At 38.5% G+C, this 72089-nt stretch overlaps 1 protein-coding gene across 1 annotated transcript; it reads right to left on the bottom strand.

Annotated features, from left to right (window-relative positions):
• Window positions 1-25578: 25578 nt before the first annotated feature.
• Window positions 25579-26488, bottom strand: LOC311601528 (charged multivesicular body protein 4b-like). The gene has a single exon (XM_084789028.1). The coding sequence runs from the start codon at window positions 26091-26093 to the stop codon at window positions 25764-25766; it is 330 nt and encodes a 109-aa protein (XP_084645154.1). The 5' UTR covers window positions 26094-26488; the 3' UTR covers window positions 25579-25763.
• Window positions 26489-72089: the final 45601 nt, after the last annotated feature.

Below are 72089 nucleotides of genomic sequence, written 5' to 3'. Positions count from 1 at the left end.
CACACAGAGGCAGCTCTTCTTGAATGCTGTGTGTTATAAAAAATAAGTAATGACCTCTGAATGGGGAGATATTTTAGAATAATGCTATATTCAGTAATTTTCTATTGCTGTGGTAAATACCATGGCAAAGGCATTTATAGAGGTTAGGGGTTTTGGCTTAAGGTGTAAAAAGAAAAGGGTCTGTCATATTAGAGAAGCATGGCAGCAAGCACCAAGCATGATAAGTGGAACTTTTAAACCTCAAATACTATCCCCAGTGGTGTATTTTCTTGAACAAGTTTACACCTCCTGTATCTCTCAAATATTGCCACTGACAGGCAAATATTCAACTATCTTATCCTACAGTACACATTTTCACTCAGGCCACTAAATTTTGTCTCCTAGCCTTCATAAACTTCTGGTCATGTTCTCATAGAAAATGCATAAAAATGCAAGTCGAAATGTTGCATTTTCTTTCAGTCTAAATACAATTAAACCCAAAGTTCAGTGTTTTCTGAGATGCAAGTCTTGCTTTTGTCTATAATATCCTCACTATATTCATATTCTTCCCTTTTGATGTATATGTTTTCTGACTGTATAAAGCCCCTTTTCAAAATATAAACCCCAGACATGGGACAATTATTGGGGCCATGAACCTGTCACTAGGTAAGTCTTTTGCCTTACGGGAAAAATCTATTAGTATTATTATGCTGAATGGATATAATAATAAATTGACTCCTAATGACTTATCACTATTATCCATACTCTCAATTTTCATCAGAAGAGCTTATTTTTACACTAAATGGTGGTTAGCACAAAGGCCCAATACTGGATGTTGTCAAGAATAAGAGACTGTGGAATGTTCAGTGCTAAATCAGACATCTATATTATATCTCCTAATTTCAAGGATCAGGTATCAATGCAGAATAAGGACTAAGAATATTTTAAGGGCCAGTGGTAATGGGTGGCTACAAAGAATAATGATTTCTCTATGTAGCAGAACAGTTGCCCATATTAACTTACATCAGTTGTGATAGCATGTACAGGATCAGACCAAATCCAGTACAGAGAATAAAGGTGGGCATGAAATTTGACCAATAGCTGAAATTGGTTATTGATACATAGTTAAGAAGGGTGGGTTGGTTTCTTTATGGGCATGTTCCACAGAAGGTTGACTATGTTGAAGTAAATGGCAAAATTTTAATTTCAAGACTAAAATTATGAAGATAAATATATTTGTAAAAATTGCATGTTTTGAAATGTAACTGAGTAATTAAATAAACCCTATATTTGAATTAAAATGCTCAGGTGCCTAAATATGGTAGACAGTATATTGAGGAAGTAAGGATATTTGACAAGTTTCTTTTCATATATTCTATATATCTAGAAAAATAGGTATAAAATAAAAACTATGCTATGTTTGGTTAATAATTTCTTTTTAATTTATTGATGTGCCATTATTTCAATTAACCCTATTATGAAGCTACAGTGCTTGAAACTACTTGTATAGTTTTTCTTTACTCTTAATTTTGGTGTTAATAGATTGAACTTAAGAGTTTTACATAAGCTAGCAAGCACTCTACGTGTGACCCTAACCTTGGGGAGGCAAGTACTCTACTACCATGCTATACTTGCATCCCTGGAAAAAATATTTAAGTTCAAAGGAGAACTGAATATCAGATAAGATGAATGTATATTTCAAATGCTGGCATCAAAGCTAAAATACAAGTCTAGTTGAGGAATATTTTCATAAAAAACCACTTTTATGTACACTATTTCAGTACAATGTTTGAAATGATTGAGAAGCTAGACATAGAAAACATATTGACTACTATAATTCAAATACAAGAAAGATTGTCTCATCGTATTCTCTAGGATTCCTTGATTAAGGATGGTCTGGTCATCATAACTGTGACAGGTGGAGAGGAGAACAATACTGGGTAAACCATTTTTTGCGCAGTTTTTTTTTTTTTTTTTTTTTTGCTTTTTTGGTTGTTTTTAGGGCATTTACACTGGATTCAACAATATTTTATTCATTAACATAAAATCAACATTCTTCCCCTAGCCTGTTACCAGTCCCCAATTGTTCAGCAGTTATCAAAATCAAGACACACTTCAAGCAGGGAGTTCATCTGCTGCTGCTAATATTTCAGTCATTGGTGTCATAGCCTGGAAGAGTTTGTCTCAAAAATCCCCCACCAAGTAGTGTGTTTAGATAAGGGCTGCCACAGAGGTTCTTGCAGACTGAGAAGACAAGGCTTGTACACAAGAGTAATGATATAAATCTCTCCCATTTGGTTTGCTTATTGAGCTGGTACTCCATCTCCTCCTGCTCATATGTGAACATGTGTGGGATAAGCAGAACCGGGATGCCGGGGAATGGGAGGAAGTATTCATATAAGAGGTGACAATATTATTGCACCATAGGAAGAATGGAGGGGGAGCAGAGGTAAAGTTTGTTATAATAAGATTGGACAGTCATGGCTAGGCTATGGCCTCAAAAGCAGTCAGACAAACAGTCCTGCCTGGTCGAACAAAGAAATTTCCAACAAGTCTGCATGGGAATCACTTTTCAGTGAATAACTGAAGCATTATCTGGTATGGCTGCCAAATGCAGGCAAGGTTTGGAGGCAGAAATGGAACATAGGGTGGCACTGGGAGTAGTAAAAGGCAAAACACCAGCCGCATATTGAATGTACTGTTCCAGGAGACCACTGCCTGAATCTGTTTATGCATCTGTTTTTCCTGAGAAAGAATTTTATGGCTGGGTAGCTGGAATCAAAGATTTGGACAAAGTACAGGGGTGAGCCCAGAATCTGCTTCTCAGGTAGGACAAGGATCCTTAGCCCTGAAGGGCTTCCAGGGGGAGTATCACCTCCCCCTTTACCAGAAAAGGCAGCCTTCCAATGGAGGAATTGACCCCCTAGCATTGAAGGGTGCTCAGAGTAGTGGTCAGAGATGCAGAGATCTCTGTAAAAAGGGACATCAGAGGCATTTTTTTAGGACTGCTTGCCTTTCTGACCTTTAGTAAAGATTCCATTGTCTGAGGAACCCAAGTTTTGTTAGGAAGATTTCCCTGGGCTGCTAGTGTGAGAAAGGATGGGAAAGCTTGAACTCCCTGAGATTAAGAGTCTCATGTTCTATCGACTGAGCTGGCCAGGCCTCTGGGTGTTTGTTTCCCTGGCATAGGCATGGGGGTGTGGCAGAGCTGAATCTTCTGCCTCCTTCTTAGCACCATAAGCCAAGAGGCCCTCTAGTGCAGGGTAAATCCTCATTGTTTTTGCTTTGTCAAAGGAGCATCTAGCCTCCTGGGAGGATTTTGGAGGACACTACTCCTCAGGCTTAACATCTGCTTATTTTTTTTAACTCAAATAAAATATAAAAGCAAATTGTACACTTCCAATTCATAAAGGCACATAATATATATCATCATTCCAAAAGGGAAGAATGTGGGTATAGTGAGGATATATGGGAGCAAAGCAAGATTGAATCAGAAGACACTGAGTTTTGGATTTTAATAATGTTGAGACTGAAGGACAATGGGAATATTGGAATTGGATTAGGTGCACTTTTCATTATAATATGACAGAATTTTCTGTAAGATAGGAGGCAAAATATAGTTATTTCAATGAAAATGTCCACTGTGGGATAAGATATTTGAATATTAGCCTATCAGTGGCAATATTTGAGAGATAAAAGAGGTATAAACTTGCTCAAGAAAGTACACCACTGGAGATAGATTTTCAGGTTTAAAAGATTGTACCATTCCCAAAATCCTCTCTGTTTTTCCTGCTTGTGGTTCAAGATGTGGGCACTCAGGTTCTAACAATCATGCTTGGTGCTTGCCACCATGTTTATCTGATATGACAGGCTCTTATCTCTCTTACACCATAAGCGAAAATCGCTTCTCTCTAGAAAATGTTTTTACCATTGTATTTATCACCCCATTCAGAGTTCATTTTTTTTATAACACATTCAGTTAAACAATATCTGCCCCTCCCTCCTCTCTCTGGGTGTGTGTGTGTGTGTGTGTGCTTGTGTGTGTTCTGACTGAAGCATTGCACATGTTCAAAGAGAATGATTCTCCTTTTCCTATTAACTATCAACTATCATCATTAAGGCTTTTGCAAGATTAACTCACACATCTTTGCCAGTATTGTGGATGGATTGGTGTTCAATAGGTCTTAATTTTGGTAAGTATAACTGGCATGAGTTTATGATTTGATATCCATGTTATTTCCAGAAGACAGCATTTCATAGCATCCTTTTCTCTGATTTAGCTTGTACAGTCATTTTGCCTCCTTGCTTCATCTTCTGAGATGTTCTCTGAGCCATGCTGGGAGTTGAGAATTTAGTAATTATGTCCTATATAAGGAAGCATTCCCTTCCCCAGAATAAATACTGTCTCAGACAGCAATGGCTGGGGAATGGTCAGAGCATGAAGTGAGAAAAAAATCAACCAAACTTTATTCTTGAACCAGGGATTTATAAAGTTTGGGCAGTGGTGAGGGACTTGTGGGTGAATGTGTATGATTCATTAGATTTATTGGTGCCAGTGTTCTTGATTTACATGGAGTGGTATAGGAGCTCATCTCCATGCAGTAGCATGGGGTCCTATCCAAAGAAGGAGAATTTTTAAGTCTTTTTGAGCTGTAATATCCATGTTGTATGAAATAAATATATGAATTCATGTATGAATATCCATGTTGCATGTCATGAAGAACAGGTAGCCCATAAGCTTCCCTTGCTATGTGAAGACATTCATGTATCAGATAGTAGGATGTCTTCCATTCTCAGATCTAATCTTTTTAATTTTTGTTGGTAACCATAGATTTTCATTCCCTGTACATACATAAGCATAAACACCTCTCAATCTTAAAACTGTTTCATGTTTCCATTTCATTGTCAACAGATACTTATAGTATATTTGTAGTCCTAGTTCCTCATTTTTATCTATAACCTAATGTCTTTCAACTGCTGTTGTTCATTTTTCACCAACATTAAGAAAAATCAGAGTCAACAAAACATTATTTAATCTATCCCTGGTGTTTTTTACCCTTCCTTTTTGTTCAAAAAGCATCTCCTTAAAAGTACGAATAGCTGTTTCTACAAAAGCTTATCCTGTAGGACTGTGTGGTATAATAGTAATGTGCTTTATAACATAATATAAAAAACCTTCATCTTATTAGATACACATGCAAATGTATTATCAGTCTTAATTTGTGCAGGTATCCCCATAATTGCCATTATTTTCAATAAATTTGTAATTACACAATCAGCCTTTACATAACTTAAAGCAGTTGTCCATTGAAACCCTGAGGATGTATCAATGCTATGACATGAGTACCTTTGTTTTCTCTATTCTGCAAAGTGAAACACATCCATCTGTCTGATTTAATTCCTTTTGGTACCCTTAGGATTACTTCTACCAGGCAATGGAGTTAAATTATACAGAGATCATTTAGGACACTTACTTTTTTGGCTTTTTGCCAAGTGGTAGAGAAATTTTTTCTTTAAAGTTTACTGTTAACATGATGCTTTTCATGAAATTTTGGGTCTTCTAAAATTTCCTGTTATTAACTGATCAATTTTCTCATTTCCTTTTGCCAATTGACCTTATAAACCTGTATGAATAATATATAATGGATAGTTTCTACTTCTGATGGCCTGTTGCAATTCTATAAGTCATGAAGTCAATTTTGAGTCATCAGGAGTAAAGTCAGCAGTTTATATATGCAAAAGAACTCATTCATCATATTGAGAGTCAGTAATTATGTTAAGAGTTTCAGGAAAACCTTATAATACCATAAGGATTACATACAATTCTGGTTTTTAACTGAGGTATATGGGTTTTGGATAACTTTGGCTATTTTATCTGACTAATAACTTGCCATTCCCAACCAGAATGTTGGTCCCTCTGGAATTATTGTTCTCTTTAGAATACATGGAAAAATCACATTAATTCTTTTTATAAACTATATAGTTTTTCTGGGTATTTGTTACTAATTTCTCCTAACTAATTACTTCAATCTGTTTATCAATGTTCACTAAATACCTACAATGGCAAAATATCAGTATTAGTAAAAGGCACTGTGATTTTAGCCAAGTATTTTCCCAATATTTGACACAGTCTTATTCTACCTTTTATAATTAATTCAGAATTTTTCAATGTATATCTTCAATATTTTACTTTCTTCAAGTGCTCAGAAATACATTCTATAATATTATATTCTCTCTGCATAATGAGATGAAGGCAAAATAACCAAAATACATTCAAGTTTAGGATCAGTTCTATCTTGTAGTCTTTGTTCTACCAGAATTAACTATTTTTTCTGCTCTAGATGTTAGACACATTGGACTGTTTAAAATTGAAACTCCTTGAAATGTTTGAAACAAATTAATTCATGAGTAGCCAATTCAATTGTAAGCCTCAGCCAGTTAATATCTCTCATTAATTTTTGAAAATCATTAAGGATTTCCTACTGGTCTATATTGATCTGAACATTTTGTGGTCAGATTTTTTGTTGAGTTAATTTATAGCACAAATAGAACATTGAAACATTGAATCTCTTCTTTGTATTATTTTCTGGAGCAAGCTATAAGCCTCAGCATTGCAGAATTATTTGTGTTTTCTTATATATTTTCTTTAAAGTAAATGCATAAGATTCAGCAAATGAAATATCATCCATGTAATGGTAAATATTAGATTGAGGAAATTGTCTACACATTATTTCTAAAGGTTGTCACACAAAGTATTGACATAAACTTAGACTAGTCAACATTCCCTATTAAATCACCTTCCAGTGGTATCTCTTTATTGGACCACTGTTGTTCAGAGAAGGCAAATCATTCCCTATCCTCCTCATGGAAAGATATTGAGAAAAAAATGTATTAAATAATTTTTACATTTTACATTAATTACATTAAATAATGTAAATAAATATATACATACATTTATATTATTACACATAGAAAAAATATTTAAATCAATTACTATTATAGGCCATGCATGACTTAGGTAACCATGCAGGTAAAGGAATACCAAGCTGAAAAGGACCCATTACTTGAGTTACATATTTTACTACTCTTAAATCTGTTTCCATCCTCTATTTTCCTGGTTTCTTTTTTACAACAAACACAGAATTCCATGGACTGGTAGACTCTTCTATATGGTAAGCCTCCAGTTTCTTTTGCACCAATTGTTGAAGTGCCTGCAATTTTTCTTTGTTGTGGGCCATTTCTTTTGCCACATGGGTCTGTATGATAACCATTTAAGGGGCAAAGATGTTTGTATGTCAGCAGTGACTGCCTTTATGAATTTGGAAACTCAATACCTGTGAATTTCTGTGTTTGAACAATGACACAACTTGTGATTATTCTTCATTATACATACTAATGCCTTCCTTAAAGGGATCTACCATTTCAAGCTTAATTGTATTATTGTTTGTCTCTAGGATTGCAGGAATATTAATTTGGTACCTCATTATTGTAAAAGATTTCCTCCCCATAAATTTATGGGCATTTTATACACATAGGGTCTCAACTTCCCTGTTTGTCTTTCTGGTCCACACAATTAATTCATCATACACTTTTTCTTATGTGAGATACTTAACTATTTCCTATAAACTTTGTATATACTTTCTAAAATGTCAAGTCTGGATGGCAAGATATTTGATAAGGGATCATGACACCTGCTCCTGTATCCATCAAACATTCTATTTCAACATCATTCATTTGCACAATGAATTTGAGTCTCTCATCTTTAGCCTTTGTTTTCTAGAACACATGTCTTTTAGTACACCGAAATGCACTCGTTCTTTCTACTGGAGCAGTTTTGCCCTCCATGTAAAGATATAGTAGCAGCTAGTAAGTAGAAGTCTATCTTCTACATTAATTTATATCTCCTTGTTTACACATGCAGTGATTTTAATTTCTTCTTTACAATCCCCATCTATAATACCTAGATGCACAATTAAGCCTTGAGAAGTAAATCTACTTTTCGCAAGATTATTCCTACTCTCCCTGAAGACAAAGGACTATAAACACAAGTGGTTATGTTGAAATATTGTAAATGTGGGATAGTATAAGAGATTTATCTGTGGCCAGGCCCAAAGGCTTGTTGCCTTCAGTAGCATTCATGAAATCAACAATACTTAACTAATTTTCATCTTCCTGCATGCTTGTTACCTCCAGGCAAACTAAAGAAAGATGGCTCATTCTGTTTGCTGTGGGGCCTTGAACTAACATGCCCTTCCTTTAATTTTTAGATGGTAAAAGAGTACCTTGGAGGTCTCTTTTAGATTGGCAATCCCTAAACCAATGTTTATCCTTCACACAGAGGCTACAATACTCTGAAACTCTTCACATAACGTTACTATCAGGGCCAAAATCTCCTTGTTCTCTTCTACAGGTACCATATTTTCCAGAGTTAAGGCACCTATTATTTTGAGGACTGGAGCTTTCAACCTTAGAATTTTTTTGTAAATGGTCAAATTAAATCACTGGGTATTTTGATATCTGAGACTTCCAGCTAAGACTTGTCTTATGATATTTGCTTGATTCTCCTGAGAGCCAATATTAGTTGTTTCTCTTATCCACTTGTCAAATGGGGTTGCTCATGCTTTTTAGTGGTCTAATTGCTCTGTCACATTCAGAATTTACATTCCTGTATGGTATGACAGGGTCAATACTTGTCTGGTCTGGTCTTAGGGTCTGGTATGGCTCTGTCTAGAACTGAACCCGATCTCCAGAAAAAATTTTAGTGGCTGTTTTACCAGGCTCCTCAATCATGTTCCAAGCTCTTAAAGCTGTAACATGACATTGTTTAATTACTATATCTTCAGATTGGGTTGGTTCTCATAAATCAGCATAATGCCATTCACTAAGCAGTTGATATTTAACAATATTTATCCCCCTTGTATATTTTTTCTATTTTCATTCCTTTTTTTCCACCACAATAATCACTGTAATTGTTGACCATCTTCTAACACAATTGACACTAATCCCTTCCAATCTTACAGAAGGTATTGGCCCATTAATTAGTATTTGTTTTATGAAGAATGAATTCATTCCATACTGTCAATGAACTCTTTAAAATGCTTTAAATCTAACACATACTCTCTCATCATAAGCCTCACCACTATCATTAACAGTGATATGTTGCACAAAGTATGATAAAGTTTATGTGTCTGTGTAGCAGTAGAGAATTCCTCTAGCATTGTACTTGCCTACAAAACTGTTTTATGCTGTACAGCTTCCTGTTTGTCTACAACCCTTTTGGCCTCTGGTTTCTCTTTCTTTCACACCCCATTCAGCATGCAAGTGAATGAGCATGAACACCTGTCTCATGGAGCAAGGCAGGGCAGCAAAAGAAGAGTACATCTATTTTCAGTTATCACTAAATCTGAACACTTATTTGCTCCTTTTATCTGGGATGCTATTTGCCTCTCAAGTGCTTCCATCTCTACCTGTAAACTGGCTTGTTGTACCACCAACTCTGAAATCTTTTTCATAACTATAGAATTTTGAGACACTTCTAGTTTTCATATCTTATCAGTCTTTCTTTGAATCTTTTAAAAAACGCAATACAGAAAGACAAAGCAAAACCAGAAAATTCTCTCTGAGTACAAAGCAAGAAAGGAAAGAACACTGTAATAGAGGATGCTGTTTGCTGACACCTAGAAACAGTATCTTTATACATTCAAACCCTTTAGTTTCCTTTATAGTATTAGAAGTTAAGTTACTCATTATACCCAAGCCACATTGGGTGAAACCTGTTGGCCTTAAACTTTTTCAAACCTACTTATTTGGGGTTCTTTAATGCTTATACCTCCCTTTCAAACCACCTTCTCTAGATAGGTGAGAAAAGAGGTTAATGGGAACAGAAGAGGTCTATCTTTTAAACTTAGTTCCCTGGAGCAATTCTACTCTTCATAGTCAGGAATTCAGCAGACCCATTAAACAGCAAAACAGAAATTCACCAAAAGTGACTGCAGTCACAGCACCTAGAATCTGGAACAGTGCCTAGAGCCTGGAACTTCAAATTGTTCTTTGGACCATTTTTCTCTAGGGACTTCTCTAAGTAGAGTGGTCATCCAAATGATGGGAAAAGATGCCAATTCCAAAAAGCCAAAGTCTCTAATTTTTGTATTTTATTATAATAATTATTTTTTTAATTTACTGTAATTTATTCAGATTATAACCTAAATGTTAGACTGTTGCTTCTATCTTTCTGTTCCCACCATCCCTCTCTTTTCTACCATATTCCCCTCTCCAACACCTCTGACATAAGGGGAACTCTTCCTCCACTATAACCACAGCTTATCAGGTCTCATCCTGTTAGACTGCTTCCCCTTCCTTTGTGTGCCACCATGCCTCATTTCCAAGGGGTACTGATAAAATCAGGGGCACCATAGTTCAATCATAGTCAGTTCCCACTTGCCCCACAAGCATGGAGAATGAGTTGTCCATTGGCTATATCTGAACATGGTGTCTATGTTTACAGCATGCGTTGTTCTTGGTTGATACAAGTTTGTACATGCCTCCTTAGGTCCACATACACAGGCCTTGATGGTCTCCCAATGGGGCTTCTTAACCTTCTTGGTCCTTCTATTGCCCTATTCTTCCATAACACTCTCAGTTTCCACCCAGGGTGCAGCACAGGGTTCAAGCATCTGTACTGATCTCCTGCTGGGTAGAGTCTCTTACAGGACATCTGTGCTGGGCTAATATTCACTTATGAATGAATATATACCATACATGTCTTTCTGGGTCTGGGTTAATTCACTAAAATAATTTGTTCTAGTTCCATTCATTTTCCTGTAAATTTCAAGATTTCTTTGTTTTTAACAGCTGAGTAATATTACATTGTGTAAATGTATCACAGTTTCTTTATCCATTCTTCAGTTGAGGAACATCTAGATTGTTTTCAGAATCTTCTTATTATGAATAAGGCTGCTATGAACATAGTTGATCAAATGTCCTTTTTGTATGTGGAGAATCTTTCTAGTAAAAACCCAGGGATAGTATGGATGGGTCTTGCAGTAGAACTATTCCCTATTTTCTCTTTTTTTTTCATTTTTTCTCCTTTATTAATTTATTCTTTTTTTTTTTTTTTTTTTTTTTTTAATACATTTTTATTAATTTATACATATTACATCTCAGTTGTTAGCCCATCCCATGTATCCTCCCATCCCTCCCTTCCTCCCACTTCCCCCCCCTACTCCCCTCCCCTATGTCTGTGTCTGAGGGGGATCTCCTCCCCCTGAATATGCTCATACGGTATCAAGTCTCTCCTTGGTGACCTATTATCTTTCCTCTGAGTGCCACCAGGCATCTCCATCCAAGGGACATGATCAAATATGGGGCACCAGAGTTTGTGTGAGAGTTAGATCTTCTTCTCCACTCAACAGTGGAGAATGTCCATCGGCTAGTCCGGGTAGGGGTTCAAGGTTTTTACTGCCTATTTTTTCCTTGGCTGTTGCCACAGTTTGCGGAGGACCCCAGGGCCCAGACTCGCCTGTAGTTTTCCAGGACCCACTGGATCCTTCCATTTCCTCTTTCTCCCAGGCTTCTCACACCTAAAGATTCAATAGGATGTCCTCCCCTCTTACCCATTATTCTGGTAGGTACAGTTTTTCATGGGGACGTACACCTTGGGCTAGTGTCTCGATATAAGTGAGTATATACCATTTAGCTCTTTTTGCTTCTGTGTGAACTCACTCATTATGACAATTTCTAGTTCAATCCATTTGTCCACAAATTTTGGAAATTCCTTGTTTTTAATAGCTGAGTAGTATTCCATAGTGTAAATGTACCACAGTTTCTTTATCCATTCTTCTGTTGAGGGACACGTAGGTTGTTTCCAAGTTCTGGCTATTATGAATAAGGCAGCTATGAACATGGTTGAGCATATGTCCCTGTTGTGTGGTAGTACATCCTCTGGGTATATTCCAAGGAGTGGAATAGCTGGGTCTTGAGGAAGCCCTATTCCCATTTTTCTGAGAAAGCACCAGATAGCTTTCCAAAGTGGTTGTACTAGTTTGCATTCCCACCAGCAATGCAGGAGTGTTCCTCTTTCTCCACACCCTCGCCAGCATGAGGTGTCAGTTGAGTTATTGATCTTAGCCATTCTGATGGGTGTAAGATGGAATCTCAGTGTCGTTTTGATTTGCATTTCTCTGATGACTAAGGAGGTCGAGCATTTCTTTAAGTGTTTCTCAGCCATTTGATATTCCTCTGTTGAGAATTCTCTGTTTAGCTCTGCGCCCCATTTCTCTATTGGGTTATTTGGTTTGGTGGTGTTTATTTTCTTAAGTTCTTTATATATTTTGGATATTAGACCTTTGTCAGATGAAGAGTCGGTGATGATCTTTTCCCAGTCTGTAGGCTGTCGCTTTGTTCTCTTGACAGTGTCACCAGCCTTACAGAAGCTTCTCAGCCTCATGAGGTCCCATTTATTAATTGTTGATGTTAAGGCCTGGGCTGTTGGTGTTCTGTTCAGGAAGTTGTCTCCTGTGCCTATGAGTTCCAGACTCTTCCCCACTTTTTCCTCTAACTGGGTTAATGTCTGTGGTTTTAAGTTGAGGTCTTTAATCCACTTGGACTTGAGTTTTGTGCATGGTGACAAATAGGGGTCTAATTGCATTTTTCTACATGTAGACATCCAGTTAGACCAGCACCATTTGTTGAAGATGCTGTCGTTTTTCCATTGAATGGATTTGGCTTCTTTGTCGAAAATCAGGTGAGCAAATGTGTGTGGATTCATCTCTGGGTCTTCAGTTCGATTCCATTGATCCACTAGCCTATTGCTGTGCCAGTACCATGCTGTTTTAATTACTGTTGCTCTATAGTACAGCTTGAGATCAGGTATGGAGATTCCTCCAGCGGATCTTTTATTGTAAAGGATTGTTTTTGCTATTCTGGGCTTTTTGTTTCTCCATATGAAGTTGAGAATTGTTCTTTCAATATCTACAAAATATTTAGTAGGTATTCTGATAGGGATTGCATTGAATCTGTAAATTGCTTTTGGTAAGATGGCCATTTTTACTATGTTGATTCTTCCAATCCACGAACATGGTAGATCCCGCCATCTTCTGATGTCATTTTCAATCTCTTTCTTCAGAGGTTTAAAGTTTTTTTCAAATAAATCCTTCACTTGCTTGGTTAGGGTTATTCCTAGATATTTTATATTGCTTGTGGCTATCGTGAAGGGAGTAATTTTTCTAATTTCTTCCTCTGCCTGTTTGTCATTTGTATATAGGAAAGCTACTGACTTTTTTGAGTTTATTTTGTATCCTGCCAATTTGCTGAAGGTGTTTATCAGCTGTAGGAGTTCTCTGGTGGAATTTTGGGGGTCACTTATATACACTATCATATCATCTGCAAATAGGGATAATTTTACTTCTTCCTTTCCCATTTGGATCCCCTTGATCTCCTTTTGATGTCTTATTGCTCTGGCTAGAACTTCAAGAACTATATTAAAGAGGTATGGGGAAAGTGGGCAGCCTTGTCTGGTCCCTGATTTTAGAGGGATTTCCTTGAGTATCTCTCCATTTAATTTAATGTTGGCTATTGGTTTGCTATATATAGCCTTTATTGTGTTTAGAAAAGTGCCTTGTATTCCCGATCTCTCCAGAACTTTAAACATAAATGGGTGTTGGATTTTGTCAAATGCCTTTTCTGCATCTAAAGAGATGATCATATGGTTTTTCTCTTTCAGTTTGTTTATATGGTGGATTACATTGATGGATTTCCGTATGTTAAACCATCCCTGCATTCCTGGAATGAAGCCTACCTGGTCATGGTGAATGATGTCTTTGATATGCTGTTGTATTCGCTTTGCGAGTATTTTGTTGAGTATTTTTGCATCAATGTTCATAAGAGAAATTGGTCTGAAATTCTCTTTTTTTGTTGGGTCTTTGTGGGGTTTAGGTATCAATGTGACTGTGGCCTCATAAAAGGAGTTTGGTAATATTCCATCCATTTCTATCTTTCGGAATAGCTTGAATAGTATCGGTATTAGCTCCTCTTTGAAGGACTGGTAGAATTCTGCGCTGAAACCATCTGGCCCTGGGCTTTTTTTGGTTGGAAGACTATCAATGGTTGCTTCTATTTCTATAGGCGAAATAGGGCTATTTAATTTGTTTATCTGGTCTTGGTTCAATTTTGGTAAATGGAATCGGTCGAGAAATTTGTCCATTTCCCTTAAATTTTCAAATTTTGTGGCATAAATGTCTTTGAAGTAGGTCCTTACGATTCTTTGTATTTCTTCGGTGTCTGTTGTTATGTCTCCGTTTTCATTTCTGATTTTGTTAATTTGGATAGCTTTTCTTTGTCTTTTAGTTAGATTGGCTAACGGTTTGTCTATCTTGTTAATTTTCTCAAAGAACCAGCTCTTGGTTTTGTTGATTCTTTGGATTGTTGTCTTTGTTTCTAATTTATTGATTTCAGCTCTGAGTTTGATTATTTCCAGGCGTCTACTCCTCTTGGGTGTTTCTGCTTCTTTTTTTTCTAGGGCTTCCAGATGTGTTGTTAGGTTGTTTATGTGGGATGACTCCATTTTCTTTTTAAAGGCACTTAGTGCTATGAATTTTCCTCTTAGCACTGCTTTCAATGTGTCCCACAAATTTGGGTATGTTGTTCCATCATTTTCATTGAATTTCAGGAAGTCTTTTATTTCTTCCCTTATTTCTTCCGTGACCCATGTGTCATTAAGTAGAAAGTTGTTTAGTTTCCACGTGTTGGTATGCTTTTTGTTATTTCTATTGTTGTTGAAGTCCAGCCTTAGACCATGGTGATCTGATAAGATACAAGGTATTATTTCAATCTTCTTGTATCTGTTGAGGTTTGCTTCGTGACCAACTATGTGATCAATTTTAGAGAACGTTCCATGGGGTGCTGAGAAAAAGGTATACTCCTTTGCGTTTGGGTGGAAAGTTCTGTAGATATCTGTTAGATCCATTTGATTCATGACATTGGTTAATGAAGTTATTTCCCGGCTTAGTTTTGAAATCAAAGTCCTATCCTTGAGTGAAAGTGGGGTGTTGAAGTCTCCCACTATTAATGTGTGGGTATCGATGAATGGGGCAAGCTTTGTTAATAACTCTTTTACAAATGTCGGAGCCCTTGTATTCGGAGCATAGATGTTCAAAATCGTGATGTTTTCCTGGTTGACTTTACCTTTGACAAGTATGAAGTGACCATCCTTGTCCCTTTTGACTAATTTTGGTTGAAAGTCTATTTTATTAGATATTAGAATAGCTACCCCAGCTTGTTTCTTGTGACCATTTGCTTGGAATATTTTTCCCCAACCTTTCACTCTGAGGCAATGTCTGTCCTTGTGGTTGAGATGTGTTTCTTGAATGCAGAAGAATGTTGGGTCGTGTTTATGCATCCACTCTGTTAGTCTGTGTCTTTTTATTGGAGAGTTGAGACCATTAATGTTGAGAGATATTAATGACCAGTGATTGGTAAGTCCCTTCATTTTTGGTATTTATAACAATCGAGTTTTTGTGAAGTTGTGATTTTGCAATGGTGTAGTTATTTATTTCTTATGTATTTTTGGTTGTAGTTTGACCGGTTGGGGTGGAGTTTTCCTTCTAGTAACTTCTGTAAAGCCGGATTTGTTGCTAGGTATTGTGTGAATTTGTTTTTGTCATGGAATATCTTGTCTTCACCTCCAATGGTTATTGATAATTTTGCTGGATATAGTAGTCTTGCCTGGTATCTGTGTTCTCTTAGCGTTTGCAGAACCTCTGTCCAGGCCCTTCTGGCTTTCATGGTCTCTGCTGAGAAGTCAGGAGTGATTCTGATAGGTTTGCCTTCATATGTTACTCGTCCTTTTTCTCTTGCCGCTTTTAATATTTTTTCCTTGTTCTGTATATTTTGTGTTGTTATTATTATGTGGCGGGAAGATTTTCTTTTTGGGTCTATTCTATTTGGTGTTCTGTAGGCCTCTTGTATGTTCGTATGCATCTCCTTCTTCAAATTGGGGAAATTTTCTTCTATTATTCGGTTAAAGATATTTTCTGGGCTGTGGAGTCGGTTACCTTCTCTTTCCTCTATCCCTATTATTCTCAAGTTTCGTCTTTTCATGTTGTCTTTTATTTCATGAACGCTTTGTGTCAGGAACTTTTCAGATTTAGCATTATCCTGGATGATTGTTTCCAATTGTGCGATTGTATCTTCAAGTCCTGATATTCGTTCTTCCATTTCTTGCAATCTGTTAGATAAGGCCACCTCTGAGATGTTTGCTTTCTTTTCTGATGCTTCTCGATCGCGTTTTTCTTCCGTGCGTTCTTTTATGATTTCTTCCATTTTTATCTTCAGGTCTTGAACTGTTTTAATAATTTCCTTCATCTGGTTATTTGTGTTTTTCTGAAATTCTTCAAATGCCTCTTTATATGACTCTTTTAAGTCATCAGCCCTCTTGTTTGCTTCCTCCTGCATTTGTTTACAAAATTTATTTGATTCTTCCAATATCATCTTACTTACTAAGGATTTGAGGTGGTTTTCATTTATATCCATTGTTGTTGGGTTCTCCAGGTTGTTTTCATTAGGATTGCTGGGATCTGGAGATGCCATCCTGTTTTGGTTTTTGTTAGCATTCTTTCGTTGTCCCCTTGTCATTTTGGTGAATCTAATGTTGGGAGGTGGTTTGTAGTGACCTTCCCTGTTTGGGAGTGGATAGTTGATGTCTGCTTATAGGTAGGGTGCCCTTATCTGTGGGGAACAGGGAGTACTTCCCTGGACCAGGCTGGTGATTCAGATTCTACTCCTGTAGATTTTTCTCAACACCTTAGGCTCGAGGCTGAGTCCCGCGAAGTAGGTTTCTGTTTGGGCCTTTTCCCCTTACTGCTGTATCTCAAGTCAGCAGTATTGGGATCTAGAGTAAGGTCAGCACACAAGCTCTCTGGTTGTGTAGGTTGATCCCAGCTGTCTGTCTTTCCTGTTGCTTTGTAGCCAAGACCCCAGGTGGATCAGATCTTCTGGGTTGTAGCTGTCTTAGGAGCGTTCAGCCTTTCCCATGAATTTGGGAGTTCTTGCTGGGTCTGCAGGAGCTGACACAGCTAGGATCTGCCTGTTGGAGATTACAGGATCTGTGCCTGTAACCATACGGTTTCAGGCCACTGGCAGTATCTGAGGAGGTAGCAGTTTCCACGCCCCTGTATGCCAGGCCACTCCCAGCTTGCTATAAATTAGCGGTTATACCCTGCACATATGAGCCTCAGCTCCCTATATTGTGGGATACAGCTAGGGAGAGCCCAGTCAGAGCCAGCAGTTCGTCCCCGTGGCTGGGGACAAAAGCAGGTTAGACCGCTCCCAGACGCTTTAAGGCAGCAGTTATTCCCTGCCAGCAAGGCCCACAGCTCCGGATAAAGTGGGCGGTCCTAACGAGGGCGCGCAAGAATGACCCCTGCTAGGTCTATTGATCAGGTAGAGCCCAGTCAGAGCCAGCAGCTCGTCCCCGTGGCTGGGGACAAAAGCAGGTTAGACCGCTCCCAGACGCTTTAAGGCAGCAGTTATTCCCTGCCAGCAAGGCCCACAGCTCCGGATAAAGTGGGCGGTCCTAACGAGGGCGCGCAAGAATGACCCCTGCTAGGTCTATTGATCAGGTAGAGCCCAGTCAGAGCCAGCAGCTCGTCCCCGTGGCTGGGGACAAAAGCAGGTTAGACCGCTCCCAGACGCTTTAAGGCAGCAGTTATTCCCTGCCAGCAAGGCCCACAGCTCCGGATAAAGTGGGCGGTCCTAACGAGGGCGCGCAAGAATGACCCCTGCTAGGTCTATTGATCAGGTAGAGCCCAGTCAGAGCCAGCAGCTCGTCCCCGTGGCTGGGGACAAAAGCAGGTTAGACCGCTCCCAGACGCTTTAAGGCAGCAGTTATTCCCTGCCAGCAAGGCCCACAGCTCCGGATAAAGTGGGCGGTCCTAACGAGGGCGCGCAAGAATGACCCCTGCTAGGTCTATTGATCAGGTAGAGCCCAGTCAGAGCCAGCAGCTCGTCCCCGTGGCTGGGGACAAAAGCAGGTTAGACCGCTCCCAGACGCTTTAAGGCAGCAGTTATTTCCTGCCAGCAAGGCCCACAGCTCCGGATAAAGTGGGCGGTCCTAACGAGGGCGCGCAAGAATGACCCCTGCTAGGTCTATTGATCAGGTAGAGCCCAGTCAGAGCCAGCAGCTCGTCCCCGTGGCTGGGGACAAAAGCAGGTTAGACCGCTCCCAGACGCTTTAAGGCAGCAGTTATTCCCTGCCAGCAAGGCCCACAGCTCCGGATAAAGTGGGCGGTCCTAACGAGGGCGCGCAAGAATGACCCCTGCTAGGTCTATTGATCAGGTAGAGCCCAGTCAGAGCCAGCAGCTCGTCCCCGTGGCTGGGGACAAAAGCAGGTTAGACCGCTCCCAGACGCTTTAAGGCAGCAGTTATTTCCTGCCAGCAAGGCCCACAGCTCCGGATAAAGTGGGCGGTCCTAACGAGGGCGCGCAAGAATGACCCCTGCTAGGTCTATTGATCAGGTAGAGCCCAGTCAGAGCCAGCAGCTCGTCCCCGTGGCTGGGGACAAAAGCAGGTTAGACCGCTCCCAGACGCTTTAAGGCAGCAGTTATTCCCTGCCAGCAAGGCCCACAGCTCCGGATAAAGTGGGCGGTCCTAACGAGGGTGCGCAAGAATGACCCCTGCTAGGTCTATTGTTCAGGTAGAGCCCAGTCAGAGCCAGCAGCTCCTCCCCTCGGCTGGCGACAAATCTCCTGTATTTTCCCTTTCTGCTAGAGAAAGGCAGCGTGCGTCGCCTTAGGGCAGCAGTTATTCCCTGCCAGTAAGACCCACAGCTCCCGATAACCTGGGTGGATCTGTCGCGGGCCCACAAAGATGGGCCCAGTTAGTTCAGTTGTTTGGGGATTGCCGGCAGTCGGGCCACGCAGCTGGCGCCAAAGGCAGTTCAGACCGCTGGCGTGAATCTCCTGCCGGAGTACTGCCAGTTCCCTTTAGGGCAGTAGTTAGTCCCTGCAAGCGTGACCCTCGGCTCCCTATAACGTGGGCGGACCCACTGGGCTGTGGGAGCAGACCACGCCGGTTGCTAACTGCCCCAGTTTGCAGGGTCAAACCTTTGTGTCTGGCTTCAGCTTGAGCGCAGGACGCGGACGCGGTCCCCAGATCTAGTTGGTTTTGGTGAGACTCGCCACCTGTGTTTCCACCCGGGTTAGGCAGGTGCCGTCCGCAGTTCGGCGCGGTGTGGATGTACAGGATCAATGGTAGTTTCACCCTATTCGCTGAGACTCCTCAGGCTTGGGGCTCCGGAAAATCTCCTCCCCAAATGGCGAATTTGGGTTTTTTGTGCTGGCTACAGCTTGATTGTGGATTCCTTTTCAGAGTTTGGGGAGTGCGTTTAGCCCTCGGGGCTGTCGCTTGTCCCGGGGTTGGACCCCCTGGTGGTCTGCGGAGTTTGGGGTCCCACTCACCTACAGTTCTCAAAATCCAGCAGTCTGTGGTTCCATTCAAGTCCCTGGTCTCCTCAGAGAAGATCAGCTATGGTGCCTACTGGTCGGCGCCATCTTGGAATCTATTAATTTATTCTTGTTACATCTCAATGGTTATCCCATCCCTTGTATCCTCCCATTCTTCCCTCCCTCCCATTTTCCCCTTATTCCCCTCCCCTATGACTGTTCCTGAGGGGGATTACCTCCCCCTGTATATGTTCATAGGGTATCAAGTCTCTTCTTGGTAACCTGCTGTCCTTCCTCTGAGTGCCAACAGGTCTCCCCCTCCAGGGGACATGGTCAAAGGTGAGGCACCAGAGTATGTGAGAAAGTCATATCCCACTCTCCACTCTACTGTGGAGAGTGTTCTTCTCAGAAAGCACTTTTTTGATTTCCAAAGTGTTTGTACAAGTTTGCACTCACACCAGCAATGGAGAAGTATTCCCCTTTCTCCACATCCTCACCAGTATGTTTGGGGATATATATTTTTTTCTCAGAGTCCATATTTGGCTGTTTTTCAGTTGGCAAAGACCATGCCCCCAAAAGAGGCAGTTCCTTTTCTAGTGGACAAACACCACATGTTCTCTCAGAAGATTGTTTCCAGAACACAAAGATTGCGCACACCACAGAAGTCTGTTTTACATCCCACATTTAGAATAAAAACAAAAGCATATTTATATCAACTATACTTCCTGTTATTTTTGTTTCTCTGTCTTTTGTCTCTCAAGCTTTTTTACTACCATAGCTAATTTTTCTTGTCGGATAACTATTTTTTATGTCTTTTTTGAGTGAAAATATATAAATATTGCTATTGGAAATGGAGAAAGGCTTACAACTATGGTCACAATTGCAATAAGTACTGACGGTGATATGGCTTGAAGCTCCCAAGGCTTGGAGTCTCCTGAGTCTCTCTGGGCATTCAGCTCAACTCAAAGGACTGGTGCTTGCTCTTGAGATGATCCTGGGTGACTTTCTTTTCTGTTGCTTTCCATTTGATATCCTTGGCTTTCTGCAACATTGTTTACTTTCCTTTTGTCCAGTTGCATTTGTCACCAGGTGAACATATTTTTATTTTCTCAGATGAGGAGATGAGTTAAGAACCATACACAAGCATTATGATTGTATGGCTTGGGCTGAGCCCAGATCATTTCTAATAAACTACCCCTAGGCCCTGTCATGAAAGCTTCTAACCTCCATACAATTTATTCTTCTGTAAAAGTGGGCCTTGAAAGCTTCTGTTTCCAGCCTCCATTGTCAACCTAAACATAGAATGTTTTCAACCTCTGAGACATATTACCCAATATTCCCCTGTTTCTAGTTCTTTCTGAACTCTGACTGGCTGGTTCATCTCAGCAGTTGTGGCTTAAAACATCTCTCCAAATTTATTCAAACTAGCTTCTGACTTCTCACTGAATTCCTGTTTGGAAAAACTGCCTTTAAACTCCATGATCTGAACTGTACAAATTCAACTGAACTAGATCGAATTACACAAAACAGTATTGTGGTCATGAAGTCTACTTTACTATCTCCATGAAAAACTCTGTCTCTGTCTCTATCTCTGTCTCTCTCTGTCTCTTTCTCTGTCTCTGTCTCTCTCTCTCTCTCTCTCTCTCTCTCTCTCTCTCTCTCTCTCTCTCTGTTTCTCTCTCTCTCTCTCTCTCTCTCTCTCTCTCTCTCTCTCTCTCTCTTTGTGTTTCTATGTGTGCATGTGTGTGCGTGTGTGTGTGTTCTTCTTAAATATCTTGTTTCTGTCTGTTTTTATCAGAGTTGGGTACATCCTATCTCTGACTCATTGTGTCAAATCATTTTCTGTTCTGCCACATTGTCTCTCCCTCAATATACAACATATTTTTGGGATTAAAGGTGTGTACTAAAGCTAAGACACACTAAAGCTAATCCATCCAGAAGGATTAGAACTTTATTATGTATATATTCTGTCCAGATGGATTAAAGCTATGTATTCCAGCCAGAGGTATTCAAGATATGCCAGCAGGTTCACATAGACCCAGGCCTGCTGATAGTATTCCTTGCCAGTGTAGTCATCTTGCTTGACTAACATTCATTTCCATTGTTAAAAATATTTTCTGGGTCTTTGTGCTGAGTCTTTTCTTCTTCCTTTATTCCTAGTATTGTCAAATTTGCTCTTTTGTTAGTGTCCCATGCTTCCTGGATGTTCTTTGTCAGGAGAAACTTACATTTAACATAGTCCTTGAGGCATGTATCTATATCTTCTATAATACTATCAACACCATAGATTCTCTTTTCCATTTCTTGTATTTTGAAGCTTGTCTTTGTAGTTCCTGTTCGAATTCCTTTTTTTTTAATTTCCAGAATATCCTTAGATTGAGACTTATCGATTCTGAATCTATTTTCAGATCTTGAATAGTTTTATTCTGTGTTTTTCTGGATTTCTTTAAAGGATTTATTCACTTCCTCTTTAAAATTTTCTATCATTTTTATAAAGGCTGCCCATCCCCCTACCCAGAGAATTATCTATTTTACAATATTATGGGCTGGTTTTTGTAGATTTGTTGTGCTTTAGTGGAAACATCATTTTCTGCCTCTTGTTACTTCTGTTTTTATGATGGTGTCTAGGTATCTAGGATTGGGATGATTATAGTGTTGCTGTATGGTTTTGTCCCTGTCTTGTATTTCTTTTCTACCTTGGTTTCTAATTTCTTCCTGGACATTAGGAGACTGTTGCTTATATGTTGCTTGATATGAAATTTTCTGTAGATCCCTTTTCCTGGTCTTCTTTGTATGTTCCCATGGAATCATTAATAATGTTGGAGGCTTGGAGAGTTGGATGAGTTGGAGGAAGAAAGGTTGGAGGAAAAGATTTTTGTGATCATTGGGGATGGCAACAGAGAGGGAATCTAGACCAGTGAAGGTGCTGTGCTTCAGAACTGAGGATGAAACTGGATAAATTGAATTTGGAGAAGCAACAGGAGAGGTGATATTTATAGTCAGCTTAACTGATTCCTTGGCAGGTGTAGACTTTTGGTTAGCAATGGGTACCTCCAGGAGTTGGGAACTGGGATAAAGCCACGAGTAAGAGGCAGTTTAGGAGAGGAAGATCTATGTGAGCCACAGGACATTGAGAAAGGAGGCAAAGGGTGATTGCAGCAGGTGTTCTCTTATAGCACTGGAAATTAGACTGGAGGAACAGAGAGGTAAATATCTGCAGTAAGCTTAAGATTTACTGACAGATGGGTTATCAGAGTTGCCTGCTGGAGTTCAAGTGGATTCCCTGGCCTGCTACACTGGTGTGTTCCTAGATAATCTATATTTGAGGGGGTTTAGAACAAATATCCATTCATTATATTCTACTGTGCATAATTGTTTTCTTTTCCTTTCCTTTTTCCAAAGCTGCCATGATATGGACCAGAGAAAATGTACAAACTTCCCCAGAATGACTAAATAAATCTAAGTAGTTTATACAACCTAAAACTATAGATTGCTCAGTTTAACCATTTTTATTTAAATTAAAAGAAAAATACTGAAAATATAAGAGATTACCCTGTTGCTATTCAAACCTTCAACTCTATAGATACATACTAAGTGATCTGATTATAAGTGGATAATTGATAGCTCTCCCTGTCTTTTAGCTCCCTTAAAAATTAACATAATTGATTAATACCAAATACAGTGATGGCATGGAGAAAGGGTAAAAAATATGTAATACATATCTCATAAAAATATATGATCCATAGTCTTTTATATTCTTCAATAATCCAGACACTGAGAAAACACTCTTTTAGTAATCTCATGTAATATTGAAGTCAAGAACATGAAAATTTTTACATAGCTAAAACAGTAACATACCCCTTCCCTTAGTTGACATTCATTCATAAGCATATAAGCAAAAATTTAGAAAAAAACTTTGCATTTTGTATGCTTGGAAATTATTATACCTCAAATTTGTTTTTCTTGGTGAAGAAAATGATAACAGAAATAGTTACTAAGAAGCCCAGTTTCCTCATTCCTATCAAAACAAGAAAATGAGCTCTGAACAATTGATATGTGCCTGGATTTAATTTCACCCACTGAAATCTACAGGTAGAAACCCAGCAAAAGTGATATTTACTTTTCATCCTTGTAAGATTATAGAATAGGACCCTCTAAGCCAGGCCCACATGATTGGTACTAAAAAATTATTAGAAAATGGATAAATACGTATGGGTTATCCATGAAACTTATGATTATTTTTGTCTATCAAAGTAAATGTAATGCATTAATGGAGCAATAAAAAAAATTTCAAAGTAATTAGGAAAAATGAGTGACTTTTTTCAGAATTCAGAAAATTGTAGTTATGGATCTTTGTCCCATAACTGAATTGTACATATTTCTGCATAGAATATCATTAAGTAAACTTGTATCATACATGCATTTCTTAATCAAGCTCTTTTGGCACAATTTCAATGGACATCTTCTTGTTAGTTTCTTGTTAAGTGCACAGGACTAAATCATTACTACTTTTCATATAACATTAGGATAGAGGATATACTGTATTTTTCAGTATTATGTGGCATTTATATATATTAACTTTGGTTTTAATAGGTTATTTCTGATATACATCTTGTTATTTAAGAAAGTTCTCTAGATATTCTTAGTGGGAAAAATAAATCTCTATGTTATCATTACTTTTATTTTAATATACATATTTCAATAAAGTTGTAGTTTTAAAAATAAAGACATCTAAATTGCTTTGGGATCATTTTTTCTGTGATTTGCTTGTTATAGCTAGCATAAATGAAAATTCAGACGTAGTGCAAGCTTTTTTCAGTTTAGCATAATGTATTGCCTTTCCAAAAGAACTCTTTCTCATAGGGGTACATTTAATTGATACTGAAAATTCTTTCTTTCCTTGTGTATGTTTATGTCTTGTGTGTGCACAAATCTCGGACAAAGCTCTACTGGTACAGGTGGATACTAACAATTGATCCTCGGTCCTCTGCAAGAGGAGAAAAATGCTCTTAACTACTTAGCTATGATTTTTAATGAAGCAGATTATACTTTTTGCTTTGTTATAGTAGTCAAAATGATGGTCACCATAGTCATCTAAACCATGAAGACAACACAGATAATTCCGAGATCTTGATGTAATAGACTAATCTCTGCAAAAAGAATACTGGGAATGTTTGGAATTTTCACCATTTCTTTCACTAACAAATCAAGGACTTTAGAAAAATGGGACTCTACAAAGGCCTTGAGGACAAACTACTCTAAACAGTGCCTATAGCTGCACTTATGGTCATTTTTTTGAGAAAATGATAGTCATTACCTTTATCATAATGGGGCTGAGAAGATCATGCAAGCACCAATGCTCTGCCCAGAGAAAAGTTCAAAGACAGAAAGGGTAAATAGAATACAGTATTGTGGCGACTTAAGATTTGTGATGTCTTATTGGATTTTGGGGTTGAAGTTGGTCATATCTCAAAAGAAAGTAATAAACACATAAAAGTGAAATCATGTGGAGTGTTATTAATTTTCTTGAGAGAATAAATTTTCCACTTAAAGTATTTTATTTAACTTTGCAACCTGTCTCCAAATTTTGGCCAAATCCAATTACAAATATCTTCTGATAATTTTAGCATTTCAATCATAATATTTCCCTCATTAAAACTAGCATTGTGATTGTGGCTTGGGCATAACTGGATTTCTATTTGTTTTCTTTTCCAGCTGCTTAAAGTCAATTAAGTGAGCTATTTGTTTTGTGGGGTAAACTAAAATAACTAATATCAAATAATTTACTCATGAAGTATATGTAAATATATTTATATTTATTTTGGATCAATTCTCTTATCATAAAAATGATTGCAGTTTTGTGTTCACCCAAGGTTACACTCATATTAGCTACAGTCAATTTTCAGCAAAAAAGAAATATATATATTTTATATTAATGGAGTCAAATTGCTTTTAAAATTAAGTCTTAGGGGCAAACGTAGTCTGAAAAACAACTCTTGTTATAAAATATGGAGTATTTTAGAGCACTGTTGAGACTGATCTCAATCATTTTCACAATTTACATATGTAATCTTTCTTCTTTTTTTTTTTTGGATTTGCAAATACAGTTTATTTTACAGAAATTCAACATTATAAACAGCAGGCACCTCCCACCCGCCCCCTCCCCCCACCCGCCCCCGGGCACAGACCATGCTATGCGAGAGTGAGCAGTGATGCGGCCTACTGCTTTGGGTGAGAGTGGAGCGATGGAGGCTGCCTGCGCCGCGTCCTGCCAGCCCTGCGCACGCACATGCCTGCCCGACGCACAGGCCATCACAGTCCGTCGGGCCCAGCCTATGCTGGACCAGTTACATGGATCCGGCCCAGTTCTCCAATTCCTTCATGTCCTCGTCTTCCTCTTCCTTCTTCTTGGTGGGTTTGGACGGTAGGGCTACAGAGGGGACATTTGGTAGAGGGACTGTTTCCGGCCCACTGATCTCCAGCAAATTCTTGTCTAGCTCTTCTTGTTCAAGCTCCTCCAACTCTGCCATGAGCTCATCCTCGTCAAACTCTTCTCCAAAGCCTACAGGTTTGGAGATAGCTATGGAAATCTCTTCTGCAAGTTCTTGCTGGTCAGCAATGTCCTGCATTAATTCGTCCACTTTATCAATGTCCATGTTGTCATGGGCAGCCTTCATGGCCTTAGCGGCTTAGCCCATGTTCTTGAGCACCTCCGTGTTGGTGTTGGCGTTCTCCAGGGCCGCCCGCTGGAACTCGATGGTTGACAAGGTGCCGTCGATCTGGGCCAGCTGCTTCTCATACCTCTTCTTGCGCTTCAGGGCCTGCAGCGCCGCGCGTTTGTTTTTGGTGCCGTGCTTCTTGGCAGCCGTCAGCTCCTGTTCGATCTTCTTCTCCAGGAACTCCTGCTTCTTGCTTAGCATCTCCTCTGTGTCCCGAAGCCGCTGGATGGCCTCCTGGGGGGTCGGGCCGCCCTTGCCCGCCTTACCCCCTCAAGCCCCGAACAGCTTTCCGAACACCGACATGGTTGCTGCTCGCCGCGCCGCCTCCGGCACGCGCTGCGGCTCGGCTCGGCTCGGCTCGGCTCGGCTCGGCTCGGCTCGGCTCGGCTCGGCTCGGCTCGGCTCGGCTCGGCTACCTACATATGTAATCTTTCTTTTGCTCATTATGTGGTAACAGTAGACACTAGATAATCAATATGAACAATCTTTAGTTTTATTCCATTTTTGGCTCAACTATAAGTAGTAGGGCCATAAACTGTCCATGAAGACATCTTTATTTAAGTTTCAGGGAAAGTATTTTTAATAAGTGACTTTAAGTTTCTCTAGGAAAGGAGAATAACCCCAAAATAGCTTGCACTCATATGGACAGGAAAAACAAAATCCTTCACAGAAGAGTTAGGAGTAATTTCAACAGTATCCTGTCTTAATGTCATCCCAGTTCCCTAAACTATGCTCTTTTAAGTTTGAGAAACAAAAAAAGTAATTGTATTTTTCACATTTCTGAGTATAGTCTATAAAACTTATATAGTCTTAGCAAGAATCTGTTTCTAGCATTGTAATACTTTGTAGAGCTCTAGTATCCTCTGGCAATAGGCTCATTTGTACATCTTTCTTTTCTTAAAAACAGATATTTTGTTGTTGTTCTGGAATTATTCTCCAAATAACTGGTGTTATGTATTTAGATAATGCCACTTGATGAAACTCAACAGAAAGACAAATCCAACAAAACAACAAAACCAAAACAAAACATAAATCTTTATACAGAAAATGCCAAACTCTACAATTTTTTAAAGCTTGCCACTCTAGCTTGGAAAGCAACTTATTTGACCAACCATCTTCTAAACAGCTACTTTGTTTTCCTGAAAGAGAATGCTATAAATAGATTTAAATTTTGATATTTATTGCTATATACTGATGATTATCACAGCAATGTCTATCCAATATTAGAAGAGAAAGTCTAAAAGAATTTTCAGGAAAATTATATGTTAGATTTTCTTGACTATAACAACATACCTTTGCAATACAACTTAAGATAAAGTATATCTACTCTTATTCACAATTTCAGAAGTTTCATTCCATTGTGGAAGAGAGAAAGGAATAGATCAGGGTAGTTCATCTAATGATAGTTTTGTATTTCTCAAGCTGATTAATATTATAGTCAGGATTAACCATCACATAGGCTCCATTCTATCCTGTCAATTGTCTTTGTGGATTTCATTTCCAAGAATTTTCGTGTTCAAAACCATTGAATGAATAGATTATACTAAAACATACACATGGTTTTTCTCTTTTCTAAGGGCTGCCTCTCGAGTGGTTACCATGGTATTACAATAATGCACGCATATATTTAGATACCCACATATGATTTTTACTCAAAGAGTCTGTGTTATACATATTGCAGGACACATGTATTTTCCCTGTTTTCGTCTCCACATGGAAATTTATGTTAATCTATGTTCTGTGTTATTACTGCCTTTATTCAAGGTAAAATATCATGTTGATCAATTAAATGGTCACCTCCTTTGAGACATTCTATTCACACCTGCTTTTCAGGTCATTTCCAAATGTCTCTGTAAAAAGGTGACAATGAATATTTGAAAAACAAATGAATATCTTTTATCTGTACTTCAGTGTTTTACTTGACACCAACGTATGACCCCACTAAACATTCAGTCAAATATTTCCTAACATACACTTGGAAACTCTGCTTAATATGGTAAAAAAATGTATTTAACATTTTACAAATATTGAAGAAAGGAAATAATCTGAAGTCTTAAAAGTAAGAATATTTTAATGTGGAATGTAAAGTCCAGCCAACTAGCTGACACTGAGAAACAAATAGGTAAATATAGAATTTCAAGTGCATTTCAAGTGCAGGATCATTGAGCCAAGTTAACTTCAGTACATAATGAGACAAAATCCAGTTGTACAACACAAGATGAATGATGAGTGTTATCAGCTGAAGGTATATGCATTAACTACCAGATCTAGAGCATCCCTTTACTATATAGGTCACTATATAGGTTAAGGGGTAGCCTGATGGTTGCAAATCTTTGCTTCCTAGTTCTCATTCCTTTGATGGACATGTAACAATATTCTCCCACATCTTAGCTCTTAAACTGGCCCTTTGGCCAGATATAGGTTTAAATTAAGTTCAAGTAGTAATTAACAAGAAAAAATGCATGCAAAATTTTCATGTACTTAGGGATTTTCATTAGGAATAAGGGAAAAGAATTGAGTGGAGCGAGATTTTTTATGATTTTTTTAGGAAAAGAAGATAAGTAACAGAACATTCAAATTACAGAACTACTGAGCAGAGATAACTGTGAAATGTAAACACATATGAAGATTTTCATGGAAGCAGACCACTTTGCACATCCCTAAGCACATGGCTTTGAGATGATAAAAGGTGCCTCTAGTAAAGAAGAGTTTATGTCCTGCATCAGTCAAGTAAATTAAATGAATTTAACATCCTTCTGCATTTTAACCTTTTTTAGCTTTAAATCTTGAGTCTTGAAGGGAGACATATTATGATTTTCAGTAGATATAAATTCTATAAATTGAACTCATTATAGGCATTTTATTTATCTCAAAATAGTGTGCTTTCCTTGATTTTGCTCATACCATATTGCTCATGTTATTCCATTAAATCAAGTCCCAAACCATTTCCATTAGTAGAGTGATAAATGGAAATGTAAGTTTTTTTATTATTTTATTTTATTATTACAAATTATTGTTTTAAAATAAAATAAGAGTAAAATTTTCAAGATTATTTGTAGTTTTCATTATTCATGTCTGTATTTATGCTATCTAGTGAACATGACCATATTTAATTTAATCTTCTGCATGCATACAACCAATACAATGATCCAAACTGATGCTAGAAAGGGTAAACTAAAAAAGTTTTAATAGTATGCTATTTTTCATAGTACAAAGTAGGTTATTTCTATACTTCTAGTAAAACTGTAATGAAGAAACCTACAAGCTGAACCTAGAGCAAACATGTGGATGCGTGGCAGTTATTTGGAAGAAATTTTACTAAGTTGTTGTCATTGCATAAGTAAGCAATGTCCTATATTAAGACAGATGAGAATACTTTTCCTAATTAAGAAAATATAAATTCTGTCTCTACATGTTGGTGCTGTTCCACTCTTTACAATACTACCACAGTGTGAGAGAGTTTATGATTATTTCTTTTATTGGTACATGTATTTATACTTATATATGAGCAGTGGCAGTTTGAGGAACTCTCTAATATTCTTCTTTAAGATTTAGATCACTTTTATTATAAATTGCATTTGATTAAACTGTATAGAAGTCCTAGAATCATGTTCATCTACACCAAGGTATTCTAAAAAGTAAATTACACAAACCCTTTTAATAGCATATGAACATGTGCCACAATAATTATTCTTTCCTTTACATTCCATCGACAATATGATATATTCCTTAAGGTGTAGTGGAATAAGTGGTTTATAATACAGACAAATATCTGTATTGATATTGTGCCTTGGAAGACCCTTCTTCTTTGGGGAAAAATATGGCCACTTGCTTTATTACAGCAGTACTTCATTATCCGAAATCACTTTTCTATGATGTTCTCCAATAAAACTTTCATGGGTTCCAAATCATTGTCAATAAAGAAAACATTCTAATAATATGAATTTAAATTCAGAATTCATATATCTTTCTTTATGGAATGTGTGTAATCATCTGTCAAAATAATATATGTTTATTTTTATATCTGTGTGTGAACCATGGCATACATATGAAAGTCAAAAGACAAACTTAGGTTGTGAATTTTTCTTCACTGTCCACGTTGGCTGAGGCAAGATCACCCAATCTTTATGGCTGAATGTACCAGTCTATCTGGAAAACAATCTTCCAGGGATTTTCTTCTATTTGACTGCCACTTCCCTATAAGAATTTTGGAACTGTAATGCTGCTGGGCAACAATATTCAAATGTATCTGGATATTAGGAATCTGAACTCAGACCCTCATGATGGACTAAGTGCTTTAGCCACAGATCTTTCATGCCAGTGTGATTATATATAAGTGTACAAATAGAAACATAATTCCTTAAGGAGATTATGGAGATATGAGGCCAGGAGAACAGACAGGGAATAACAATACTATTTCAAACATTTCTTTAACTAGTCTAAGATAGCATACAACCAGACACACTAAACCTGTTACAAAAAAATAGTAGGGAAGAGCCTTTAACTCATTGGCATAGGAAACAACTTCCTGAATAACAGAACACCAATATCTCACCCTCAAAATTCAAAAATAGATAAATTGAACCTCATGAAACTGAAAAGATTCTGTATCCCAAGGACACTGTTGACAGAACAAAGTAACAGCCTACAGAATTGGAGATCTTCACCAATCCTACTCTGATAAAGGGATAATATACAAAATACATAAAGATCTCAATACATTAAACACCAACAAACAGAATAATCCAACTGAAAAATGGGGAACAGAGCTAAACAGAATTTTCAAAATAAGAATATCAAATGGCCAAGGAACATCTAAAGAAATGTTCAGTGTCCTTAGTCATCAAGGAAATGCAAATCAAAATTCCATCTGAGATTCCATCTTACACCTATCAAAATGGGTAAGATCAAAAATTCAAATGACAGCACATGGATGTGGAGAAAGGGGAACACTCCTCCATTGCTGATGGGAGTGAAAGCTTGTACAATGACCTTGGAAATCAATCCGGTGCTTTCTCAGAAAATTGTAAATAGTTTTACCGCAAGACCCAGCTGTAACACTTTTGGGCATATACACAAAAGATGCTCTACAATACAAGGACATTTGATCAACTATGTTCATAGCAGCCTTATTCATAATAGCCAGAACCTGGAAACAACCTAGATATCCCTCAGTCAAATAATGGATAAAGAAACTATGGTACATTTACACAATAGAATACTACTCAGCTATTAAAAAACAAGGAAATCTTGAAATTTGCAGGTAAATGGATGGAGCTAGAAATGATCATCCTGAGTGAGGTAACCCAGTCTGAGAAAGACATCCACGGTATCTACTCACTTATAAGTGGATATTTAGTCCAACATAGATGTCCTCTGAGAGACTACATCCATTATCATCTTCATTAGGAAATATTTGGGGTTATTTTATTGTGTTTCACATGTGGTGGAGTTTACAGAACTGATTGCTTTGGGATAACTGAGTTCTGGAGATGCTATAATATTGTGGCTTTTTTTATTTGTGTGTTTTTTTTTGTTTGTTTGTTTGTTTTGAGACAGGGTTTCTCTGTGTAGCCTTGGCTGTCCTGGACTCGCTTTGTAACCAGGCTGGCCTCAAACACACAGCGATCCGCCTGTCTCTGCCTCCCGAGTGCTGGGATTAAAGGCGTGCGCCACCACGCCCGGCTTTATTTGTGTTTTTAATATGACCTTAACCATCTTGCTGTATCTCGCATTGGTTAGTAGTTTTTGTTGTCCTACTCTGACCTTTGAGAGCAGCTTGTAGGTGAGTGACTATCAGTTGAGACATCTCCCTGAGAGGATCAGATAACTCTTCAGGTGGATCAGGCATGTAACTTGGGAACAGACATGGAACTTTCCATCGACGACTTGGGTGGCATGAGGTAGTATCTACAGGTCTTCTCTCCTCAGTGAGACACTGGTGTTTTGTAGCCCATAGTTCCTTCTGAGACTCTGAAGTGCAGATGCTAGTCCTTGAAGCCTGTGACTGGATCTGTGTGGACCATGGAACTTTCTGTGTATTGGCTGGGTGACCTGAGGTCAAATCCACTAGTGTTCCAGACTGTGGGGTCTCTTCTTGGCTAGAAGCCCTAGATACTACTACTTATGTGGCACACAGCTCTCTCTGAGCACTTGAGGTCAGAGCCAGCATGCACCATCAGAAATGTGGCTAGTTCTTGCAGCCTGACATGTGCTTGCAGGGACCCAGGGACTTTTCTGTGGGTTATCACAGTGACCCAAGGCTGGACCCACCTGTGCTCCACACAGTGTGGACTCCTTTCATCTGGGAATCACCAGCACTAGTATTGGGTTGTTCTCAATTCAGTCCTGAGGATGCTGTGCAGTCACTGCTGTCCTGCTGATTAAACATCATGTGTGTTCGATTATATGTGTGTGTAGTTAATATACTCATTAATTTATGTTAAAATATTTATTCTTTGAGAATTCCATACATTTGTACAATAAAATATCATTGTATCGGGCCAAAATTTCTCCCATCAAATGCTCTTCAAGTTCCACTCAAACCCATTCCCCTCGCAGCATCTTTTCTTTTTCTTTTATTAACCCATAAATTCAATTAGTGCTGGCCACAAACGCATGACTATGGCATTATCCAGTGGAGCACAAGCTACCAAGTAGTGGTTACATCCTCAATGAAGAAAGATTATTATTCTCTCAGAAGCTATTAACTGTTATTGGCCAGCAGTGAGGCCTGATGGGCTAATTCTCCTCCCATGCTATGATTCTGGTTCCTTTGATAGTGTGAAGCTCTTGTATAGTTAGACACTACTACTGAGGGTTCATGATAGCAATACCTGTATTATATCCTAAAGTCACATTTGGCAGGCAATGATGTCTTTGGATCACACAGCTCCCTCTGAGCTCCAAATGTCAGATGTTGTGCATCCCACAATAAATTTAACTTTGTTTGTTTGTTTAATTTTTTATTAATTTATTCTTTTATTAATTATTAATTTATTCTTGTTACATATCAATGGTTATGCCATCCCTTGTATCCTCCCATTCTTCCCTCCCTCCCATTTTCCCCTTATTCCCCTCCCCTATGACTGTTCCTGAGGGGGACTTCCTCTTCCTCCCCCTGTAAATGCTTATAGGTCTCTTCTTGGTAACCTGCTAATCTTCCTTTGAATGCCACCAGGTCTCCCCCTACAGGGGACATGGTCAAATACGAGGCACCAGAGTATGTGTGAAAGTCATACCGCACTCTCCACTCAACTGTGGAGAATGTTCTGACCATTGGCTAGATCTGGGTAGGGGTTTAAAGTTTACCGCCTGTATTGTCCTTGGCTGGTGCCTTAGTTTGAGTGGTACCCCTGGGCCCAAATCTGCCTATCATAATGTTCTACTTGTAGGTTTCTAGGACCCTCTGGGTCCTTCTACGTTGCTATCCTCCCATGCTTCTCTCATTTAGAGTCCCAATAGGATGTCCTCCCCTCTGTCCTAGTTTCCTGGTAAGTGAAGGCTTTTCATGGGACATGCCCCTTGGGCAAGTATGCAGATATAAGTGAGTATATACCATTTGTGTCTTTCTGCTTCTGGGTTAACTCACTCATTATGATCATTTGTAGCTCAATACATTTATCCACAAATTTTGGGAATTCCTTGTTTTTAATAGCTGAGTAGTTTTCCATAGTATATATGTACCACAGTTTCTTTATTCATTCTTCTACCCATCAGAATGGCTAAGATCAAAAATTCAAGTGACATCACATGCTAGCGAGGATGTGGGGAGAGAGGAACACTCCTTCATTGCTGGTAGGAATGCAAACTAGTACAGCCACTTTGGAAATCTATCTAGTGCTATCTCAGAAAACTAGGAATAGGGCTTCCTCAAGACCCAGCTATTCCAATCCTTAGAATATACCCAGAAGATGCCCCACACACAACAAGAAAATTTGCTCAACTATGTTCATAGCAGCCTTATTCATAATAGCCAGAACATGGAAATTTAACTTTTTAAAATATTTATTTAGAGTAGTTGGACTATTGTCACAAGACATTCATTCCAGCATTTGGAACACAGAGACTGGCAGATCCCTGAGACTTCAGTACAGTCTTGTCTGCATAGGTAGTTTCAGGTTAGTCATGAACACAGAGTCAAAAATTATTTTAATAATGTATATGGGGGTTTAGATACCTGCCTGTGTGTGCATGTTTCCACGGAGGCCACAAGAGCATGTCATATACCCTTAAACTGGATCTATTGCCATTAAGATGCTTTAAAACCAATTCATGTCCTCTGGAAGAGCAGCAAGTGGCTAATGGTGATCAATGCCTCTAGCACTGGAAATCTGGGGATATTTCACACTTAAGCATATTCTTACAACTTACATTTCTTCTCAGAGTGAATTCTAGATAAAATAAACTCCTTGAAAAGGCTTCCCTTTTCCCTGGAAATGTCTACTCTGGAAGAGGCACAAGGGGGAAGAGTACTAGAGGGAAAGAGATATAAACCCCATGGCTTCTAATATTACAGATGTGTTTTCCGGCTCGACCTGCTCTCTTTCTAAAGAATGAGTCTTTTTTTTTTTTTGCTTGGTATCATTAAAATCCTGACTACTTGCTACACTAGTGTATCCCACCTGAATTCTTCTCTTCCAGAGCACAAAAAAATTAGACTCTTGGTGGAGTAGAGATCAGAGGAATATGGAGACAACTCCACAATAATAACATTTCCCCTCTCTTGTTGTGAATATTTTGGATAAAAAATTATCTTTTGTGTAACATATTTTCAAATTGGAAACATACACATACATTCACACTAACAAGTTTTCTAAAGTGTAGAAAAATAGAGCCAATATTTTATTTGTAAATGCCAAAACTCTCCTCTTTCTAAGTGAAGTACTGAACCAGTAAACCACAGAGACATTGTTTTAAGCACCATATTTAATCACTTTAACACACTGAAAGGCTCCATTTTATTGCTGAGTCTTTTATAAAAATCAATCATGCATTTAATGCCCATCTAAATAGTGCACATTACTCCAGGAAGAGTTTTCCTGAATTGAAAATTCTATGCACATTCAAGTTACCCCTTTCAAATATAAGTAACGTAACATTTGAGAACAGATAGTCAGATTTCTTTTACGACAAAATTTATATGTTAAAATTGTTTAAATTAAAAAAAAATAACTTCAGCAATAGAATACTATTCATCTCTGCCAATTTCTCATATTTGTGAAATTCCCAAGTGGTCTTTTAAATGGCAGTTCTGACAGTAAATGTTTTGAAAAGCCCCAAGGAGCCCTGGAAATCCAGATCACAAAACATGCAGAGGATATTAAAACATGGGAATGTTTAATATATCAGTATTACGAGCAGAGTTTTATAAGTAGGTATTTCCTTTAGGGTTGTTCTTTTGAATATCATCTACAAAATATTCACTGCCTCCAGCAGCCATGGCTGAAGGTACTTAAAGCCGCCATGTGAATGATCAATAATGATTTACAAGAAAATATCTAAAATAAAAAACTGCCCTTTATTTTCCTGAGAAATCATATGTCCTTATAATGTTTGTTGTGTAGTACACAGAATTGCTGGCACTTGCATATGTGTGTGTGTGTGTGTGTGTGTGTGTGTGTGTGTGTGTGTGTGTGTGTGCCTGAACAGTTGTCTGTGTGCATTTGTGTGTAAAATTTTGTTTTCAATACACCAAAAGCTAATTTCTCTCCATGGAACTAGAGTGTGTCAAATGTGGAAACATTTGAGGCAAATAGCAAAAATGTATTGTCTGTACATTTACTTTATTCTTTTTTTATTAATTTATTTATTCACTTTGCGTCCCAGCCAAAACTGGAGCTCCTCTACCCACACACCACAACTCATCAAGTTGCATCAGGACTGAGTTCATCCTAGTATACTGCGGACTGGCAAGGTAGTCTCATCAAGGGGAAGTGACCACAAAGCAGACAGCATAGTCCATATCAGAGACATCCTCCACTCCTCTTATTATTGGAAATATATGAAACCTGAGCTGCCCATTGGGTACATCTATGTAAAGGACCTAGGTCCACTCCATGCTTTGCACTTGGTGCTTCAAACTCAACAGACCTCTCTGGGACCTGGTTAGTTGTCTCTTTGTTGTTGTTGTTGTTGTTGTTGTTGTTGTTTTGTTTTGTTTTGTTTTTGTGGAACTATTGTCACTTGTAGGTCCTTTTATATTTTCACCCAATCTTCCACTAGACTCTCTGTGCTTTGGCTATGAACCTCAGCATCTGTTTCAAATCACTGCTAAGTGGAACCTCTCAGAGGACAACTCTGATATGCTTCTGTTTTCAAGCATAGCAGAGTATCATTTGTAATGCCAGGGATTAGCTCACTTCTATGAGGTGGGCCTTGGGTTAGGCCAGGTATTGTTTGGATATTCTCTCCATCTCTGCTCTATATGTCCTATCTTTAACACTGCATGTCTGGTAGGCAGGGAGAGTTTTGGATCAGTTTTTTAAGGTGGGTTGATACTCCCCTCCCTCCACTAGGAGACTTGTCTAATTATATGGTGTCCTCTTCAGATTCCATGGCTCTTGCTACTAGGATTTTAAGTTATAGCTCCCCTCATATCATCCCAAAGGCCTCTTCTTACTTATGTCTCCAGATTGTCACAGAGATGCCCTCACCCACAATTTCTGTTTCTTCTGCAAGGCGTTTGTTCTCCTGTTCCTGCTGTCCCCAGGACATATCTCCACCCTTATTTCTCTCTGTGCTTCCTCGCCTACCTTGTTCCCACTCTTCAAATACTACCACTGTCTATCCTATTTCCCATCTAAATGAGGTAAACATTTGAAATAAAAAAAAAAAAAAACAACTTAGAAAAAAATTAAAATACTTTCATGTTTGATTATTTAAATGCCAAGGAGAGGCAAAGCTGATATTTACATTTCTATTATTAAAAAAGCAGTAGGAGGTGGTGTCCAAAACTTGAATATCCCGAGACCGCTCTGATACTCTCGAAAAGTCATATAGGAACCAGACCTAAGAGCACAGTCCCCAAATACTTCTGACATTTCTGGTCTCCAGCTAGGATAATATCACCTAATATTTATCCAACGTAAGTTAACAGGCAAGAGAATCTTAAGTACTCTGATAGTGTTGCATTTACCTGAGCTTGCTGAAATTTCCCATCATTTTACTCTATATATAGTTGTGTAATTTCTGAAACAAATGTTATTTCTACTTTTAGTGAGTTTTTTGAAGACCCCTTGTACTATTTTCAAAATGATTACACTAGTTTACATTCTTACCAACAATGTACAACAGTTTTATTTACTCCATGTAATAGCCAGCAATTTATGTTTGGTCTATTTTGATAATAGATCATTTTTCATATATTTGTCAGACATTTGCATATCTAATTTGAAGAAATGTATAGTCAGATCATTTGCCCATTATTTATTATACTATTCTTTTGGCAATTGATGTGTTTAATTTCCTTATAAATTATGCATATATTATTTTGATTTTGATGATTCTATGTTTTTCTGAACTGAAACCTATTAGCTAACTTGTTCATATCATTTAATATAAGCCATTGAGATTTTGGTTAATTGCCATTTTTTGTTTGTTTATTTGTCTGTTTATAGCCTATCTGCAAAGTATCTTTCTAGTATTTGAACCTACAGTATTGGGATTATTTATAGATTTGTTAAACAAGAAAAACCTATGCTTGTACCATAATAGAAATACAGAATCAAAAATTTACATTTTGCAAGATTTTCAGAACCTTAGTCCCCATTAATATTTAAATATTATTTTACTGATTACAGTGTAATATTCAAACTATATTGTTAGTATGTTTAGTTAGCAAGTTAATTAATAATGTTAATTGATATTGTCACATTTATGACATTTAGATAAGTTATTACTTGTTTGCTCTAACACTCTAAGTTATTCAACAAATATAAATTGTAAGATGATGTTGACACAGAACACACAGCTCTCAATGCAAAGGGAATAGGTGTTTATTCTAGAGCTAATTAAAGCAACCATGGCCCATGGTCCAGCACCATAGACATAGGTACCCCAAATTCTATGTTCCAACATATAACCAGTATTGTGAAGTTTTCATCGTATTCATGCACATAAACCAAGGCAGCTTTAAAATATGGGTTATAGCAAGATAGGGGTATCGTTCCTTTATGCCTCAGAGAATACATGCCTACACTCTTAGCTTCTGGGTTTGTAGAAGCTAGAAGTCTTCTAAATTAAGAGATTATGTATGGAATTTTATCTATTTAGTCATAGGATGTTAGTTCCAACACAGCCAAAATGGGGGGGGGGGAAGTGTGGGACATTGTTCTGGTAGCCTGTGGGGAGGTGAGGGAAGCAGAGTCACAACCAGTTAACCAGGAAGCAGACTGCAGAGACCAGCACTGAGATGCAGATCTAGTTTAATGTGGAAGTTCACATGCATATAAACATACATCATCTAATCAACTATAGACACATTGCTATCATCCAATGAACCCTGATGGTGTGCAACCTACTTCAGGTGAGAGTATATGTAAGGAACAGCATATCCTGGTAGTGTCTGTAGATAAAGGGCAGGAAGCAGAAAACACCCTGGGATCAGCACCACTTTGTGGGTCTCTGTTTTGCCAGGACTCCATTATATGTCATCTAGTATACTAGAGTCTCAGGTCTGATGGAGCAGACACAGAAGCCATTCTTGTTTCTCATGGTACCTGTCTCTTAGAGACACCATCTATACAGAGACTGCTCCCTCACATGCCCCCTTTTTTATTATTTCAAAGATAAATAGTTCTTTTAGGTGCACTTTTTGAATATTTGTTTTACTTTTAATAAGCAATATGATCTTCCAGTTTGCAATATCTTACCCCAAAAGTAGGAAGAACAATCCATATATAACAAGTAATCAAATTTTTAGCTACCTTTTTGAACATCTTTGTCATATCAGACAAGGTTTTTATATCTACCCTGGCAGCCTTGATTTAAGTAACTTCATGATGTACCTATCGGAAAACTGTTAGTAAGGGATGTTTCCCTGTATCAGTAAGGTATTGTCTTTTGAGTTTTTGGCTGAGAAATTTTTAAGATGTGTTTGGTATTAGAAGAGACAGATAGATGTATACTGGAAATCACAGGTTACCTGAGATAAATCCCAGATGCCATTTACTTCGTGCTGTATAACACTGACTTGGTTATGGAAGTTAAGCATGCCTACTTGGAGGAGTTGGTTAACCTCAAGTAGGGTATTAGGCTGTTAGGCTTGACATATTTTTGAAGCCTGCAGCTGTCTGTAAAGTATTTTGCATGAAATTGTCACAGTGGCTGTTGTTGCTGAGGCAGTTAAATAACAAGGCTATAACTGTTACTATGGCTGAGAGAGCAAAGTCTCTCTTATGTCTTTGTAATACAGTTGGGAGGTTGTTATGGAAAGTTATCACCCCTTGTCATCCCTCTGTAGCATTAATAGGAAACCATAGGATTGGTATAACAATAAGGATGTGTTGCCATAATTAAGATTCCAGCTGGGAAGAGGATACAATTTACCTTAGAGCAAGTGGATGAAGATCAACTATAAGATAACCGTGACAGGAAAAAGAAGGCTGGTTGGACACAAGCACATCCTCTAAGGTTAATAACAGACACACAATGAGTTCTTTTGAGGGTGTTGAGAATGTGGAGTTTGTTCATAGGTTGGAACATAAATATCAGCACTCAGCATTGCCACAAGAGGCCTGAAATCTAAACAGGACCATGGTCCACCAATATATGGAGAGCCCCAAACTGATCTGGGTTTGCCAGCTTTAATGAGGTATTGGGTCCCACAGATAATAAGGGAGTATTCTCCCACAGACATATCTCTTAATATTCTACCTGAGAAGGCTGTGATGAAGGTTAATTGTAGAGGCAGAGGGAATGTGTTGGCAATAAACCCTTGGAATTATGGGATCCATTCAAGGCAGACATAACAACTTCTTCAAAGATTGTAATCATCACATACATAATGGATTTCCAGGTGAGAAATCATAATGGGTGGTCAGAAAACACATTTAGGTTTTGTATAAGAAAGGTGTCTTTGATACCTTCCATGCATCCATTCCTGAACAGATTTGCTCAAAATCACCCACCTAGGGGAAACTATTGTGGCACTGCATAGATCCTCCTTCTTTGGTACTGTATGATTAAACATTTGGCAAAATCTCCTGTGTTTATCTTGGTCAAGAGAACAAAATCAGGCAGGAAGAGTGTGGGCAGGTATACTCTTGGAGGAAAAACTCAACCAGAGAAGCCTCTAGATGAAAGAAGGCATAAAAAGTAGACAACATAGATAAATTAACTGGATAGTGGGCTTGATATTTTTTAGGGTTGTCACTGTAAATTGTTAGCAAGGGAAAGTCACAGAAGAAACCAGTCATCAGAAATGGAGTTCTAATTGCAACCCACAACAAGGGCTGACACTGGGCCTGAGATTTAACAGTATTAACAGCACACATAACCAGGAATAGGGAATAAGGTCCTTTCTCTGATTCCTCAGGGGACATGTTTTGGGCCTGAGTTACTAAGACTCAGTTACTAAGGGCTCCCTAAGAGATGGGGGCAGCTGGTGTAGGTTGTCTGTGCTAACAATATCTCTAATCTTACATTCTAGGTTATTCGCTCCATTTTCAATGTATGGTTTGATGGCTCAGCCAGGTACCCAAATACGCATTTCTGTTCACTCTGGGAAAACACTTGCTTAACCTTTACCTTTTGTTAGGAAAGGGTCAGGATTTCTTCATTGATTATTGATTTCACCAGGGAAATATTGGCAATTGCGTAGTCCAAGGAGCATTTCTTCCCAGTGCTAATAAGTAGTGGTTAATACAAATTTATCAAAAAAATTTAAAAACTTAACATAAGTTAAATTATTATAATTTTTTCTTGTGGACATGTATGAGTCCTGTTCATCAACACCCACCCTTCCCTAATAGTTTTTTTTTTTTTTTTAAGAAAAGCTTTTGCATTTTCAACAATGGCTTGTCTTTGGGGATTGTAGAGAATGCCAAGCTATGAGTGATATTCTAGTCAGTACAAAAGGCTTTAAATTGAGAACTTGTCTTATTGATACAGCTAGAATTTCAAGAACTAGGTTGAAGAGTTATGGAGAGAGTGGGAACCCTTGTGTAGTCTCCAATCTTAGTGGAATTTCTTTGAGTATCTCTCCATTTAATTTGAAGTTGGCTATAGGCTTACTGTATATAGTCTTTATTATGTTTAAGTATGTGCCCTGTATGCCTGATCTCTCCAAGTCTTTAAACAAGAACAGGTATTGGATTTTGTCAAATGCGTTTTGACATTTAAGGAGAATGTCATGTGGGTTTTTTCTTTCAGTTTGTTTATATGGTAGATAACATCGATGGATTGCCTTATAATGAACCATCTTTGCATGCTACGTATGAAGCCTACTTGGTCATGGTGACTGATATTTTGATATGTTCTTGAATTCAATTTGTGAGGATTTTATTGAGTAATTTTGCATCAATATTCATAAGAGAAATTGGTCTGAAATTCTTTTTCTTTTTGGGGTCTTTGTGAGGTTTCACTATCAAGGTGGCTGGCCTCATAGAATAACTGTGAAAAAGTTTCTTCTGTTTCTACTTTGTGGAACAGTTTTAAGAATATTGATATTAGCTTTTCTAAACTGGAAACATCTTGCCCTGAGCTTTTTTTTTCTTCTTTTTCTTCTATTTCCACAGCAGATATAGGACAATTCAATTGGTTTACTTGATCTTGACTCAGCTTTGATAAATGTAATATATCAAGAAAACTGTCCATTTCATTTAGATTTTCAAATTTTGTAGCATATAGGCTTTCAAAATCAGACCTAATGATTCTTTGTATTTCTTCCTTGTCTGTGCTTATGTCTCTCTTTTCATTTCTGATTTTGTTGATTTGGATAGTGTCTATTTGCCTTTCAGTTAGTTTGACTAAGGGCTTGACTATCTTGTTGATATTCTCCAAGAATCGTCCCTTAGTTTTGTTGATATTTTTAATTGTTCTCTTTGTTTCTAATTTATTGCTATCAATCCTGAGTTTGATTATGTCTAGCTGTTTACTACTCTTTGGTGTGTCTGTTTCCTTTTTTCGCCTAGGGCTTCCAGATGTTCATTTAAGTTGCTTGTGTGAGATTTCCAATCTCTTTATGAAAGCACTTAGTGCTATGATCTGCAGGGAAGAGAACCACAGAGGCTCACTGGAAGCACATACCGCGGGTGTTGTGAATAACTGGTCAAGAGTGATCCATACAGTATGGACCATGGATTAGTTAGACCTCTGGTCATCCAGCACCCCAGGAATGAGAACAGACTAGTCCCCCAGAGCCCGGACAGGACCCAGACTATAAGTAACAAGTTCTGAGTGGCAGCCTTAGTTGGTGAGTGGGCAAATTCAGTTTTTCAGACTGAATCTGTGGCAGGGCTGCATCAATCTTACTGGAATAGGGAAAGCTATGAGGGTGGATCAGGGCCTCAGAACATTCTCCCTGACTCACACAAGCCCATATTGGTGGCTACAGTCCCCAGTTGCTGAAAGCTCTGAGAAAAAAACTTAATAGAGAAAATTCCTACCCCCAGAGCCTGGTCTGGACCCTGCCTGCAAGTTGCAAGCTGCTGAAATCAGGTATACACAGCCATAGTGGCATGATATGAGACCAGAGACATTGCCAGTAGCCAAGGATTGCAATAGTCCTCTGGCCAGGGATGGGGCAAAACCAAACAGGTAGCCCCAGAAGACTACCCTGACACAACTGGTCACAACTGTCCCAGCCTAACCAGGTTCCACAGGCTAGCTGGGATTTTCACACTCTTGTGAGTGACTGGGATGGTCAGAGATAGAGCAAATATCTAGCCAACCAACAACAATCAAAAGGCAGTAGTTTCTCTCTCCTTGGCAGGCAAAACATAGGCTCTACTACCTGGTTAGAGCAGGCAGGAACCTAAACAATTTCTAGAAGCCAACAGGGGTTTACACAATCGAGGGTGACCTGAGCCTAGAACGCAAAGCCCCAGTGAAGTGAAGTCTTCAGGAACCAAAACCAGTGTGCCTGCCTCTCTCAGAGAGTAGTTTCCTGACCACCACAGGCAAAGGACCTCAACCTAAAATTACTCACCTACATATTGCTCTCAATGACCAGTGAAGGACTCTAGAAGATACCTCCCAACATCAGACACATCAAGATGACTAAAAGCCAGCATAAAAAGATGAACAACAAAACCCAAAATAATATGGCATCTCTGTGTACCAACTATCCCAAAGAAAGCAACCTGGAGAACTTGAGCACAATTGAAATATAAGAAAAAGACCTCAGATCCTTAGCAATGAATATGATAATGGAGGAAACAAATAAAATCAGTAAACAAATGCAGGAAGAGGCAGCCAAAGAGGTGGAAGACATAAAAGAGACCTATAGTCACTGGAAGGAATAAAAGAATATTCAACCAATCAGTTAAAGGAAATCAATATAACAGTTCAAGATCTGAAGGTGAACATGGAAACAATGGTAAAGACCTGGACAGAAGAAAAACAAGAAAGAGGATACTTAGAGAAGAAAGCAAACAACATAGAGGTGACTTTATCTAATAGAATCCAATAAATGGAGGACTGAATCTCAGGTCTAGAAGATAAAATCGTAAGTCTTGAAGCAACCATCAAAGAAAATGCTAAATCTGAAAAATTTATGACATAAAACATCCAAAAAATAAAGGACACTATGAAAAGACGAAATCTGAGAATAATAGGCATTGAGGAAAGAGAAGACGCCAGGCTCCAAGGCCCAGAAAATATTTATAACAAAATCATGGAAGAAAAATTCACAAATTTTAAGAAGGAGATGTCTATAAACATACAAGAGGCCTACAGGACACCAAATAGAGTAGAGCAGAAAAGAAAAACTTCCCTCACATAATAATCAAAACACAAATATACAAAACTAAGAAAAAAATTAAAAGCAGAGGGAGAAAAGGGCCAAGTGAGATTTAATGGCAAACCTATCAGAATTACACTGATTTCTCAGCAGAGACCATAAAAGCCAGAAGAGCCTGGACAGAGATCTTGTAAATCCTAAGAGACAACAGATTCCAGGTCATACTAATATACCCAGCAAAACTTTCAATAACAATTGATGGAGAAAACAAGATATTCCATGACAAAACCAAATTCAAACAATACCTCTCCACAAATCCGGCTTTATAGAAATTATTAGAAAGACAATTCCACAGCAAAAGGACAAGCTACAACCAAAACTGCAAAGGAAATGGATAACTACACTATCCCAAAACACAATCTCACAAATTCCTATGGTAACCAACATCAAAGTTAAAAGATCTTAACAAACACTGGTCATTAATATCTCTCAAGATCAGTGAACTAAATTCTCCAATAAAAGACACAGACTAACAGATTGGATGCATAAACAAGATCCAATATTCTTCTGAATTCAGGAAACACATCTCACCCACAAGGACAGACATTACCTCAGGATAAAAGGCTGGAAAAAATATTCCAAGCAAATAGTAACAAGAAGCAAGCTGTTATAGCCCTTCTAATATCAAATAAAATAGACTTTCAACCAAAATTAATCAAAAGGGACGAGGAAGGAGACTTCATACTCCTCAAAGGTAAAGTCAACCAAGATGATATCACAATTCTGAACATCTTATGCTCCAAATAAAACAGCAACCACATTTGTAAAAAAAAAAAAAAAAAAGAAAAGAAAACTATTAACAAAGCTTAAACCACACATCGATACCCACACATTAATAGTGGGAGAATTTAACACCCCACTTTTACTGAAGCATAGGTCATTGAAAGAGAAATTATGCCAAGAAATAATGACATTAACCAACACCAGGAATGAATGGATCAAACAGATATCTACAGAACAATTCACCCAAACACAAAGCATTATACATTCTTCTAAGTACCCCATGGAACCTTCTCCAAAATGGATCACATAGTAAGTGACAAAGCAAGCCTCAACAAATGAGAGAAGATTGAAATAATACCTTGTATCTTATCAGATGACCATGGCTTAATGCTGGACTTCAACAAAAACAGAAATAACAATAAGCCTACACATCCATGAAAACTAAACAACTCTCTACTTAATGACACCTGGGTCAGGGAATAAATAAAGAAATTAAGGACTTCCTGAAATTCAATGAAAATGAAGGAACAACATACCCAAATTTATGGGACATATTGAAAGTTGTGCTAAAAGGAAAATTCATAGAACTAAGTGCCTCTATAAAGAAAATTGAAATATCCCACATCAGCAACCTAACGACACATGTAAAAACCATGGGAAAAAGAGAAGCAGAAACACCAAAGAGGAGTAGACATCTGGAAATAATCAAATTCTGAGCTGAAAGCAATAAATTAGAAACAAAATGAACAATTCAAAGAATCAACAAAATCAGGAGTTGGTTCTTTAAGAAAATCAACAAGATAGACAAACCGTTAGCCAAACCAACTAAAAGGCAGAGAGAAACTATCCAATTCAACAAATCAGAAATGAAAAGGGAGACATAACAACAGACACTGGAGAAATAGAAAGAATCATAAAATCCTACTTTAAAAGCATACATGCCACAAAATTTGAAAATCTAAGGGAAATGGATGATTTTTCTTGATCGATTCCACATGCCAAAATTGAATCAAGGCCAGATAAACAAATTAAATAGTCCTATTTCTCTAATAGAAATAGAAGCAATCATTGATAATCTCCATACCAAAAAAAAATAAATAAATAAATAAATAAAAAGACCCATGTCAGATGGTTTCAGTGCAGAATTCTGCCAGACCTTCAAGGAAGAGCTAATACCAATACTCTTCAAGCTACTCCAAAACATAGAAATGGATAGAACATTACAAAATTCATCTATGATACCACAGTCACATTGAAACCTAAACTCAACAAAGAACCAACAACAAAAAATAATTTCAAATCAATTTCTCTTATGAACATTGCTGTAAAAATCCTCAGTAAAATACTCACAAAACAAATACAGTAACATATCAGAGATATCATTCACCATTACTAGGCAGGCTTCATTCCAGGAATGCAGGGATGGTTTAATATACAGAAATCCATCAATGTAATCTACCATATAAAGAAAGTTTAAGAAAAAAAACATATGATCATCTTACATGCAGAAAAAGCATCTGGAGAGATTGGGAATTCAAGGCACATACCTAAACATAATAAAAGCTATATATAGCAACCCAATAGACAAAATCAAATTAAATGAAGAGATAATCAAGGAAATTCCTCTAAAAGCAGGACCAGACAAGGCTGCTCACTTTCTCCATATCTCTTCAATATAAGTCTTGATGTTCTAGCCAGAGAAACAAGAAAATACAAGGAGATCAATGGGACCCAAATGGGAAAGTAGGAAGTCAAATTATCCCTATTTGCAGATGATATGATAGTGTATAAAAGTGAATCTCAAAATTCCACCAGAGAACTCCTACAGCTGATAAGCACCTTCAGCACATTGGCTCAATACAAAATTAACTCAAAAAGTCAGTAGCCTTCCTATATGCAAATGACAATCAAGCAGAGGAAGAAGTTGGGAAAACTACACCCTTCACGATAGCCACAAGCAATATAAAATATCTAGGAGTAACTCTAACCAAGCAAGTTAAAGACTTGTTTGAAAAAACCTTTAAATCTCTGAAAAAAGATATTGAAGATGACATCAGAAGATGGAGGGATCTCCCTTGTTCGTGGATCAGGAGAATTAACACAGTAAAAATGGCCATATTACCAAAAGCAATTTACAGATTCAATGCAACTATCAAAACAATTAGAAAACATTTTAAAGACATCGAAATATCAATTCTGAACTTCATATGGAGAAATAAAAAAACCCAGAATAGTAAAAACAATCCCATAGAATAAAAAAAGCCTCTGGAGGAATCTCCATACTCGATCTCAAGCTGTACTATAGAGCAACAGTAATTAAAAAGCATGGTACTGGCACAGCAATAGGCTGGTGGATCAATGGAATCAAATTGAAGACCTAGAAATGAATCCACACACATATGGTCACTTGATTTTTGACAAAGAAGGCAAATCTATTCAATGGAAAAAGGATAGCATCTTTAATAAATGGTGCTGGTCTAACTTGATATCTACATATAGAAAAGTGCAATTGGACCCATATTTGTCATCATGCACAAAACTCAAGTACAAGTGGATTAAAGATCACAATATAAAAGCACATACACCAAATCGGTTAGAAGAAAAAGTTGGGAAGAGCCTGGAACACATTGGCACAGGAAACAACTTCCTGAACAGAACACCTACAGCCCAGGCCTTAAGGTCAACCATTTATAAATGGGACCTCATGAGGCTGAGAAGCTTCTGCAAGGCAGAAGACACTGTCAGCAGAACAAAGTAACAACCTAAAGACTGGGAAAAGATCTTCACCAACCCCAAAATCTGACAAAGGTTTATCCAAAATGTATATATATATATATATATATATATATATATATATATATATATATATATATATATATATATAGGTTTATCCAAAATGTATAAAGCACTCAAGAAATTAAACACCACCAAACCAAATAACCTAATTGAGAAAGGGGTCTCAGAACTATACACAGAATTCTCAACAGAGGAATATTGAATGGCTGAGAAACACTTAAAGAAATGCTCAACATCTTTAGTCATCAGAGAAATACAAATCAAAATGACTCTGAGATTCCATCTTATAACCATCAGAATGGCTAAGATAAAAAATTCAAACAACACCACATGTTGGCGAGGCTTCCTCAAGACCCAGTTATTCCAGTCCTTGGAATATACCCAGAAGTTGCTCCAGCATGAAATAGCAGTAAACATTGAACCCCTACCCCGATTTAGCAAATGGACAAGAGATTCTCCACAGATGAGTTGAAGAGTGGAGAAAGGGGAATACTCCTCCATTGCTCATGGGAGTCTAAACTTGTACAATCCCTTTGGAAATCAATCTGGAACTTTCTCAGAAAAGTGGCAATAGTGCAACCTCAAGACCCAGATATACCACTGTTGGGCACATGTCTTAAATATTCTCCACCATACAACAAGGGCTTTTGCTCAGCAAGCTTTATAGCAGCTTTATTTGTAATGCCAGAATCTGGAAACAACCTAGATTTTCCTCAACCAAAGAATGGATAAAGAACCTGTGGTACATTTACACAATGGAATATTACTCAGCCATTAAATACAAGGACATCTTGAAATTTGCAGGCATATGGAATAAACTGGAAACTATCTTCTTTAATGAGGTAATGGAGATCCAGAATTTTATATACTCACTTATCACTTGATATTAGCACAACATAGATGTCTTCTGAGAGATTTGACCCAGTTGGGGATTGGGACAGATCCTGGACTTGCTGCTGGACTTTAGGTGGATAGCTGAGAATGCTAAGGAAGAATTGAAAGCTTGAAGGACCTAGAGGGTTCAGGAATCCCAAAAAGACACCATCAAGACTGCTGGATCTGGAGCCTGTTCAATATGTTACAGGAAACAAGGAGAATGCATGTAGATAACTTGGATCCGATTTTCAGGTATAGCCAGTAACCATCTCATTCTCCATGTTTGTAAGGGGAGAATAGGCTGCCTCAGACATGACCTCTGGTGCTCTGATTTGATCACCTCTTCTGGGTAGGGAGACTGTAGGGACTCACAGAGGAAAGGGATACAATTTATTCTGATGAGACCTGATAGGCTGTGTTCAGATGGTATAGGAGAAAGGACATCCCTTTTCAGAGGTCTAGGAGAGGGGACAAACATGGAAGAGGGAGGAAGAATAGGAACAGGAAGATATAATCAAGGGGATAACAATTATGATGTAGTGTGATAAATTATAATAAATAAAAAATGAGAAAAATTGAGAGCTTGTGTAGGTGGGGACATTGTCTCTTTTTAGTAGCATAAGGAAACTTTGGCAGTTTTAATAGCAAAGATGGCATTTTATGAATTTTCTTTTGAAAGTGCTAAGGCAAAATGAAGTAAGAGTAAGTATCAATAATCACATGGACATATTTTTCACATCCAAAAGGGGAACCATGAATAACATCCATCTGCTAAACAGTTAGGGCACAATCCTCAAGGATTTGTGACTATGGCCTGCAAAGTGTCTAGTGAGAGGAGTGATGTGCAAGTGACACAGCTCTGAACTAAAAGTTTGCAGGTGACTTCTATTAAATCTAGAAATAAATTGTGTAGAGAACAAGCAAAGTTATGAAAGTGAGCATGTAGCTTTCTAGCTTGGTCTAGTGCCAAAAGCATGAAGGCAGACACAGCTTGATCCACCAATGTGTTTTAATAGAAGCGGACGTGTTGATTATAGAAAGGAACAGATTGTTGTTCAATTAGCATCTGGAGTCATAGCAAAAAAAAGGGGGAGGTTCTGCTGCTTTTAATGTATCATGGGGCAAAGATTCCGCCACATTAGTGACTATGACTATTAGTGACTAAAAATATTGAGAGTGGCTTGATGGTCCCAGAGGAGTGTCAGGATGACCACGAGTTCACCATGCTGAACTGATTTTTTATAGGAATGAGTGCTTTTTTTCCCTACTAAGTGTAAGATAGCAGAGTTTTGTCTTACATGCATTTGTGAATCCTGAAGCTGCATTTGGAATGGGTGGAACAGACAAACCTAATATATAGGATTGACATTTATAGCAAAATAGACCATTGTTCTTCTTTGCATATTGGTTTTTAACCTAACCATGGAACATCAATAGAAAAGTTTATACTGTGTGGTAAGAGTAGAAATTCCAAGCTAATAGGTGCTGGGAACTGGTAAGTACAATTTAATCTGGGTCTTTTCCTACTGAGAAGTATTAAGAATTTTTGGGCAAATGTAAAAATACCATCTAAGAATGGGGTGATCTTAGGGGCCAGGAAGTATTTTAAAATCATCCAGTAGACAATCTGACTGCGGGAGGGAGGCTGATATGTATTCCTGGGTGGAAACAGAGGTATTGTGATAATCAGTCCCCAGAGCTATTTATTTGAATTGTATCTATGTAGCACAGTCTAGTTTAATCCTGTGTTTGCTATTTTGTGTCTTTTTTGAACCTCCTCTGTGATAGTCAAGAGTTCTTTGGGTCTCTTTTTGTTTTAGAAAAGGCTGAAGAGAGGGATCAATTGGTCTGTGTTTACAGGAAGTGAAGGCTGTATACCCAGGCATGATTTCCTAAAAAAGTCTGCATAGACAATAAAGTTCAGGAAGTTGGTACTTCAAATTGCAACCTGTGTGGCTTTATTGTATTATTATTTTTCGTTTACCCAAGAAACATGTAAAGCTCCTGAATCTGCACCTTTTCAGCACCTACTTTCTTTTTTATTTTTAATTAATTTATTCTTGTTATATATCAATGGTTATCCCATCCCTTGTATTCTCCCTTTCCTCCCTCCCTCCCATTTTCCCCTTATTCCCTTGGCCTATGTGACTGTGACTGAAGGGGACTTCCTCCCCCTGTATGTGCTCATAGGGTATCAAATCTCTTCTTGGTAACCTGGTGTCCTTCCTCTGAGTGCCACCAGGTCTCCCCTTCCAGGGGACGTGGTCAAATTTGAGGCACCAGAGTACGTGAGAGAGTCATATCCCACTGTCCACTCAACTGTGGAGAATGTTCTGACCATTGGCTAGATCTGGGTAGGGGTTTAAAGTTTACTGCCTGTATTGTCGTTGGCTGGTGCCTTAATTTGAGCGGGACCCCTGGGCCCAAATCTGCCTATCATAATGTTCTACTTGTAGGTTTATAGGACCCTCTGGATCCTTCAACTTTGCCATTCTCCCATGCTTCTTTCATCTAGAGTCCCAATAGGATGTCCTCCCCTCTGTCCCAGTTTCCTGGTAAGAGAAGGCTTTTGTGCGACATGCCTCTTGGGATAATATGCAGATATAAGTGAGTATATACCATGAGTGAGTTAACCCAGAAGCAGAAAGACTCAAATGGTATAAACTCAGCAGCTACTTTCAATCCTTTGTCAAGTTGGGCTTTTTAACCATTGTCAGCAAATTTTTAAATGGTCTGCACTAGAATGTCCAATTAGAATGTCCTACATGTAATGGACAATGTAAGAGTCTTTACTTATTTTAATGCTTACCGTACATAAACTTGACAAACTGTAGAACTATGCAATGATATCTCTGCATTGGAAACCTATTATTCTCAGCAAATATCTGCTTGTTATCAGGGTGCAGAGAGATGAAGAAAAACATTCCTTTACATCAATAGTTATTGTATAGTAGATATTTGGAAAGACAGAGAGCAGGGACGCCAGACTGAGCAGCCCTCATGGCTTGCATGGATCTATTAGTTGTTCTTAAATCATGAAGAAATCTGAATTTCCCTGATTTTTTTCTTTATAACAAAATCTGGAATATTCCAAGGGCTAGTAGACAATTCAATATGCTCCATCACTAATTATTCTTACTAGATAACTAGATTTTGTAATGCCTGATATTCTCCTCCTCCACATTTGTGGCTACTGATCTGCTCAGACTGGAGTGTCAGAGATCCAAGACAGCTTTAGGGTGTAGCAGAGCTCCTTAGAATCTGTGGCCATTTGAATTTTGTGTAGCCTTTCATTTAGAGAGTATTATGTACTATGTATTCATGATAAAAGCCTTTTTGTTGGTGGTGACAATAATGTCTATATCCTCAAAAACACCTTGCATACATAAATTATTGGGGAATTCTAGCAATTTTGGGGGGATAATTGACCTTGAATTGCCTTCATTGTCTTCCCATATCACTATGAAAAAACCTGCAAAGATAGCAACTGTCATATCCTTTAACAATGGACTAGGGGAAGTTTCCAGGAGTGGGGTACTTCCTCATTTTTCAGGTGTGTTCTTTCAGCACCCATATCAATAATACCTCCAAATCTGTCTCATTCTCTCTTGGTGAATCCCTCTGGTAACAGTCCAGAATATTTCAAGTTTCTCATTATTTTGGGAACTGGGAGTTTTCCTGTTGGAAGTTTAAAGGCATCCATCCTTACAAGTTTTAGTTCGACAATCTCTAGCTCAATATAATCATTTTTACACTTAGAGCAAACTAAGGGAAGTTTTCTTCCCCTGGCATTCTGAGTTTCATTCAGCAACTGTTTTGCAAAATGTCTGTGAACTTCACATACCCAGCAGCCTTTTTTAGGCCCAAAGCTTCATTTGTCTTAAGGTCAGTAGGTAAAGCGGCTGCAAGGGCATCTGCTTGGTTGGAAGCAGTGTTTAAATCTATTTAGCATTTATCCAGTCCCCAATATGCACATATGGATGGGGGCAGAGGCCTTTCTTACCTCAGCTGTTGCTCCATCCCAAATCAGTTCCTTTGCTAGAGCTTCACATGCTTCCAGGTGTTGAACCCAATGGTTTACTGCCCCTTGTACCCAGTAGACAAAACCAGTGAAATGCTCCTCTGGTTTTTGCTTTAGTCTCAAAACCCAGACAATAGCCCCATCCTTGATGTGCTTAATTGCTCTCATGCTGCAAAGCTGCACTTGGTCAAAGTAGTTCAGTAGCCATTATTATACTTTTCCAGTCCTGGGGGTATTTAGTGTAATGGGTGTTGATTCGAAAATCTGGGTAACAAAAAGGAGTGCAACAAGCTTCCTGGATCTTTTGTGAAGTTTCCATGGAATGTGTCTCTCATTTCCTTTGTCCTTCCTGTTATTGGAGGAGTATCACTGGGAATAACATTAGGGCCTCTGGAGGAGGGTTTATCATAAAGAGGAAGATAGGAGAGGAAGCAGGTTAAGTTTTTGCTGCTGGGGGCAATAAAAACAGTGGCCAATTTGGATGGGTTTTGATCTCACAGGGATAGAAGCCATTGAAAGATGATTCTTAGAATTTTGTGTAGGATATGGAGAGGGACCATCTGCATCCATACCTGGACCATAAATAGATAACTGGTCTAGAGCAGGGTAGGTAGAAGGCAGTTTTGTTTGCCAAACCTGAGTCAGAAGTAAATGTCTCTCTGCCTCTGCTGGAAAAGCTAAGAACAGGGGAGAAAGAGAAGTAAGCCTAAGGCAATTGATAATCATGGTGAAAATAGGAAAGAAATAAGGGGAGAGGCCTTCCTGTCACTCACATCGCTGATGAGCTGAGTCACTCTCTCTCATGTGCTTGCCCGAAACATGACAAGCAATTATCCAAGGACAATGGTCTAGCACCCTCTCATAGGAACTGAATGTACTGAAAGGGATACTGGATAATAGGCAGCTGTGTGTCAGAGAGGGATAACTTCCTATTCTCTAGAATCCCTTTCAATACATTCCATTGAGTTCCCTTTCTATGAGTAACCTAGGAAGCAGACTCTGGAGACCAGCATCAGGATGCAGATCTAGTAATACAGAAGTTTACCAGCACACACACACACACACACACACACACACACACATATATATATATATATGCATTAGACCATCAACTAAGGACACATCCCTATCATCCAATGAGCTCAAATGGCAGCCATCCATCACGTGAGAGTATAAGTAAGGAACAACAGGACAAGGAAGTGTGTCTATAAACAAAGGGCAGGAAACAGGCAAAGCCCTGGGCTCAGGACTATGTTGTGGATTGTGACCCCAATATGTGTCATCTAGTATACTAGAATCTAAATTCTGCTGGAGGAACCACAGGAGACATTTACACTTCTTATGCTCCTTGTCTCTTGGAGAGAGCATCTGGACAGAGTCTGCTCCCTAAGAAAAGATAGGCTTAAATAAGATCATTAGCTTTTGGACTTGCAACACTGCAACCTCTCCAAGTCACTGTAGTCATTACAGATACATATTCTTTCCAGGTCATTTTATTGACAATGACTTATATGACAAGAATTTAAGAATAAAGAACAAGAAAATTAATTTTGGCAGTTTGAATAAAATATCCTCTTTATTTCTCAGGCATTTGAATATTTGATCTCCAGTTATTGGCTCCTAGGAAATATTAGAGGTTGTGCCCTGTTGGAGGAGATGTCACTAGTGTCATATTTTTAGGTTTTAAAAGCCATCCTCCACCCCCATTGTGTGTCCATCTCTGCTTCCTGTTTGTACATTGTGATGTAAGCTCTCAGTTAAAGAGACAGTATCATTCTTGTCTGTCTCCTGCCGTTCTTTCTGCTATACTGATAATAAAATTCTATCTCCCTGGAACTGTAAGCAGCTACTATTAAATTTCTCCTTTCTGTATGTTGCCTTGGTCATGATGTTTTATTACAGCAATAGAAAAGCTACTAAGGCATTGATATTGTAGTGTTGCTTCTGTTCTTCTGCAATATGGAGAACGCTGGGTATGAAACCCAGATCCTTGAGCTTGGGAGTCAATTTGCTCTAGCAGTGAGAAATAATACCATTAACTCCATACTTACCCTCTAAGTAAAGCATATTAATTACTTATATAATCATTGTTTTAAAATATTTGAAAGAAGCACCTGAATAATGAAGAATATATATGAGCTCATGGTTTGGAAAGACTAGTGCATGGTGTTAGTATTCTGCTTAAGTTTACCTACCTGTGATGTTACTGTTTACCTGCCATGAGGGCATGGCACTGCCCAGGGCTATATAAAAGACAGACCTCCCATGTGATCGATCTCTCTCTCTCCCCCCCCTCTGTCTCTCTGTCTCTCCCTCCCTCCCTCCCTCTCTCCCCCCATTCTTTCTCTCCCTCAAACCTCCTCTTTATTTTCTTTTTTTTTCTCTCTCTGTTACCCCTTTTTCCTTTTCCCCCATGCTTATTTAATAAACTCTATATAGCATAATATATGTTCCCTGGTACCTTCTATCTATCATTGCTTTAATTATTAAATATAACTTTGGTGGCTCATATGGGGAAGGCTCTCCCAGAACTGTCTTAAGTCTGGAATACTTCCAACTGAACATGCGGTTCAAACTTGACTCTATATCTCCATTTATTCCCATCTAAACCCATCACTGCCCTGCCTTCAGACCATGAGTATAAGTTCAGACAAATTTCTTCGCTCTCTCCTGGGTCCCGGAAAGCAGGTATCTCTCCACTGCTGTCTGCATGTCTGATCTCCCTCCACTGGGAGCTACCTGTAAATCTCAACACCCCACCCCCACCTATGGGCTCCATAGGCCATGGACTCTTCTGGGTTACTGCATGCTTCTTTATTCTGATTGGACGTCAAGTCCCCGAAATGCATGCTTATAGCCTCAGAGGGAGGCCCAAAGGGCTGATCCCTGCTGGGCTGCTCAGGGCACTTGCCCCAGCCTGTGGAGTTCATTCTGCCAGCTGTGATCCAACTGGTCCTGTTGTCCCTGCGTGCCTCTGCCAAGGCCGCTGTCCGCACCCAGGCCAGGCCAGGACAGAATGGGTCAGGAGGGAGCCTGCAACCACTGCCTCTGCTGTACTTCCTGGGTGGCAGAGCCATTGACCAGCCTTCTAGGGAACCCTGCCCTGGCATTCATATCCTGCTAGCATTTTAAAATTTGATCATTCTTCTCAGTGCTGGTAACTTGTCTAGTCGTCAACTTTGATATGGGCAAGCACCTGACTACTCTCTCTAAGGACAACTGGGTGATTATCCACCTTCTTTGTTAACGGCAACCACCACATGCTCTGGCCCCACTCCCTTCCCATTGCAGGTGTGCTGGTGATTCAGTAGATGTGTGCATGCGTGATCGTTACTCCCTGAAATCAACTTGCTACACTTGGCTTTTGACAAAAAATAATGTGATTGTTTATTAGGTATACAATTGTTTATTGGCTATGTTTTAATTTATGCTTTTCCTAATTACTAGACAAGTAAATAAATGACGTTTCTTCTATCATTAGCTAACCTGGATTCAACTACAGACCTCCTGGCTAATGGGTTTGATACGTTTTTTAAAAAGTTATTCTACAATGTTCTACTGTATTAACATTCACTTGTTTACAATAATAGATTTTCAATCATTGCCTTAAACCATGTTTAACCTAAAATTCTAAATGTGATATTAATAGTCATACAAAATCTGTTCTGTTCACTTTTATGGACTGTGTTTTTGACATTCCAGCTTAACAGAAATAAAACTTAAAGTCTTAATTTTAAATATTAAGATAAACTATGAACAAAGTTGTCTATTTAAATATTCTTAAGATAGACAAGACTGTGGTCTCATTGCCATTTTAATTAGAAAGCTGAGTATGTGTCCTGAGCCCCATATAAGGACTGGTAAATCTTTTAAACCCAAGAGGCCTTCCCAAGAGGCTGAACCAACTCCAGGCCTTAACCACTACCTGAGGAAAATAGAGGTGTGCATGCCCCTTACTGATAGGGTCCAGCCTGAGCCAGCTGTGCCAGGGACCTGCTTTAGATGCAGCAAAAATGAGACCCTAGTCTCACAGCTGCTACAACCTGAGTAGGATGCTGGTCACACAGCTTAGTCCGTTGGCAAATTTGGCCTATGAATGTCACTACTCACATACAGGCTTGTTCTCTTTGCCTAGTCACTGGAGGTTCAACCAACATAAGAGCTGTGCTCATTTCCAACCTTCAAGCTTCTTGACCAGGTGGAGTATACAGAAGGTTCTTAAATTCAGCAGCCTTACCAAACAGGGTAATGCTACATACAGGTTTGTTTCAAATTCATACTCGGGTCACATAGCCAGCTTCTATCATGGGAGACTTCAGGTATCTTACCAGCGCTCTTCACATGCAGGAGACAAAACTTGAACTGTCAATTTCACCTATTGCTTAAAGCTTCCAAGAACGTGTTTTAAGAACATGTTTTAAGTTGGTAAATGTAAGTTATAAAGGTCAACATGTCTAAAGGATGCTTTATTTCTTCTTGTTGCTATGCTATTTTATTAACTGTTCAAAGTATTGAGATTGATCAGTGGAGCTATAATTTATTAATCTAACTATAAAAAACATTCCATTATGCAATCCTACCATAGTTCCAAGATTTTAAATTTCCTTTTGTTACTGTTCCACAGAGGCTAAAATGGCTTCTGCCTTTCCAAACTCACTTCAGAGTATTTTTGCTCTTAACACAAAGTTATTTTCCCAAGCCTGTACTATGCTATATGTCTATTGTCTTTCCCTCCAAAGTGTAAATGTCTAACTATGCGTATTTCACTGTAGATTTCAAACAGTGATGATGCTAATGTGTCTAAAATTTATCATCCTTCATAAACTTAAAGCTATAAGAAATCCACCTCTCAGATCAAGTGGAGTACTGATAAGTAAAGCAATCCAAAGCCTAAGTTTCTCACTTACGGGTGGGGTTCCTTCTCCTTTTCCCTGGTTTTGGGTCTCCCCTTTCCCTAATTACCTGATTGTCACCTTTCTGCACTCAACACCAGCTAAATTCTCCCTTCCTAGTCGCAAAAACGCTTCCCTTTTTCCAAGAGACTGTCAATACCTCTCTGGTTCATTGGGAGCAGAGGTACCCAGCCTCTTTGCTGACTTCCAACTAGGTTCGTCCCCATCAGGTGAGTTTTCTGATGTAGTCTTCTTTTGCTGTTCTATGACAGCCACTGAAAAATTTGAGCGCACTTGTAGCTGCATCCTTGTAGCTAGCTCATCTCTTGAGCTATGCTGTTGGTCGAGTGCTGACAAGCCACTAATTGGTCTGCTCCATTTGATTGGTTCACTATCCGTCACTGGGTATGCCCTGACAGCTTACTGACCTCATCTCCCCATGGGAAATGTCCAGTTGTCCATTCCTCCTAACACACCTTTGGGATTGCAAATCCCTATGCCCTTATTAAGGGCTTCTAAGTTTACATGACTCTGCAACCAAACTTGTACATTTCCAAAACTAAATTGTTTTAATTATTGCCAGCAACTGGGTAAATGGAAGGAAGTTCCCTATATCCAGACCTTTTCTTTGCTCTCCTAAAATTTTCACAAATTGTCAACATTGTCTCAAGCCTTTTCTCTTTTCTCTCCCAAGAGTTTCAAATGTATACCTAAAGCAAATTCTCTCTCTAACCTAATAACTTTCTCTTCTCCCACATATACATTCCAGTATCCTGCCAGACTTCCTACATCTGGGATAGCGTCAAAGCAACTACCCACAAGTGTCAGCTGGACCTGTATTGTTTCTCCTAGCTGGACCTGCATTGCCTTTCCCAGCTGCAGATGTTCTCAGACCCTGGATAGCAAGTCAGCTGCCTGTTCTTCCAGAACCTAGCCAACATTTCAGCCTTTAAAATTCTCAATTGTTCGTAGGGTATCAAGTCTCTTCTTGGTAAGCTGTCAGGAACTGTCATAGGGGAGGGGAATAAGGGGAAAATGGGAGAGAGGGAAGAATGGGAGGAGACAAGGGATGGGATAACCATTGAGATGTAACAAGAACAAATTAATAAAATAATATATATCTTGGAAAAAATTCTCAATTGTTGCAGTACTGCAAGCAGGAAGTAGTTAAGACAATTACTTTTCCCCTTATCCATAGTCTAAATGCTGAGATGGTGTGATCCAGGTCTGGGACAAACAGCTCCAGGTTCCCTCAGCACTCCTTGGTCCTTATCTGCTGCAGGAAATACCTGACATAGCCTGCCCTCTACCTTAAACTTTCAGGACAGAAATTTCTTTCCTCTTTATGATATAATTTGGACATTTTGTTGCTATTGCTTTTTTTTTATCTCTTTTCTCCATTACCTACATTTACATACTTTAACTTGCCTTATATAAAAACAATCCAACGTTCCTCATTTTTTAATTATAGGAAAAGGTAGGAATGTTAGTATTCTGCTTCACTCTGCCTGCCTGTGATGTCACTGCTTACCTGCCTAGGGGGCATGGTCCTAACCAAAGCCATATAAAAGACAGACCTTCCATGTGATTTCTTTCTCTCTACTCTTTCTCTCACTCTACCTCCCTCTTTATTTTCTTTCTCTTTTTCCTCTCTCTCTCTCTGTTACCCCTTCCCCCTTTTTTCTTCTTCCCCCATGCTTATTTAATAAACTCCATATAACGTAATATCTGCTGCCTGGTACCTTCTATCTATCATTGCTTTAATTACTAAATATGAAACATGGCATTTGCTTATTATATAACACTGATATATGGCTGTCATACAAATAACAGATCACAAGAGTTTCACTACCACCTAAAACAGTCCTGCTATGCAGAGACAACTTATCTTTTATGGGAGACATTTTGTCATTGCAAAAAGAGAGTTCTCTTTTTATAATGAACAAATTTTATAATAAAAATTGAAGACCATTAGCTCTGGACTGAGTTGTATTCTCAACATTACTATATTAAAATCTTAACCTTACTACCTCAATATGAAGTTTAATCTGCATTTAAAGTTTTAAAAAGAAAACTAAGTTAAAATAGAACAATTGAAATAATATCCAATATAATTATTTTGCTTATTATTGTTGGTGGGGTGAAACTCATTTACTTCCAAGTGCTGTGCCACTAATTTCCACCCCCAGGACATTACTAATTTCTATTTAAGTAAAAAAAGACACAGATATAACAGTGTATAACAATAACACAAATGCCACATTGTCAGTGTGTAAGAAAATGTCTCAAAAGACTGCAGACTTTATGACACTTTGTTCTTCTTGGATTTCTAACTTCCAGAACTGTAAGAAAATAACATTTTATTACTTATCTCAAGCAGTCTATGTTATTTCATTAAGGCTGACCAGGCAAATGAATACGTTATGATACACAGAACAAGCCAGTCTCAAAAAGTCAAATGTTACACCTTCTAAAATATTAAATATAAATGTAAATTTATATAACAGTTTATGCCCATACCAGAATGCAGCTAACCGTGTGTGTGTGTGTGTGTGTGTGTGTGTGTGTGTGTGTGTGTGTGTGCCTGTGTGTGTATTTGTGTGTACATATTTCCTTGGTAAAGTACTCTAACTATAATCCACTTTGGTAAGAAAGGGTTTATTTCACATCTAGTTTATAATCTGTCCTGGAGGGAAATCACAGCAGGTATGAAAGGTAGGAATCTAATGGAGAAAGTAAACTACTCTTTGCTGACTCACTTTCTGTATTTGGAATTAAAGTAGAAAGAGAACTATAAAAGAGAAAGATAAAAACCTTAGGGTTGGATACATTGCTATAGAATTTGTTACCTGACATCAAAGTCAGTGAATATTTAAGAGAAAGAAGGGGATTAGAGAGCATGGACAAAGGTACATGGAGAGAAAAAGAAACTGAGATGCATAAGAACAAAGTGTAATAATGAATGTAAATAAATACAGCATAAGAAAATCTAATGCTCTCATGTCAATTTAAAAGATTAATAATACAATAGTCAAATAAAAGCTATGGTGATATAAAGGCAGAATAAGAGTGTAGTTTTATATACTGTTGTCTTGTAATGCTGCATTAGAAGTTATCATTAATGGCACACTGAAAGCATATAAAGGAATTTCATGAGAATTGTTTTATGAAGCATTCTTGTAAAAGTAAAGAGACAGGTAAGGCATCTGAACAATGAAAGTGTGCTGAATACTTTTACAGAAGAGTGATATTGTTTACATATCTGCATGAAGTAAAGGAGCTAACAGTAACAAATGAACCTGGAGAGTTAATTGTACTTAGATTTTTAAATTATTTTTCTTTTTTTACATATACATCTATATTATTACACATATATACAATAAACTACGTACAGCAAAATGAACCACAAAACAATCTGGAATTATATAAATGTTACATTCATAGTGTTTTTTCTGTTTGTAATTGGCAATCTTGAAGAAAATATCTTTCCTATATTGGTGCAACTAAAATTCTGAATGGAAATAAATATCTAATGTATCTTATCTCTACCAAAACATCTATCAAGATCTAAAAACATCTTAACTCCTAAATGACTAAGCTTAACTGTAAAGCTAAAGTATCTGGTCTTCAATCCTATCAGAGACTTGAGAAGGAATAAAATTAATTACCTGAGTAAACAGGAAGTGCAGCTTCCTGACAGAGACAGTTTGCTGCCTGAACAGTCACCCGAACCAATTTGAAATAGGTAAATGGTTATACTTCTAGGCCATGAGAGAACTTATATTTTATATAACATTTTTCTATTTCTTTCCCAAGAATAAAACATATGTAACAAATGGAGACACAATAACAGCATGTACTAAGATTCTAATAATTAGTAAGAGTGTACACATAAGGCCAGCAGGATGTGACAGTGTGGAAAGACACATGCTGTTGGGCCTGAAAATGTGACTATAATACCCAGTACCCACACGGTTAAACTGCAGATCTTAAACCTGCAACCTGTTGCTCTCTTTGTCTCCACACATTCCATCCATTCCCCAAATAAATAAATGAATGTAATACAATAGTTGTAAAATAGACATACACTTATAAAGTGTTATTAGATTAGCAATCCCATCACATATTTTTGAAAATTCATGGATCATAATGTTTAGTTTTCATTTTGTAAATTTATTCATTCATAATTATGTCTATGCATGCATCAGTGTTAGTGAATATACCCATGTGTATTTTGTCTGCAGAGATCAGAGGAGAATATTGTTTCCTTTAGTGCTGGAGTTACAGGTAGTTGTGAGCTGCCCAATGTGAGTTCTGGGAAGTGAATTCAGGTCCCTACAAAGAGCAGTACAATCTCCTTAACTACTGTGTGATGTTAAATTTTCTTATGTTAACTTAATTTAAGGCTAATTCATTTTATTATATAATTAGTTCTTTTTGAGGTAGTTATGAAACCTTCTAAACTGCATGGATATAAAGATTTTTTTCTTTAAAACTATAAAATTTAATTCTATAGACATGAGCTTATGTCATACAAAATTGAATTGTATGGTTATAGTGGAGAAATTATATTACTATATTTTCGACATAGAAAACTAGTTGTCAGCAACATTTCTCAGTGTACTTAATGCTCATTTAAAATGTCAGATATAATTATAACTTAAAATTTATGCTTATTTATTAATTTAATTTTATTCACTTCACAACCTGGTCATAGCCCCATTCCTCCTCTCCTCTCAGTATGATTCTCTCACTTCTTTCCCCTCTTTCCTGCCCTATTATTCAGAAAAGGGGAGCCCCCTTCCCATCCACTGCAGCTCAGCAAGTCACATTAGGACTGTACATGTCGTCTTCTGTTGTGGCATGGAAAGGCAGTCTCATTAGGGGGATGTTATCCTAAAGCTGGTGTTAGAGTCCATGTCAGAGACAGTTGCTGCTCCCCTTACTAGAGGACCATCATGAAGCCTGAGCTGCCCACAGGCTAGATCTAGGTAGGAGGCCTAGGTCCAGTTCATGCATTGTTGATATTTGGTTGATGCTTCAGTTTGAGCACATCCCTTTGGGCCTAGGCTGGTTGGTTCTGGTGATATTCTGTGGAGCTCCTTTTTCCATAAGACTCCCTACGTATTACTCAGTGCTTGGCTATGAGTCTCAGAATCTGTTTGGAGCTGCTACTGGGTGGCCTCTCTCGGAGGACAATTCTGCTAGGCTCGTTTACCCATTTAATACAGGATAAACACACTAAAATTCATAGACCCAAAGAAGATAATTAACAAGGAGGATCTGAGGAATGATGCTCAAATATCACTCAGAAGGGGAAGTGGAAATGACAGATGTAGTAATAGAAGAGAGGGAACAAGGTATTATAGGGAGCATAAAGCAATATGAGGGTATAGATCTGACCTGAAGAAAGTGGAGGCAAGAGGACAGAAGGCCTGCAGAGAAAATAGAAACTGTGGGTGGGGGCACCTCTGTGTCAAGCTGGATATCTAAGTCAAGGTGGGCTCCTGGGAGAATATAAGGAGAATTCTGGCAGATACTCCTAGTAACAGGGGCCATAGTTTCTGAAAAGGACAGTCTCTAATTAGACAATATTCCTAGTAGAAGGAGGGAACACCAAACCACCCACAAAAAAATTGACACAAAATTTACCTTGTCTACAAGATATGCTGGGATAAAGATAGAGCAATTAGAGCAGAGACTGGGGAAATTTCCAATCAACACCTGGCTCAACTCAAGTCCCACCACATGAAAGAGAACCAACCTCTGACTCTATAAATCATACTCTAATTTATTTATTTATTTGCCTATGAAATAAGGGCACACAATGTATGTATCTCTCACTAAACTTTTCACTATAAAGACCAGGGTGGCCTCAAACTAGTAGAGAACCACCTATTTCTCCCTCTCAAATGTTGAGATTAATTTTATACACCATCATGTAAAACATTATGAATACTCTTGCTTTATTTCTGAACTTTCTGACTGCATGTGTTGGGCTATATAATAAACATTCTCATGGTACTATTTTTTTTTTAAAGTTTTAGGACAATTTGATGAGATTTGGAGAAAGACAATAGGGCAGTCAAGCAAAAAATGTTGACAGATGCCTGAAGGAAGAAAGATAGCTGATCATTTCGTGATGGAGGTCAGCAAATCAGAGACATGTAGGAAAGTAAAACAGAGCTTCAGAGAATGAAGCACACAGTGCCAGGGAAAGCATTCTTGGGCTTTGGTCTGTATTTCATGAAGGGTATAATTGGTCTCCTATCTGTAATCTGTAAACATGTCTTCAGGTGAAGTAGTTTTTCTGGGCAATGGACTCCTAGACAGGTGCTTGATAGGTTAAACTGGATTTACTACTTCCAGGTCACTGTTCATCATTAAGAGAAGTCACACCCTCTCCCTACCTCCTCTCTGCCCTCTGCCTGCCCTCTCTCCACCCTCTCTGCCTACTAACTGCCCTCTCTCCACTTTCTCTCTGCCCACTCACCACCTGCTCTCTGCCCTCTGCCTGCCATCTCTCTGCCCTCCCTTTCTCCTCCCCTCACCTCTTTCTTTATGACCTCTCTCTGTCTTCTGCCCACCCTCTCCTCACCTTCTCTCTGCCCTCTCTCCCCCCTCTGTTGGCCTTCTCCCTGCTCTCTCCCTGAACTCAATCACGCCTTCTGCATGCCTTCTCTCCATCCTCTGCCCGCCTTCTTTTTCTTCCTTTTCATCACCATTTTTTCTTCTTTTAATTCCTCTTCAACTTTTCTTTTCATTTTTAATTTTTCTTTTTTTTCTTTTTTCTTTCTTTTTTTTTGTTTTTCATCGCACCCTCTGTCTGCCCTAATCCTGACCTCTGCCTGCCTTCTCGCAGTCCTCTCTCTGCCCTTTCTCCGCCTTGTCCCCGCTCTCTCCCTGCCTTCCCTCAACCCTCTCTCCACCTTCTGTCTGACCTCTCCCCATCCTCTCTCTGGCCTCTCCCCACCTCCTTCTGCCCTCTGCCCACCTTCTTCTTGTTCTTAATTTTCATCACCATTCATTCTTCTTTTTATTTCTCTTCGACTTTTTTTTTAAATTTTTTCACCTATTTTGTTATTTTTTCATCCAGCCCTCTGCCTGCCCTAGTCCTCACCTCTGCATGCCATCTCTCTTCCTTCTGCCTACCTTATCCCCATGTAGGAAAGATTAAACTTTGTCTCAAGTAAAAACAGTCTTGGCGGGCTTTACCCTTAGGGCACACCATGAATACCTTGTGAGAGACTGTTTGGAGCCTTCCTGGGCTTGGAATTCAGGAAGCCTACCTAGGAACCCCACCGTGGCTATTGTTTTCCTAATTGACCCTCGAAGGGAGAAGGGACCGCCCTTTGCATATGACTGGGAAGGTGGGGGAGAGAGAAAAAGAAAGAGGTAGAGAGAAAGAAGAAGAAGGCGCGGAGAGAGAGAGGAAAGGACCGGACCAGCTCGTGGGACTGAGACACCTAAGGACCCGTCCTGCCGAACGGATTCCCATCTTCTGTCCCTTTAACCTTTTTTTCCTTCTTGTATATGCTAGTTGGGTTGTATAATAAAGTTTAATTGTTAATAAACTGAGCCAACATATGGCGCCCAACGTGGGGCCCGATGGGTTCCACAATCCCTAATGATATGAGGGAAGATTCAGTATTCCACGGGATAGAAATGTTGTTTCAGGGTATTGGCAAAATTGCAACTGCTGTTGCAAAACTCTTTCCTGCATTATACTTAGAGGGAATTCTTTGTTTTCTCATTGTCCTTTTATTACAATATTTCATGCTTAGAAGGATTAGAAGACAGGCTAATGGCATAGAAAAGCCGGAAGGGTCAGTAAGTTCTATCCTTTTGGAAAAGATTGCAGATTTGACTGGACAGATAGAAAGGCTGAGGTATGAAAATGAAGGGATGAGAAAACGGATAGAATTTTTGGCATTTGGTAGTGATAAAGGACAGAAAATAGAGAGACCGGAAAGCCAGAAAAATCAGGAAGAGTCAATAAGCTCTATCCTTTTGAAAAGAATTACTGACTTGACTGAACAAATAGGCAAAATACAGAGAAAAGTGGAAGGGCTGGAAAAGCAGAAGGCACCTTTGGTTAAAAAGGGTGGAGAAGGTCAGAAACCAGAGGCAAAGGAAGCCAGACCGACCAAAAGGTCTTTGGAAGTAAATGTACCAGTGGAGGATACTTCCACAGTCACGCAGGCACCTTCAGCTTTTCCAGTCACTGTAAGACATGTAATCGAGCCAAATGGTGCTGAGGGTCATGACGAAATAGCCTGGTGTCCTGTAGACATGATGGATTTAAAACATTTTAAGGAATCCATCATCAGATATGGTATGCATTCTAACTTCGTTAAACAAATGTTAAACAGCTGGGCCTATCAGAATAGACTTGTTCCCCAAGATTGGAAAAATTTAGTTTCAGCAGTATTGGAAGCAACACAACAGTTACAGTGGTTATCATGGTGGCGAACAGAGGCTATAAAAATAGAACAAGAAAATATCGCACAGGGAATAAATATTAATAGAGATCAGTTACTTGGTGATGGACCATATACTAACATGAGAGAGCAAATTCAAGCTGACGATAGAGTGATTGAACAATGTCGTAAGGCAGCCTTGAGAGCTTGGGAGCTGGTAGAGGAACCTGGGAAAACAACTATTTCTTTTACTAAGGTGTTCCAAGGACCTCTGGATCCCTTTACAGAATTTTTGCAGAGATTAGGATCTGCTATGGATAAGGCGATGCCAGATTCTGATAACAAAAAGGCATTAAAACTTATCATGGCTTATGAAAATGCAAATGCTAAATGTAAGAAGGTGCTTAGACCGTTAAAGGAAAGAGGCGCTCCATTAGATGACTGGGTAAAGGAGACAGTTAATATTAACTCTCAGGAATATCAGAATAATATTGTGGGACAAGCTTTAGTCAGAGAGCCCAGATATCATAATACTCGGTGCTTTAATTGCGGTCAAATCGGTCATGTGCAAAGAAACTGTAAAAATAGAAGGTGCACTAACCCAGGAGAAAACGTAACTCATAAAAGAGAACAGGGGGGTTCTGGTTATGATGGTAATGAGGTACCAAGACTCCCAGGGTACTGTAGTCGCTGTGGAAAAGGGAAACACTGGGCTCGGGATTGTCAATCTAAGCGAGATGTGCAAGGCAATATCTTGCCGACGGGAAACGGCAGGAGGGGGCCATCGGCTCGGGCCCCCGTAAACAATGCCAGCCGAATTCCTTTGGCCAGTCAAGAAGTGACAAACCCGCAAAAAAACGGGAACTGAGTGTTAGCGATCTAATACATGCTACTGAAAGCAGTGCAGCCTTGGATCTGGCTTCAAACATGTCTCTTACCCTAACTCCTCAGGTTGAATGTTACAAATTAAATACTGGTGTTTTTGGACCTTTGCCTTCAGGCACAGTAGGATTGGTTTTGGGAAGAAGCGGGCTGACGTCTCAAGGTTTTATTGTGCATCCTGGTATTATAGATGGAGATTCTAAAGGGGAAATAAAAATCTTGGTATGTGTGAAAAAGGAGATGAAAATTGATGCCGGGGATAGGATTGCTCAACTCCTACTGTTTCCTTACATTAAGGGCAAAGCCGCTCCAGTGGAAAGGACTGGTGCGTTCGGGAGCACAGGGACCCGTGTGTTCTGGCAAACAGTAATTAATGATCAGAGACCTAAGTTAATTATACAATTGAATGGTATTAAAATAGAAGGCTTGGTAGACAGTGGAGCTGACGTCTCCATCATTTGCCAGAAGTCTTGGAACCAAACTTGGCCACTTAAGAAGGTTTATACAGAAATTGTAAGAATTGACAAGTTATCTCAAATAAAACAAAGTGTACAGTGGCTTGAGTGTGTGGGACCAGATGGGCAGATAGGGAGGCTGAAACCCTATGTGGCTGACATTCCTATAAATCTATGGAGAAGAGACCTTTTACAGCAATGGGGTACTCAGATTACTATTCCTGCAAATACTGAGATAAAGAAGGTTGAAACAATGGGTGAATTGGTATGCGCTTCTAGGGAAGAGATTAATGTAAGTGATCAGAGGCGACCACCAGCTATGCCCATTGTCCAACCTCAGAATTCTTCAGATTTAGAGTGTCAAAATTTATAAGAGGGGCCACTGCTGAAATACCAACCGCCTTGCCCCTAAAATGGATTTCAAACAGACCTGTATGACAGGAGCAGTGGCCCTTAACAAAAGAAAAGTTACAGGCGCTTCACGGTTTAGTACAAGAACAGCTGGAGGCTCAACACATCGAAGAATCTTCCAGCCCCTGGAATTCCCCTGTGTTTGTGGTAAAAAAGAAATCAGGTGGTTGGAGAATGATAACAGATTTGAGGGCCATAAACAAGGTGATTCAACCCATGGGTTCGCTTCAACCTGAAATTCCTTTGCCTTCCTTATTACCTCGGTCTTGGCATATAATTACAATTGATTTAAAAGATTGTTTTTTTACCATACCTCTACACGAGAAAGACAGGGAAAGGTTTGCTTTCTCAGTACCTACTCTGAACAGTAATTCTCCAATGAAGAGATATCATTGGAAGGTACTTCCACAGGGAATGTTAAATAGCCCAACTTTATGCCAGTATTTTGTACAACAACCTTTAAAAATACTTCGTAAGCTGTTTCCTCAATCTATCATATACCATTACATGGATGATATTCTGCTAGCTGATTCTGATCCTAGTATTGTAGAAAAAATGTTTCAGGAAGCACAAAGAATTCTGCCATGCTGGGGATTACAGATTGCGGTGAAAAAAATACAAAGAGGAGATTCAATTACCTATTTAGGCTATAAAATAACTGAACAAAAAATTCGACCACAAAAGGTACAGATCCGTAGAGATCAATTACAAACTCTTAATGACTTTCAGAGATTATTGGGCGATATTACCTGGTTAAGGCCTACAATCGGGTTAGCTACCTATGAGTTAAGTAACTTGTTTCAGATTTTACAAGGGGATTCGGATTTAAACAGTCCTAGGTATTTAACTGCTGAAGCAGAAAAGGAGTTAATTCTGGTGGAACAAAAACTTCAAAAGGCATATGTGGATAGAATTGATCCTGAACTTGGTTGCATTTTGGTTATTTTGCCTTCAAAACATTCTCCTACTGGGCTTCTCATACAAAGGGAAGACCGGATTATAGAATGGATATTCCTGCCAAATAAACAAAGCAAAAAATTAAAAACATATATAGAAAAAATTTCTAAATTGATTACAAAGGGAAGAATAAGGTTGCGTCAACTGTCAGGGATGGACCCGGCGGAAATTGTAGTGCCTCTTACTGATTCTGAGATTATGTCACTATGAGTAATTAATGAAGATTGACAAAAAGCTTGTAGTAATTATTTGGGAGACATTAACAATAGATACCCAAAAAACAAACGTATACAGTTTATAAAAAGAACTAATTGGATCCTTCCAAGTATTGTAAAGAGGTCACCAATCTCAGGGGCACCCACCTTTTTCACTGATGCAAATAAATCAGGTATGGCTGGTTATAAGTCTGAAAAAATGACCAACGTGATTAAAAGCCCATTTACATCAGTTCAAAAATCAGAATTATATGCTATCCTTATGGTTTTGTTAGATTTTCCTGAACCTCTTAATATAATTACTGACTCTCAATATGCTAAAAAGGTTGTTTTACATATAGAAACTGCTGAATTTACTCCTGATAACACAGAATTGACTACTTTATTTATAGAGCTGCAACAGGTCATCAAAAGCAGAAATTATCCCTTGTATATTACTCATATTCGATCCCATACAGGTTTACCAGGTCCATTGGCAGAAGGAAATAAAGAGATCGACAAATTATTGATAGGTAATGTATTCGAAGCCTCCAAATTTCACGAAAAACATCATGTCAATGGTAAGGGGTTGAAAAAAAGATTTTCTATCACTTGGCAACAAGCTAGAGAAATAATTAATAAATGTCCTACATGTTCCTTATATAGTCAACTACCATTACCTGCTGGAATTAACCCTAGAGGTAACAAAAGAAATGAAATTTGGCAGATGGATGTGTTTCATTTTACAGAATTTGAAAAAATGAGATATGTGCATCATACCATTGATACCTATTCAGGTTTTCAATGGGCAACTGCCTTAAGTTCTGAAAGGACTGACTGTGTGATTACTCATTTACTAGAAATAATGGCATTTATGGGAATACCTGCACAAATTAAGACTGACAATGCTCCTGCATATGTGTCCCTTAAGATGAAAAACTTCTTTATGTATTATAATATAAAACATGTTACTGGTATACCTCACAATCCCACAGGACAAGCAGTTGTGGAAAGAGCTAATCGTACCTTAAAAGAAATGCTTATTAAACAAAAGGGAAGGGTAAAGACACCCAGGGATCGATTAAATAATGCTTTGTTGACTCTAAATTTTCTTAATGTAAATGATGAAGGGACGTCAGCTGCGGAGAGACATTGGATAATAAAAAAAACTGAGGAATTGGGACAACCAATATTCTTCAAGGACTTGAAAAGTATAAAATGAAAACCTGCAGTAGTTTTGAGATGGGGTCGTGGGTATACGTATGTTTCCACAGGGAGTAAAAATATATGGCTACCAACTAAACTTATAAAGATTAGATCTAACCATATAACAAGTGAATCTTAAGAGCTACCTGGTTCTTAACAGCTTGACATTGTTCCTTACAACTTGGAGAACTAATGCCCTCTTCTGTCCTATTGGTGTATATACAGGTAGAGCCCTGTATTTGCAAAAAACAGGACAATGCTGAAGACAACAGACAACATGGGTGATTTAACCCCAAAAACATGCCTCTGGCACCTCAAGCAAGATGCCTCAAATGATGTTCCCTTAAAAATTATATATGTACTAACATATCTGTACTAATGATTTATAAAGTCTGCTTACTTTCAGAGCAAAAAACAGGACAATTATGAAGATCGAACTTCTGCCTCTGGCACTACTACTTCTTCCAGAAATTGCATACATATTAACAATAAATCGGCTAGCCGAAAGGATCGATCCCAAAAGGACTGGACAAAAAACAGCTAACTTTTCCAGCGCTTGGCCAATATATTATTTTTCTTGGGTACCCGAAAAATATTTTTCTCTTAAACAACATCAAGTAATTTTGAGAACACGACGCCCCCATTCCCAGTAGGTGGGATGTGTGTTTTTGGTGGGTTACCAATGCTCATCTTTGCCTAACGGGGTTATTTACAATTAATAAAAGTTCATTTGGGGATTTCTTTCTTCTATCTTTCTTTCTCTCTTACTTTCTATCCCTTTTAATATTAAAAAAAAAGGGGGGAAGGAAGGGAGGATACAGGATTGTAGAATAAAAGGTAGATTATTGAATCTACTAACTTAAAAAATTCTACATTGGTATTGTAGATTGATGGAAATTTAAGACTTCTGATTGATGGAAATTTAAGACTTCTACTTTTGCTTCACATTGATATGAACTTAAATTGTATATTCCATTCATTTTTGCCTTATGTATTGTATGTTATATGTTGACAAAATATTGTATATTGTATGTTAGAAATTTACGTTCTTTTTGTTCAATATTTATTTGATGTATTATTTGTACCACTAATGTCTTATAAAAAACTGTTTGGAATCATCGGGGATAAAAGTTGGTATTTAGTTACGTAGAAATCCTATTAGATACTCACTTTGTTATAGAGCAGGTTTGTTTAATAGCTTGTCTATGTCTTCAAAGGAATAGATTGATAACTGTAAGAATAGATAGATTTGCTCTTCAAACTCTTCAGAGATCCACAGAATATGGCATTTAATGATGAGGGCTTTCCTGACAGAGAGAGACATCCGCTCCTGGCCGCCTCTCCATTTGCATCATTGAAGATGGGGGCTTCAAGAGATGCTGGTGACAGAATGGTCACTAGACGGAAAAACTGCTCTGCTACTGCTCTTATCTCTACGGCTGATGACAGGCTGACTGTCTGCAACGATCAACAATGATGCTGAAAAGATGACTGTCCAGCTTTAAAGAGAACAGATGGACCAGACCGTCGGATTTTCTGCTTCAAAAAACAGTTCATTGGATGTTTTGGGCCGAAAGGCTAAAGACTGATTGCCCCAATGAAGGAGAGAATTCAGTGACTATCCAGGCAGTCTGCTCTCTCTGTACTCTGCAACTTGGAAGTTGCCTGCCAGCAAAAGCAGTTCGTTGGATGTTTTGGGCCGAAAGGCTGAAGACTGATTGCCCCAATGAAGGAGAGAATTCGGTGACTATCCAGGCAGTCTGCTCTCTCTGTACTCTGCAACTTGGAAGTTGCCTGCCAGCACTTCCTTTATTAGATAGATTTTCCTTCTTGGGTCTCTGATGGGATTGAAGACTAGATAGCCACAGTGTTACTAGAAGCTTTAGTAGATTAATAATTACAATTTCTCATGAAAGAAAAGGACTCTCTTTGATAGGATAGTGGTATACTTTCCCTTAGGTTAACAAGTATAAAAGGACTTTGTTATGTTCTTGATTCCTGATGAGTATGTATATATGTATATATGTATATGTGTGTATATAGTTCTTAATTTTTTAAAGAGAAGGGTGAGGTGTAGGAAAGATTAAACTTTGTCTCAAGTAAAAACAGTCTTGGCGGGCTTTACCCTTAGGGCACACCATGAATACCTTGTGAGAGAC

The sequence above is a fragment of the Acomys minous genome (assembly GCF_964271855.1).
Source record: "Acomys minous genome assembly, chromosome: 7".
NCBI lineage: Eukaryota > Metazoa > Chordata > Mammalia > Rodentia > Muridae > Acomys > Acomys minous.
The sequence above is the reverse complement of the archived record's forward strand: the minus strand, read 5'-3'. Positions and strand labels throughout refer to the sequence as shown.

Bases quoted from the DNA above. Each gene is read 5' to 3' on its own strand.
- LOC311601528 (XM_084789028.1), bottom strand. From the start codon at position 26,093: ATGAAGGCTGCCCATGACAACATGGACATTGATAAAGTGGACGAATTA.